Source organism: Gopherus evgoodei, unplaced genomic scaffold, assembly GCF_007399415.2.
Source record: "Gopherus evgoodei ecotype Sinaloan lineage unplaced genomic scaffold, rGopEvg1_v1.p scaffold_37_arrow_ctg1, whole genome shotgun sequence".
NCBI lineage: Eukaryota > Metazoa > Chordata > Testudines > Testudinidae > Gopherus > Gopherus evgoodei.
Window position 1 is genome coordinate 4,021,920 of NW_022060049.1, and position 60,948 is coordinate 4,082,867.

At 53.6% G+C, this 60,948-nt stretch overlaps 2 protein-coding genes and 1 long non-coding RNA gene across 7 annotated transcripts; 1 reads left to right on the forward strand and 2 right to left on the reverse strand.

Annotated features, from left to right (window-relative positions):
- Positions 1 to 8,572: 8,572 nt before the first annotated feature.
- Positions 8,573 to 36,563, reverse strand: GIPC1 (GIPC PDZ domain containing family member 1). Of its 5 annotated transcripts, XM_030545418.1 has the most exons (8): positions 36,461 to 36,538; positions 35,073 to 35,247; positions 31,305 to 31,637; positions 30,757 to 30,942; positions 25,030 to 25,210; positions 13,743 to 13,855; positions 12,940 to 13,021; positions 8,573 to 11,740 (listed from the first exon to the last, which is right to left on the reverse strand). In XM_030545418.1, the coding sequence occupies exons 3-8, from the start codon at positions 31,584 to 31,586 to the stop codon at positions 11,589 to 11,591; spliced, it is 996 nt and encodes a 331-aa protein (XP_030401278.1). In that variant the 5' UTR covers positions 31,587 to 31,637; positions 35,073 to 35,247; positions 36,461 to 36,538; the 3' UTR covers positions 8,573 to 11,588. The 5 variants fall into 5 exon arrangements, with proteins under 5 accessions (XP_030401278.1, XP_030401277.1, XP_030401280.1 ...); XM_030545417.1 differs by lacking the exon at positions 35,073 to 35,247 and having other exon boundaries at positions 36,461 to 36,562; XM_030545420.1 differs by lacking the exons at positions 35,073 to 35,247; positions 36,461 to 36,538 and adding an exon at positions 33,077 to 33,177.
- Positions 36,564 to 37,926: 1,363 nt separating this feature from the next.
- Positions 37,927 to 41,923, forward strand: LOC115642058. The gene is made up of 2 exons (XR_003998146.1): positions 37,927 to 38,709; positions 39,239 to 41,923. It is a non-coding gene; the product is annotated as an uncharacterized LOC115642058 (long non-coding RNA).
- Positions 41,924 to 42,067: 144 nt separating this feature from the next.
- Positions 42,068 to 46,450, reverse strand: DNAJB1 (DnaJ heat shock protein family (Hsp40) member B1). Its single transcript, XM_030545433.1, has 3 exons — positions 46,120 to 46,450; positions 43,257 to 43,828; positions 42,068 to 42,726 (listed from the first exon to the last, which is right to left on the reverse strand). Exons 1-3 carry the CDS (start codon positions 46,328 to 46,330, stop codon positions 42,496 to 42,498), a joined length of 1,014 nt encoding a protein of 337 aa, XP_030401293.1. The 5' UTR covers positions 46,331 to 46,450; the 3' UTR covers positions 42,068 to 42,495.
- Between the last annotated feature and the right edge of the window lie 14,498 nt (positions 46,451 to 60,948).

Sequence of the window (60,948 nt, forward strand, 5' to 3'; positions counted from 1 at the left end):
CCTAATATGCTCACCCAATGGCATGTGCTCTAATCATTCCATGACACCACCCCCAGCACGGTCAGGGAGAAGCAGGTACAGTCATGGAGGTCCTCACAACCGCACACACACGTGTGTGCCCTTACACAACATGCTCGTGCTCAAAGTCACACACTTGCTACGACTCACCCTGTCACAGAGGCTATTACAATTGTTCATCCCCTCACAACCATACAGTCCTACACTTTGCTGTCCACACAAACACACACGCACAGCCTAGCCCAGGAGACAGACCCCTCCTCACACACACTCAGCTCAGCTACAGCACCCGACCGCTGCTCATGACTGGATTAACGTGTATCCCCTGCCCAGAGACTTCTAGCTGGCCAGGTATGTTGTTACGCCCCCTCTCCGCTGCACAGCTGGTTGAGGATTTAGGATGTGCATCTGATTGTGATTGTGAGGAAGCATGTGTGCGTGTGTGGTGGGCGCGGTGCATGTGCACAACAGTGTGTGTGTGTGTGTGCATGCGTGTGTACAACAGTGTGTGTGTGTGCGTACAACTGTATATGTACAGCAGTGTGTATGTGTACAGCAGAGTGTGTGTGTGTGTGTGTGTGTGCGCGTATGTACGACAGTGTGTGTGTACAACAGTGTGTGTGTGTGCAACAGTGTGTGCATACGTGCATGTGCATGTGTACAGCACTGTGTTTGTGTGTACAACTGTGTGTAAAGCAGTGTATGTGTATAGCAGTGTGTGTATGTGTGTACAGCAGTGTATGTGTGTCTGTGTGAGGTTGCGGTGGCACCTGGTTGTTACAGCCCCGCCGCGGCGGTTGCATGCGTCTGCAAATGTTGCAGATTTCCTGGATCACTATTGCTCAACTCCCCCTCCCTGCCCCCCCATCACAGTTTGCAGTAGGAGATGGGCAGGTGGGCGTGACCCCTTCGGTTGCGAACGCCTGTCCTGGGCTGTTTTTCCATTGGTGTGGGAGGAAAGGCACCAGCGTAACCTTCCCCACAAGCTAACAGCCTTCTCTGGGGTGTGCTGCTAGGGGTCTTTGGAAGGAGTTCAGGAGTTGTGGCCAAGGTGCTTGGAGGGGAAGGAGACCTGGGGCATGGGGAGTGGGTGGGAAGAGGCCTGGAGTGCTGAGGGTGGGGGGACGGAGGCAGCCCAGGGCCTGGGGGTGGTGGGGAAGGAGGCCTGGGGCATGGGGGGAAGAGGCCTGGGGCACTGGTGTTGGAGGAGGCAGGAGGAGGCCACAGGTGCTGGGGAGACCCAGGCCCATGTAGTCTATGAATTTAGGCAGTTGTGTCATGTGGGAATTGGAACGGAGCAAAAATGCCTCCCAAGGTCACAGTAGGTCCAGGCCCAGTCCCAGGGCCTGCAGCGACTCACCCCACGCCTCCCTCCAGGCACTGGGCACCTCCGGGGATGCAAGAGGCTGCAGGGGCTGCTGAGCAGCATTCACAGCCGCCGGTTCTCCGCAGAGGGATCTGCTGCTCCCCAGGGCTCCCGCTAGCCCCCCATGTAGACGGATGGGAGCTAGGACTCCTGGGTTCACATCCTGGCTCTGCCACTCCCAGGTGACCTTGGGCAAGTCCCTGCCTTCCTCAGTCCACCTGCTCTGCACAGACTGGGGGCCCCAGGCATGCCAGGTTCCTCAAGGTGCAGCTCCCACAATCCTCTGGGGCACACAGGGCCAAGTCAGTCCCCACCTAGGACCACCTTTGAAATGCAAAAACTGCGGCATCCCCCCCGGCCCCCAGACAAGTCGGCCGCAACCCCCAGGCAACGCCGCAACCCCCTTCAACAGCCGCTTACTATATCTAGACTAGAGAGAGAGGACGCCCGTAGACATGATTCAGAAGAGGAGCTGTGTTAGTCTGTATCAGAAAAAAAGAGGCGTCCTTGTGGCACCTTAGAGACTAACACATTTATGCCCAAATATATTTGGTAGATAAGACTGAGCATCATTTTAGGCTGCGGGCGTGGGGCGCTGCAGCCCCTGTAGCTGGCCACAGATATTGGAGCATTCGCCAGCCCTATGTAGTGCAAGAACCAGGCAAGTCTCTAGAGTTGACCCATGGAAAAAAAAAGTCCCAGACCAGCAGATTAAATGATTTTTCTGGCAACTGGTATATCCATAAAAAACCCAGCCAGGCTGGTCCGATCCTGGCCAGGTGGGAATGCTCCCCACCCCCACACTCTGCAGCGTATGGACTGGTCGCCCTCTTTCTGGGCCTGATCCCCAGCTGTGATGCTGGCTCAGGGGTGGGAGCAGCAGCAGGTGGGGGAGGGGCATAGTGGGTTCCTGGGGCAGGCAGGGTTTTTCGGATAGGAGTGGGGGGAGCAGGCTGGGCTGCCACATTATCTGGGGTTGGGAGCCTGAGAGGCTGGGCCTGCTCCTTCCAGCCTCCCACACCTGTTTAGGAAAGTAATGGGGTGGGGGCTGAGGGCAGGAACAGAGTCTGGGGGAGAGCCAGGCCCAGCTGGAATTAACTGGATGGGTCTGGGATTTGGGGGCAGGGGGCTGATTTAAATGGGGGTGTCCCATTGCATGGGAGGGGAGGGATAAATTAACTGCCTTGAGGCAGGGGAGGGGGTCGCTCAGTCTGAGTTAAGGATGAGGCAGGGGGCTGGCTTGGGTAACCCCCTCTCCGTGTCCCATGGGGAACTCAAGCAGGGACCCACTCAGGAAACATCCCATCAGTACGAGTGGGAACCTCCTAAAATGCCCCAGCCCCACAGTGAGTGTGACTGGGGGAGGGTGGGGGCGGAGTCCCATAGGGCTGGGGGGATTTGTGAGTTCAGGGCTGGGGGGGGCAGGGCATTTGCAGGGGCACATGTGGAGCGGGCGGATCAGGACTGTGGTGTCCGTCCATACTAGCCTGGAGACAGTGTGACTTGCCCAGTGTGTGGGCAGTTGAGGGGCAGTGGCCTTGTGCCACAAGGGGTTGGAGGGTGTTTGTGCACAAAGGGGTCTCTGCTGCCATAGTGGGGATTCGGGGGGCTGTACCGGAGGATTGTCGTGGGCTTTCTGCCCAGAGCTCCCCGCACAACCACCCCTCTGCACACCCTGCAGATACACACCCAGCCCAGTCCCTCTCTCAACACCCCCCAGCCTTCACCTCCCCCAAAATCTGCTCTCTCACACACACATGCGTGTCCTCTCCCACCCCGCCACAAACCCCTCGCTGTGTCCCAGCGCCCCCTGCTGGTCACAAAATGAACTGTGCACAGAGAGCTCCCAGGCCGGCCTCTCCCCCAGGGCTTGGGGCTGGGGTTTGAGGCCACAGGAGGGGCCCCCGGACTTTGGCTGCTTGCTCCAGGAACATTCCCAGGCACTTATGCTGCCAGAACCCAGGAGCTTTAGTAGCCTCGCTCCTGCCAGAGGTGAGATGCAGCTGCCTCTGGGGTGGAGCTGGGGGCAGTTACCAGCCTTACAGTGACAGGGGCAGGAGAATCTCAGCACTGCCCCACCTATGGCTGGGGCTCCAGATCCTGCTATGGGTGACTGGGACAACCCCCGTCCTGGGGGATGGCAGCCAATCAGAACTGCTGCCTGTGAGCAGGCAGACAGCCTCGCTGGGGCAGTGACAGCGCCTCCTGCTGGGGCCTCTGAACAGCCCAGCCCCCTCCCCAGGAGCTGGCTGCTTCCCCCAGCCCTAAAGTGACTCCACCCACCTTCTCCCTGCCACCCTGCCAACAGCTGGCAAACCCGTGTTGCCCTGGTCCCAAGGATCAGACACTGCCCCTCAGCCAGGGGTAAAGGCAGTCCCACACATGGCCCAGACATTCCCCACGAGCCCCGGCTGGGCAATATCCTTGTTCAGGAGCAGCATGGGGACCTGGACAGGGCAAGCTTCCCACCGCTTGTCCCATTTCCTGATCTCAGCTGCCCTTGGCAGGATGGGATGTTTGTTCCTGCTGGCACAGACACAGCCTGCGTCCTCCTCATCTGTCCCCACCCCCACCCTCTGGCTCGCTGCCTCTCATGCTGGGAGGGGAGTGGGCTCTAGTGGTTAGAGCGGGGCGTGGCTGGGAGCAGGGGTGGCTCCAGGCACCAGCACACCAAGGGCAAGCTTGGGTCGGCAAGCCACTGGGGGCGCTCTGCCGGTCACCGCGAGGGCGGCAGGCAGGCTGCCTTCGACGGTTTGCCTGCGGAGGGTCCGCTGGTCCTGTGGCTTCGGCGGACCTCCTGCAGGCATCCCTGGGAGCCAGGACTCCTGGGTTTTAGTCACTGGCTTTGGGAGGGGAGGGGAAGGAAGTGGGGTCCAGCCCAGACTCCTAGGTCCCATTCCAACCCTGCCGCTGTCCCCGTGGGACCTGGGGATGAGGACGAAGCCTGAGGCACTGCAGGTGGATTTGTTGATGCTGCCCAGGGCACGTGGGGCCCGAGTCGCTGGGGTGAGAGAAAACCTCCACCCAGCCGCACTTAGTGCCTCGAGAGCAGCCAGAACTCAAGTCTGGGCCCAATGTCCCCTTGAAAATCCCAACACTCGGCCTTTGGTTCCACTTCACGCTCCAGCCCAGCTCCCTTTGCACCGTTACCTGGGGCTGGAGAGATGAGACTCTGGTGCCAAGGGACTGAACGACTGAGGGCAGGAGCTGTACAGCCTCAGAGGCCCCTCAACCCAGACCTGCAGCCCCCTGCCGCCCCAGTCCTGTCTGTGTCCCTCCCAGGTTGGCCATAGAGGGAAGGCTGTGGCCACCACCTTAGACTCACTTAGTCCAAGTCTCCACTGACTAAGGTAAGCGGCCAGAGCATTCTTGTCCTGGCTGAGTGGCCCTTCGCTGGCTGTGGATCATTATCCCCATCAGTCAGACAGATGGCACCTGTAGAGACCAACTTATCGGCCTTAACTGCTGGTAGGTCGTGAGGGTGTCTGCTGAAATGGAGAGGCTCTCGCCCGGATCTCGCAGAGGTCTGCTGTGGAGACGCCTAAACTGGCTGGCTTTGGCTCTGGCTTGCAAGGTGAAGCTCCAATTCGTTGTCATTTCCATGAGAAACTGCACTCTACGCATACAGGGAATCGCCAGCAGCAGCTTGGGGGTCAGCCCCCCATGCCGGACTCACTCTATACAGCTGATGGGTCCACCTGAACAGCACCAACTTTCTTGCCCTTCTTGAAGGGTGGATAGTTCACAGGATCTATACTGAGTCCTTCCATTTAACAACTGCCTGGCCAATCAGCCCCCCAATCTGCGCTGGGAATTGTCCAGTCCCAGTCCAGCCAGGGGTCACCCACTTAGACATCTAACATACCAGCCCCATCCCAACCCCCCCCACATTGTCTTAATCCAGAAGCCAGCGGGAGCCTTCTTGCGAACAGAGGCAGATGGTTTATGAACCCATCCACACTCCATCCCGGTGAGTATTGTGCTGCAATCTGGGGGAGAAGTCGGCACACACATCTCGGTGATTTGGAGCCGAGCTCATGCACCTGTATCATTAGTGGTTGTCCCAGCCACTCGTTGGCGTGTAATTTGTGTATGTTGGCTCATACGCTCCCCGCCAAACGTTGATGTGCTGCTGTCACCCGTAGTGCATGGAGGGCTACGATGGTGGAACACAACCTGCTCACGCAAGGCTGATAATGGTTCCCACGGAACCAATAAACTGCCTGCCTCCAGAAGAATACATGGACCCCTGCAGCTCCTGCTGGCATGCCACGGCTGTCTTCGTGACATCCTTTTCCTGTCCATGCACTCACGTACAGTGCTGCTGAGCCAGCGCCAATCGCGGAGGAACCGTGGCAGATTAGGGCCACCAGCCACGGCCTTGCAGAACGGCAGCGGCTCTGGGATGGAGAGGCAAGCGACTGCAGGTGGCGATGCAGACGGGGTGCAGAACACTGGAGAGTGAACTGCCACACTAAGCTGCCCTCGGTGATGCAGTGGAACAACAGACATCAGCGTGTGATGCATATGAAAGCAGCGGCTCTACTGGTGCCCCTCAGTCCAAACATGCGGCCCCCTGATATCCCAGGCCTGGGCTGCCTCTCCTCTCAGCTCTGCTGGTGCCCCTAATTCCTGACCCCTGGCCCCCAACTATCCCAGCCCTGGGCTGCCTCTCCTCCCAGCTCCACCGGTGCACCTCACTCCTGACCCACGGCCCTCAGCTATCCCAGCCCTGGGCTGCCTCTCTTCCCAGCTCCACCGGTGCCCCTCACTCCTGACCCACTGCCCCCAGCTATCCCAGCCCTGGGCTGCCTCTCCTCCCAGCTCCACCGGTGCCCCTAATTCCTGACCCACGGCCCCCAGCTATCCCAGCCCTGGGCTGCCTCTCTTCCCAGCTCCACCGGTGCCCCTTACTCCTGACCCACGGCCCCCAGCTATCCCAGCCCTGGGCTGCCTCTCTTCCCAGCTCCACCGGTGCCCCTCACTCCTGACCCGCAGCCCCCAGCTATCCCAGCCCTGGGCTGCCTCTCTTCCCAGCTCCACCGGTGCCCCTCACTCCTGACCCGCAGCCCCCAGCTATCCCAGGCCTGGGCTGCCTCCCATCCCAGTTCCACTGGTGCCCCTCAATCCAAACCTGCAGCCTCCAGCTATCCCAGCCCTGGACTGCCTCTCCTCCCAGCTCCCTGGTGCCCCTCACTCCTGACCCGCAGCCCCCAGCTATCCCAGCCCTGGACTGCCTCTCTTCCCAGCTCCCTGGTGCCCCTCACTCCTGACCCGCAGCCCCCAGCTATCCCAACCCTGGGCTGCCTCTCCTCCCAGCTCCACTGGTGCCCTTCACTCCTGACCCACGGCCCCCACCTATCCCAGCCCTGGGCTGCCTCTCTTCCCAGCTCCACCTGTGCCCCTCACTCCTGACTCGCAGCCCCCAGCTATCCCAAGCCTGGGCTGCCTCCCCTCCCAGCTCCACTGGTGCCCTTCACTCCTGACCCACGGCCCCCAGCTATCCCAGCCCTGGGCTGCCTCCCTTCCCAGCTCCCCCTCATTCCTGACCCACTGCCCCCAGCTTTCCCAGCCCTGGGCTGCCTCTCCTCCCAGCTCCACTGGTGCCCCTCACTCCTCACTCACAGCCCCCACATACCCCCATGTTTTTTATAGTGGAGGTGCTGAGAGCATTTTAACCAAACTGTAAATCCTGTATATAATGGAAACCACTTAAAGCCAGAGTTCCAGCCCCTATGATCCCAGCCCAATGAGAGCACTTAGTACCGTGAAAGGCACTGAACAGATACCCCCCATTTAGCCCAGAGTGGGGGCAGCCACCAGTGCAGACACCTGTCCAGCAGGAACCTGGCTGAGCCCCATGTCCAGTGGCAGCAGAGTCCAGCCCGCTATCCCGGCTGGTCCAGAATCAGCGACACATCCTGGCTGGGACATGGAGTCTGTGTCCCAGGTCCTGGGGTCATCTCCTGGGAAGAGTGAAACTCAGGGAGTGCAGCCTGGGGGTGGGGTGGGGAGGTATCCCGCCAGGTCAACACCGGGGACCTAAGGGGCTGCAGCAGGCAAAGGAGGGCACTGGAGTTGGGAGAGGGTCAGCCTGTGGAAGTGCAATGCTGCCAGCTCCAAGCCCCAGAGCTGGGGCTCCCTTCCCCTGCTCGCCCATCTCCTCGGAGAGGGCTGCAGCCCAGCTGCGTCTGGGGCAGGAACCCCAGGACAGGCTCCAGCCGGCCTCGTTCCCCTGCCTGGGGTTTAGGTGTTTATATGGTCAGCAGCCTGACCCCAAACAGGGCAAAGGGGCCCACAGGGGTCTTTGTCAGCAGGGCCGGAGCCTTGTGTCTCCAGCTGAAGCTGAGGGAGGGGGGATTAGGAGAGGATTAACCCAGGTGGAGCTGGGCCAGGGCAGCAGGACTCACTCTGGGGGATCATTTTACCACCCCTGGGCACAGCTCCGACTACCCCTCAACTTAAATCCAGAACTACAGCTCCACCCTGGGGCCAGCACTGATTGCCAGGGGAGAGTGCCCCCTGCTGAGCCCCCACCTGCAGTACAGCACCCCCTAGTGCTGCCGGGGAGCGCACCCCCTGCTGCAGCAGCACCACCTGGTGTCTACCATCCAAGCACTGGCCTGCTGCTGTTAGCCTGACCTCTGACTCCAGGGAAGGCTGAAGTCGCACAGCGCAGCAGGGCAGCCGCTGAAGGGACACATGTCCAACCTCCTCCTGAGAAAGCCAGGCCCAGAGCAGCCGTATGACAGGCGCTGAGTGCAGGCCACGGGGCGAGGCAGCTCGGGGTCTACTCTCTTGCACCGAGAACCTGCTGCTGACACTGAGCAGACCCCAGCATCGGGGCAGGGCGAGGAGACCAGCATTGAGGGGGCAGGAACCTCCAGCCGGGAAGGAGGCTCAACCTCGCCTCGGAGCCTGAGGCAGGGGTGTGTGCGATAGCTGAGCTGCCCCCTGGGAAGGCTGCTCTGATCTGACCCTTGCAGAGAGAGCTGCGAGTGGAGGGGGATGGGGGCTTTGGCTCTGCCTCCTGTTGTACTCATTGCCCAGCCCCACAGCACAACCAGCCTTCCCAGTGCCCATCCCCTGCCCTGCAGCTGTAGGCAAGTTCCTGGCTGCCTGACCCAGCTCCAGGCCCGGCCGGTGCCTGCTCCCCTCCCTGCCCCCACAAACATGAGGCTGGTTGGCTAGAGTCGATATATTTTTATGTTAAAGATGCTTTACAGGTAAAATACAAAAATAGGGCCTGGGAGGATGGGGTATCTGCCCCCTGTCAGCAGCTCCCAGGGAACCAGGGTTCGGCTTGGGGGTCACAGCTCATTTCCATCACAGAGTGAGGGCGGGGCACAGGGGCTTTGGTCTCTGGGACTCCCAACTCTGACCAAGCCCTGCTCAGCAGGAGGTCACTCCTCACCCTGGGGGCCTGGAGCCCCTCACAATGTAACCACCCCCTCCAAGCCCCTTGCTTTGCCCACTCCCCTCCAAGCCAGGGCCCGGGCCCAGGGCCAAGCACAGTGCTGGGCTTAGTGTCATGGATACAGTAAGCGCCTGAGGGCTGGAGAGTGACTGAAGAAGTTGGGGGACAGGGAGCAACCCTGGGGCTCCCAGCCTGCAGCCCAAGACAAGTGCCAGGAGGGGATATAAATATTGCAGCACGTGGAGCTTTACAAACATTGCGCGTCCTCACGCCCGCCCTGCGAGGTAGGTCAGTCCGATCCAGAGTGAACAGATAAAGACAAGACAGAGAGGGAAGGGGAGATGCCCAAGGGCGAGAGGTGGTAGCAGAGCTGAGAACAAAACCATGAGTCCTGTCTCTCACGCCCCTGGTCTAATGCGTAGGGCCCACCCCATACACACACCTCCCAGAGCCAGTAAAATCCAGGAGTCCTGATCCAGCCACTAGCCCCTTCAGCTTCTTTAAAAGGATCACAAAAAACTCCAAGCCAGCCCAAGGGGACCCCAGCCATGCAGCAGCGTGTGTCAACTCCCTCCCACCCCCCATGGGTGCAGTGGGGGATTCCCTCAGAATAAGGAGGGAGGGGGAGGGGTTAGGAGGGGCATGTGGGGGACAGTGTTACGACAGGCTCAGACTGGTGAGGGGACTCCCCCCACAGGCTCCAGGGGCAATTCATCACAGAGTGTAGATGCTAGGAGAGATGATTAACCCACCCACCTGCATTAGGGATGGGACATCAGGGTCAGCGCTGAGGCTTGGCCCAGGGACTAGGGCTGTGGCCTCCAGCAGCATGGGGGCGAAGGGGGAGGAGGATGCCCCCCCACAGCAGAATAGGGGGTGACACTCTCTTTACACAGGAAGTCAGAGCAGCGTGAAGCAGGCAGGGGAGCCTGGCTGAGTCCAGGGGGAGGGGAACCCAGATCAGCTGGAAACCCCCCCATAAGACCCATTGGCGTATACAGCCTGAAGGGCCTGGTGCACCTGCCCCAGGGGGGAGTCAATTCAAACCCCCCCCCCCCCAAGAATGGAGAGTGGAAATGGGGTGGGTGGGACGGGAAGGTGGGCTGGGAGACTGTGAATAGAACAGGCCCGACTGGCCTAATCGGTTGGTGTGAGTTTTAGCAGGAGGTAGGAGAGGAGACGAGTGGATTTAACCCTCTGACCACCCCCTAAGGCTGCGATGCTCTGGGGACAGCAGCAGGGGTGGGGGCTGCCTGAGAGCTAAGGGATACTCCCCTGTCCCACTCACCCGCTGCCTGCGGGCCGGGAGCAGAGAGCAGCTGCTGTGAATGTGGGGTGTGAACAGCACAGCCAGGGGAGCGCAGGGCTCCAGCCTCAGCAACAGACACGTGACAAGAGACACCCAGTCATTCCTGAGCTGTTCCAGGGGAATCCTGCTGCCCCACGTGGGGCTGGGGCTGGCGCACCCTTCCTGCAGTGGGGAGAGCAGACCCAAGAAGCAGGACCCAGCCTGGGGCTATTCCTCTGTGGTAGGTGGGGCAGGAGCCCACTGCACCCCCAAAGAAGTCTTCCGGGCAGCAGTAAGTGGAGGAGGGATCTCAGGGCAATAGTGCTCAGCTGTGACAGCCTGAATGCACCAGAGAACTTCTGCCAGCACGGGGTGTAACAGGGGGCAGGTACTCTGGCCATGGGGGAAGCTCCCAGCTACCCCAGCCAGGCCTTTGCCAGCAGGGGGCACTGCAGGCTGTCGATTCCTTTCCCCTGGGGGTGGGGGCACGGAGGGTAACAAGGGGAGCAGGATGAGGGGATGGCAGCGAGCTGTTTCTCTGCGCCCTTCTTCCCCCCCCCCCGAGTTAGCAGCAGCTCCCAGTCTCATGCATTGCTCAGGGCTGCAGCCCCACATGCTGCCTGCCTCCACTGCAGGCCAGAGCCCCTGCCAGCCCCTCCCAGCTCAGGGCTCCACCTGGGGAGGAGGAAGGATTAACGCAGGTGAAGGGACAGGGCAGCACAGTACCAACAGAGCAGCAGGGCAGGGGCGAGCTCAGAACACCCTGGGGGAGGAGTGAGCAGGCTGGTGGGGGCACTCTGCCATCAGCAGCCTTGCTCCTGTTAGTGGTTAGATGGGTGCTGACAGGCAGCGGGGTGGATGTACCATACAGACATGGGGTGGGGGGTCTGCCCACAAACACCCACACGTGGAACACAGGCACCGGGGTTAGTTTAAAGGCACCGGGGTTACTGCCCGGCGGGAGGCTGTGCCCAGGCAGAGGTACAGTCGAGGGACTCCCCAGCAGTGGCCAGGAGGTTACCCTGATGACTGAAGAGGGGTGCCAGGCCCTGCAGGTCCCAGGACACACACCCATCTCCACCCCAGGGAGCAGCGCAGGAGTTGGGAATCCTGTCCAGCTCCTGGCCCCCTCACTCCCCCGTTGTCCCCTGGGACTAGGGAGGGAGCACCCCCAAGGGCCTGCCCAGTCCCCACCTCTCTGCAGCCTTCCCCAGGGGCACACGATGGCTCAGCTTATTGCTCCATAATGCCCAGCAGCTGTCCCCTCCGCCGCCTCCAGCACTGGGGGGATTGAGAGAAGAGCCCAGAGCCTGGCTCCCATGCGGCTCCAGGTACAGTCAGGAAGGGCTGGCCACAGAGAGGTGCACACAGGGTCCTGGGTGGAGAGGAGGGGGCGAGGAGCCAGAGCTGGAGTGTTTGCAGTGCTGGAGCCAGGTACAGAGCCGGGCCCATGGGCACAGCAGATCCAGGGTGGGCAGAGCAGGCCAGGCCTGCAGAGTCTAGTAGCGTCCAACCTTGGCATCCCCAATGGCGCCCCACACGTCAAAGACGAACTCGTCGGGGAAGGCGAAGTCACCCAGCCGCTCATCCAGCGCCTCAGCGAACTCGTCGGGGTTCCGCTTGTCCTTCCCCAGCTCTACCATGGTGGCAGCTGGAGAGCAGAGATAGGGGCATTCACTGTCACAACATTACCTGTGGCAGGACGTGCCAGCCCTAGTGCTATCCCACCGCTCCCACCAAACAGCACTGCCATGCCATGGCCAGGAGCACTAGCCACCCTCAGCCCCAGCACTGCCAGCGCCAACATGCTACTCTTGCCCACAGCCCTGGCCGAGGAGGCCTGCAAGCTGAAGGGCTGATTTGCTCTCTGTGCGCCCAGCCCTGCTTCTCAGAACACACCGACAAGCCTGTGACTGCCACAGTAACCCTGGAAATGCTGCTGTGCTGGGAGAGCCCTGCTCACTTCTCAGAGAGAGGAGATCTCTCCTCACACAAGGGATGTCGGCCTCTGGGCCACTAGCAGCAGGGCTTGGACTTAACTGCTGGGGAGCATCCAGCTACTCCAGTCCCACCCTTCCCAGCAGGGGGCACTGCAGGAGCGCTGGCTGTGGGGGAGCTCCCAGCAGGGGCACTGTAGGGAGCAGGGGAGGAGCACTGGCTGTGGGGGAGCTCCCAGCAGGGGGCACTGCAGGAGCGCTGGCTGTGGGGGAGCTCCCAGCAGGGGCGCTGTAGGGAGCAGGGGAGGAGCACTGGCTGTGGGGGAGCTCCCAGCAGGGGGCGCTGCAGGAGCACTGGCTGTGGGGGAGCTCCCAGCAAGGGGCGCTGTAGGGAGCAGGGGAGGAGCACTAGCTGTGGGGGAGCTCCCAGCAGGGGGCGCTGCAGGAGCGCTGGCTGTGGGGGAGCTCCCAGCAGGGGCGCTGTAGGGAGCAGGGGAGGAGCACTGGCTGTGGGGGAGCTCCCAGCAGGGGGCGCTGCAGGAGCGCTGGCTGTGGGGGAGCTCCCAGCAAGGGGCGCTGTAGGGAGCAGGGGAGGAGCACTAGCTGAGGGGGAGCTCCCAGCAAGGGGCGCTGTAGGGAGCAGGGGAGGAGCACTAGCTGTGGGGGAGCTCCCAGCAGGGGGCGCTGCAGGAGCGCTGGCTGTGGGGGAGCTCCCAGCAGGGGCGCTGTAGGGAGCAGGGGAGGAGCACTGGCTGTAGGCGGTGCTCCCAGCTACTCCGGCAGGGGGAGCTCCCACGCTGCCCAGCAAGGATTCCTAGGCTGGCTGACTGTGACACAGCCCTTCCCCCAACACCCCAATGCTTTGGGCACCCCGCTCCAGGCTGACTTGGGGGCTGCTCGGCCAGAGACTCACCCAGCTCCGTGTCGCGGATACCCATGTAGCTCTCCAGCAGGTCGTCCACCTTCTCAATCGCCCTCTCCTCAAACGCAGACAGCTGGGGGGCAGGAGAGCTGCTGAGCAGGAGACTGAGGCAAAAATATAGCCCCCATCCCATCCCCACATCCCAGCCAAGAACCATGGGAAAAGTGGGGCCCTCTAAAGCCTCTTCCAGCCCTTCCCATTCCTTGGCAGAGAGGTGTGGGTGTTGGGGGCCAGGGCTGGGATAGCAGGGGGCTGCGGGTCAGGATTTAGGGGCATCAGCAGGGCTGGGGGGGTAGGAGACCCCAGGGTTCAGATTGCAGGGGGCTATGGGTCAGGACGAGAAGCAATCAGCAGGGCTGGTGGGGGGTGGGGGGGGAGAGCCCAGGGTTGGGATAGAAGGGGGCTATGGGTCAGGATTGAGGGGCATCCACAGGGCTGGGGGTGGGAGACCCCAGGGTTCAGATAGCAGGGGGCTGCAGGTCAGGATTGAGGGGCATCGGCAGGGCTGTGGGGGGGGGGAGCCCAGAGTTGGGATAGAAAAGGGCTACGGATCAGGATTGAGGGGCATCGGCAGGGCTGGGGGAGGAGACTGGGAAGCAGACGCAGTGCAAGGATCGGCCCCATATGGAGGACCTGTCCCCTCCCCACTCTTGGGACAGCTGGGACCTCAGCTTCCCTCTCATTCTGCTCTGGCTCCACACCCTCAGTTCCCTCTGGGAAAAGGTCAGGGCCCAAGTGAATATTCGAAGGCTCCCCAAGGCTGTCAGGGGAAGCTCCCCAGGGCTGGCACCTACCTGCTCCTCCACGGTGGCCGGTCCCTTGGCCCGCAGCCGTAGGGTCCCTCTGCCAGTGCCCAGCTGGGAGCTACTGTTGTGCTTGCCCCCTGCGGCCCGCTGGCTGATCATATCTGAAACACAGCAAGGGGACGAGCCAGTGAGACCACACCAGAGGTGGGGCAGTCACATGCTGGCCTCGCAGCCCCGAATCCCAGCAGCCAGCCCAGGGCATCAGTGCAGCCAAATTGACAGCCGCCCTCCAGCAGGAAGTGGGACCAGGAATTAGATACCACCGCCTGGGCACAACTGGCAGGGTATGCTTGGGAGGCAGCTAGGGTCAGGGTAGTGTGTGTTGTTCTGATGTCTCAATCCCAACTGTGTGTGTGTGCATAGCTGGGGCTGGGATTGAGGGGCACTAGCAGAGTTGGGGGAGGGGAGCCCAGGGCTGGGATGGCCGGGGGCTGCAGGCCGGGGCCAGCGGCGGAGCTGTGTGGGGAGCCCAGGGCTGGGAGGGCCAGGGGCCATGGGCAGGGGCCAACAGCAGAGCTGTGTGGGGAGCTCAGGCCTGGGATGGCCAGGGGCTGGGGGCAGGGGCCAGCGGCGGAGCTGTGTGAGGAGCTCAGGCCTGGGATGGCCAGGGGCTGCGGGCAAGGGCCAGCAGCAGAACTGTGTGAGGAGCTCAGGGCTGGGATGGGCAGGGGCTGCGGGCAGGGGCCAGCAGCAGAGCTGTGTGAGGAGGGCTGGGGGCAGGGGCCAGCAGCAGCGCTGGGATGGCAAGGTGAAGATGCTGCATGTTGGGACTCAGGGCTGGTTGCAGTAATATCCATCCCAGGAAGCTGCACGCTGCCTTCCCCTCCCCCGCTTTGCCCTGCTGCTTCCCCCAGAGTGGGGCTTGGACCCACAAGACAACTGCATCAGTCTGACAACACGGGACAGCAAAGGCACATTGAGATCAGCACGTGGGACCAGAGAAGCGGTCCCTGGCAGTCATGGATCAGCTGTGGCACAGGGCCCAAGGCAGTGGGTGCAGTGCAAGAACCTCTGTTAGACAAAGCAGTGCAGCCCTTGGAGGGTCAGGTCTCCATACTCCACAGCAGAGGCTCTGGCAGGACTGAATATCTGGGGTCCTGCCGGCCTGCTCCTTTGCATGGATCTTCCTTCCTTCCCCTGCACATGCCTCTTGCTCCTGCTCTCCCATTGGCAGTGAATGAGCAGGGGCTGGTGAGTTTGAGCTCACAGAGCCCTCGGCTGGATGAGGAATACCCGTGCTGTGAGGGAATGGGCAGAAATCCGGGATCGTCCAGCCACAGCAGCTCTAGGTGGAGTGCAGGACCCTGGGCGCTGGCAGCGGCGGGTGATTCCTGCGCTTTGTGGGTTTCTCACCATCCAGTGTTATTTTAATGCACTGGTCCAGGCGCTCCCTTTACGTCTAAGCCCCCTGGATTGGATCTAATGTCCAGGAAGGTTTCATAGCAGCACAGAACCCAGTTAAGGATGTGTTCCACCTCGGCTTCCCCCGCACACAGAGGTATGTGAGGGCAGCTTTCAAAATGCAGTTGGTATGGCCCAGCTGATTTAAACATGAGAGCGTTTAGTAAAAGCAGAGCGGGGCAGGACCCCTGGATTCTCTCCCTGGCTCTGGGAAGGGACGGGGGGCTAGGGTGAAAGCAGGGGGCTGGGAATCAGACTGCCAGGTTCCACTTCAAGAAAATCAAGCCCCTGCCTTTCTGCTGCTGCCTGAGCAGAAGGCTAAGCAGATTTGCCACATCAGCTGCGTCCAAGGTGAGACATAAACTCTGGCTAAAGCCAGTCTCTGATCTTGGCCCCTCTCACACATCACTCCAGTGCTCTACACCCTCCCCATGCCTGATGTCAATGCATGGCCATGGCTCTGTGCCCCATCTCTTCTCCTGGGAAAGCTGTACTCTGCTGGAGGGACTGATGTGCAAGAAAGAGAAGGCGGTTCACAGAGAGGGGTCATGGCAGAGACTGGGCAGCCGGGAGAGAGGAGAGGAAGCATTTCCAGAGCTTGTTGTAATATTCACCTTTTGACAGCTGCTGCAAGGACAAGAGCTGAGCTCCCGGGGGCTCCATGGCCAGCTGAAGCGATGCAACCTGGGAAAAGCTACTGGAGCCCGAAGGAGCAGAGGCTGCTGTGGACAGTGCTGTGCAATCCTGGATTTTGTTGCCACAGCACTGAGCTCCACGGAGATACCAGGGAGAACTGGTTTCTCCGATACGTTGGCTCCCTCGTCTGACCTCCGTGGCGCTTAGCCATTCTGGACACCAAAGCTGAATAAAGACTCCAGTGACATATCGTGGGGTGCAGCATTGCCAGGCAGTTGTTAAACAGCTGCCACGCTGTGCCCCAGAAGTGGCGGCATGTCAGTACTGAGAGGAGAGACCCCGTACAGCACTTGGAGATCCCTTCCACACAGAAGGGGCTAGCGAAAAAAAAAGTACAACCCTGAGCCCCTGTGAAAGACAAGAACCTGTCCTGATAACGATGACTAACATGCTTGCTTCACTGGGGGCTGAGATCCCTCTTCACACATATGAAACTGACGCATGGGGACAAGAAGCCACAGTGCAAGCCTCATGGAGCCTGCAGGCCTTCCTAACTCTTTGAGGCCTCTGCTCAGACCAGGCCTCTCTGTCCCGTGGGTGGGTCTAGTTCTTGCCAACAGCAGCGCGGGATCCCACAAGCTCCTTTCCTCCAGTACGTGATCGGTTTCTTCCTGCCCTTGGGCAGCCTGGAATCCCTAGGGAAGCCGTGGTCCATCCCGCAGCAGCTCCCACGCCTGCAGAGACCTCTGTTCCCAATGCGCTTCCGGAGCGGCCAGCATTTTCCTGGACAGCCTCATCCCCTCGAGCTGATACAGGGCACTGGTCACTCCATTTCCTCTCCCCACAAGGGACGGAGCCGCTTCAGCGTCATCCCATTAAAACCCTCACGGGACAACCAAACCAGCTGCTGTGTTTCCAAGAGATACTCCCTTCTAACTGGCCTGAGAACAGCAGTGCGCCTCTCCAGCCAGTCGTTACTGTGTGCTGGGGACACAGAGCCATGGAGATCCAGCCCCACTGACATTTCTCACAGTCCCACAGAGTAAAAATAATCTGGGAAAGTGTCATCTGATCAGCCACTTTCCTGCTTCTGGCATATGAGGGAGGGGGCGCCTGAAACCCCACGCCGGACATAGATGGCAGCAGGAGTGTGGTGTAAATGCCCAGGCACAGGGCTGTGTGTTGCTCAGTCCCTGCCAGAGGGGGCACTGGAAGCAGCCCGCCATGCTCCTTTTCCTACCAGCCCCCTGGATCCATTGCTTCCTGCTAGCCATGGTCTCCTCTCTGCCCCTCAATGACATTCCCCCAGCCCAACTGCTGTGCCAAGGAGGTGCCCCCAAGGGCAGTGGGGCAGTCTAGGGGCCCCGCTTTCTTGCTTGTTAGAGCTGTCGAGGGGGAGGGTGAAGGCCATGCAGCTGGGGTGCCGGCCACGGGAGCAGAGATCCTGTGTGCGGAGCACAGATGCTGGGGCAGGTGCAGGGCAAGAATTATCCAAGAGGGGCTCCACTCGCGGGGTGCGGGAGGTCCCGCTTCATCCTAAGCTCTTCAGAGGCTGCTTCACTTGCAGTTTGTCCTTCAGAAATGGGAAGAGAGGCCCTGGATGTGTTGAGCCAGAGAGCGAGGGACGGCAGCTGGTGGGGGGAAGGAAGACGGGGACACATGCAGCACCATGGCTCACCCCAATACAGTAGGCTGAATACTCACTGCAGGAGCCCCAGTTTCTGCATTACATTCTATGTCGTGCTGCCCCCACATTCCCCAGGGGCCACCTGCACCCCACTGCCCAGGCAAAGCGTTGGGAAGCAGCTGGTGCGTTGCCACTTTTCCACCTCTCGGTGCCCTTCGGGCAGAGGGGGCATTAAACGGGGAGCAGGGGACGGCCTGAATGCCTCATTCCAAACCTCAGCAAGGGCTGGCTCCTGCTACCTGGTTCTCCGCTGCTGCGGCCAATAGCCGGGGGAAGGACAGCCCGATGAGTCTGCCAAAGCGAGCAGCAGTGAGACCAGTAACTATTACAGTGTCTTCGTTAAATGTCGGTGATGAACAAGCTCCCACGTCAGGCTGCCTGCAGACTCAGGCAGATGTCCCTGCTATCGGGCAGGCTCGACAGCTGTGGCTGCGAAGAAACCCTTCAAGAGACTTCGGTTTTCCCCTCCCCCTTAAAAAATAATAATTCTGCAGCAGATTCAAGCCCAGACGACTCTGTGGGTGCACTGCTGTCAGGACGCACGGGGGGAAAACTGGTTATTCACCCTCCCATGTCCAGGCGAGGGGAGCAAGCTGAGGCAGAAGCGCCCCTGCTCTAGGGGCTGATGTATCGCTCATTCAGTGTGGAAGGCAGACTGCCACATTCAGTTCTGGCCCAGGGCATTCATGTTGGAGTCGCTTCTTCCCTTGACCTTCAGATCTCCCGCTGGCGTCTCTGGGAAGGACGGGGCCGGTCTGGCCTCTGTGGCACCTGCACCATTGGGGATTGTATATTCAGTACTTGATTGCCATGTTCAGCGAGAAACGCTCTGCCCTGTGCTCCTCTCCCTCTCCCCCCTGCCCCAACGCTGAAAGTTAGCGCTGAGACTGAAATGCCAGTGCTGGCAGTTGCAGATGGCACCACTGGGAGACTGAGGAGTGAGCACTCCCTAGCACCCTACTCGCCATAGTCCGGCTGTCAGCAGACACATGACAGCCAGAAGCCCCTCTGGGGTGATTTTTAAGAGGAGGGAAGCAGACACTGTGGACAATGTGTCCAAGGGTCACAAGTCTCTCAAGAGGACAGAAACAGACTGGGGCCCATATGCATCTCCTCCTAGGACTCTACCTCCAAGAGGGGATCCCGCGGCCCTGCAGCATGGGGCGTGGATACTTTAGCACCAGAGACACTAGAGGGGACGGGCTCCCCTAGCTGCTTGTAAGGTGGCTAGAACTGCTCTGCCTGGTGCATTGGGGTACAGGAGTTTTATGGGGGCACACACTGCTTGCTTACTGACAGCCCTCGTGCAGCTGTTCCCCAGCTCTCTGGCGCTGGCCCTAACAGCTACTCCCTGCCCCTCCAAGCACATACCAGTGTCTGTCTTCTATGGAAAACGCTGCTGCCCTCCCCAGGTTCCAAGGAGGAGTCCTTGGAGCAGCAGCAGCAGCTACCACAACCTGGCAGCAGCTGGGCTGGAGGAGCCATGACATCCCGCCCGCTCCCAATGTGGTTAGCACAGTACGGGCTGTGGGAGAGGGAAAGGCCCTGGACTCAGACACAAATATCCTCCAGGCACATCAACGTGTTTGGGCTGGAGCCGCAATCAGAGGATGGCGTGCCAGGCAGGCACCCCACCCTGCTGTGTGTGCGCCTCATGCACCGACGCCAGGCCAAGGCCTGGAGGCAGGCTCCTAACAGATCACAAACCCAGAGACCTCCAGCCCCTATCTACACTAGGACCAGACATGATGCAAAAAGCAATTGGCCTAGAGCCTACATAACCCCTGGGGTCCCCGCACAGCCACTGTCCCAACAGCCCCAGGCTGGCTGCAGCAGCCACTGTTCTGCTGGGTGGATGCTGAATGCCATTAACACCCCTGGGAAGCCCAGCTACCATACACCCGGAGGGCAGGGTGATAGGGAGGGGCTATCATCATCACGTTCCTATTACACCTCTGGCGTTTAGGGCAGTGACGAAGCTGCTCCACTCCTGGCTGTTTCTGGCAAGTCTTTCAGTGGTTCCCCAGTACTGCCCCAGGTTTTTCAGCTCGGCGCCCACAGCTCTTTGCCATGTTGGTTTTGGGCGGCCTTGTTTTCACTTGCCTTCAGGTGTCCATCTTATTGCTGCTCTGGTGATGGAATCAATTTCCAACCGAAGCACACAACCAATCCATCTCCAGTGCCTCCTGGCAGTGATGGTGCTCAGATGCTCTTGGCTGCACTGTGTCAATAGATCTTGGTTTGAGATTTTTCTGGGCCAAAGGATATGGAGGATTTTTCCCTTTTGGGGCTATCATAGGCAGGGGCTATTCAGACCCCACCCCTCGTACATAAAAACATCTATTCAGGGGTGAAAGTAACACAGAAGACTTACCAGTACGGGGGCCTGGCCTTGGGCAGAAGGGGCAGGGCTGGGGATCAGTCTCTAACAGCCAGCCGGTCCGCGTCGCCCAGGGCTCTAGCGGTGATTTAAAAGGGCCCGGGGCTCCGGCTGCTGCCGCGGTAGTAGGGGCCGAGAGCCCCGGGCCTTTTAAAAATTGCCAGGCCCCAGGGCAGCTGCCCCTTTTACCCCCAACCCCGTTGGTGACCCTGTCAGTAGGGACCCTACCAGCAGGGCCACCAACTGGGGGAGGGGAGCGGGGGACAAAAGGGGCAGCACATCGGCTGCATGGGGGTTGGTACTGGTGGCCATTTCTTACCGGTACACCGTACCGGCCCACTTTCACCTCTGCATCTATTCCCGCCCCCCAACATGCAGAGAGAATCACTGATCCAGAAGCCATGGGAAGAGGGGTCATTGACCCCCAGGTCAGCCTGCCTCAGCCCCCCGTTAGAGCCCTCACAGGGTAGGGAACAGCACTGAGAAAGACTAGCCTGGCAACAACACAGAAGCCCAGTTGTTCTGCCTCTGCTAATGGGAACGTGTGCTTGGCTCATAGTGAGGATGGAGCTCCAGGTGTTCCTGGCACTGGCATTTCTGAGGCTTCCTGTCATCCTCCCACTTCCCCCAAAGCTGGGAGGGGGTGGCTGTGTTCAACTGGGAATGCAGCGGCACTGCCCTGCCTTTCCAGGAAAGCTTGGCTCCTTTCAGACAGGGAGGAGCTGTTTGCCCCACACGGGGAGGCTGGGGTTCTGGCCTCTGCCCTAGAGCTTGCAGCCAAGAGACAGAACAGACTTTCTAGTCATGCCACTGCACAGGCAGGACAGGGCGCAGGGGCTGCATGGGAGGGGAGAGCAGGGCATGTCTGCGCCAAGACGCCGGCGCTGGCAAAGAACGGAGACCACAGGAGCTGCAGAAGGTCACATGACCTACACCAACTAATAAGTGCAAGACTGGAATAGCAAGGGCACTGGCAGAGCTGTGAGGGGAGGGGGCCAGGGCTGGAGAAGTAGGGGGTCTCTGAGTCGGGGGTTTTCAAGGGGTATTGGCACAGCTCTGCGCGAGGATGTCGAGGAGCATCAGCAGGGTGGTGGGTGGGGGCTGAGAGGCACCAGCAGGGCTGTGTGTGGGGGAGCCCAGGGCTGGAGAAGCAGGGTGGGGCTTTGGGTGGGGAGCTTAGGGGTAGCAGCAGTGCGGTCTGGAGGTGCTGAGGGGTAGCAGCAGGGCTGGAGAAGCAGGGGGTCTGAGGGCAGCAGCAGAGCTGACAGGTAGCAGCAGGGCTGGAGAAGCAGGAGGTCTCTGGGTGGGGTTGAGGGGTAGCAGCAGAGCTGAGGCGTAGCAGCAGGGCTAGTGAAGCAGGGGGTCTGTGGGTGAGGGCTGAGGGTAGCGGCAGGGCTGGAGAAGCAGGGGGTCTGTGGCGGGGTCTGAGGGGTAGCAGCAGAGCTGATGGTAGTGGCAGGGCTGGAGAAGCAGGGGGTCTCTGGATGGGGGCTGAGGGGTAGCAGCAGAGCTGGAGAAGCAGGGGGTCTCTGGATGGGGGCTGAGGGGTAGCGGCAGAGCTGGAGAAGCAAGGGGGTGGGGGGGCTGAGAGTAGTGGCAGGGCTGGAGAAGCATGGGGTTGGGGGGGGCTGAGGCATAGCAGCAGGGCCACTGGGTGGGGACTGAGGGTAGCAGCAGGGCTAGAGAAGCAGGGAGTCAGGGGGGCTGAGGGGTAGCAGCAGAGCTGAGGCGTAGCAGCAGGGCTGGAGAAGGGGGTCGGGGGGCTGAGGCGCAGCAGCAGGGTTGAGGATAGCGGCAGGGCTGGAGAAGCAGGAGGTCTCTGGGTGGGGGCTGAGGGATAGCAGCAGAGCTGAGAGTAGCAGCAGAATTGGAGAAGCAGGGGGTCTGGAGGTGGGGGCTGAGGGGTAGCAGCCGGGCTGGAGAAGCAGGGGGTCTGTCGATGGGGGCTAAGGGTAGCGGCAGGGCTGTGTGGGGAGAAGGTAGAAGGTGCTGCAAAGAGGACTGAGGGGTGTGGGCACAGCCATGCTGCCTGTACATTAGTCTCACTCAAGAGCATTGAGAGAACGCTGTGATTAGTGTCTCCCCAGCTGAGTCAAGGTACTGGCCCCTCCCCAGATCACAGGGAAGGCCCTGAACACTCTCAATGGGGGAGCGAGAAATAGCCAGCTGAGAGATTAACACAAGCGGCTGCTCCAGGTTGCCCACAGAGGGGAAGAAATGAACTGAGCTGGCCTGGAGCTGTTCCCCAGAGGCCGGCACTTGCCCGGTCAGCAGCTCTCACAGCAGTCCACCCAGAGCTGCAGACTCCAGGCTTGTGAACCAGGGCGGCAGGTTTCTACAAGAGGTGGGAACTGAACAGGGCCAACACAGGATGAACCAGCTCCTCCCCACCTTGCTTTGATCAGAGGACAAGAGGCTGCTTATGCAAGGAGCTGGTGATCTGGGTCCTCAGCAGGAGCCCGTGAGCTGAGCCAGTGCCCTGCAGCAGGAAGAGCTGCCAAGAGCAGTAAGGGGGACATGGCAGGATAGAAGGGTGCACCCAAGGAGAAAGACCTGTAACTGACGCTGCACAGTCCCTCAGGCCAGGCTGAGGGAACTCCCCCTTCAATCAAGCACGACCCGCATATGGGGTGTAACACCCATGTTGGGGTGCACCCACTGCTGCCCTCTGCTGGATATTACCAGATCTGCCCAGGCCCTCCCAAGTTCCATCTCCCTCTGGCAGATCCAGAGGTAAAAAGGCCGTCTCCTCTTGGCAACTAGCAGAGCTCTCCCTGCGCTCTAGCTGCCGGCATTCTGGGAGAAGAGCGTGGAGCTTTTCCTCCCTTGGCCCCTGGTCCAGAGGGTCAGCGCACACTGGAAGACAGGGCAGGTTATGAGGCTGAATTGAAACACCAGTGAGTTGTGGGTCCAGGCAGCAGGGCACAGGGCTGGCAGGACTGAGCTAAGCTTAGCATTCTCAGGTTTGCCTGCCACCCAGTTGGCAGGTGGCTTTGCCAAAGCAGATCCAGCGAGCATTGGCACCTGGTCTCTCTCCACCACGGCCGAGCAGAGGACCCTAACGTTCACACACATGGCCAGCACCACGGAGCTGTCACTAATTCCCATGGAACAAATTGCAGGGAATGAGCAGCGGCACAGATGCTGGTGCCAGGGCTCCCGAAGTGCCAGACATGAACATATGCAGCTGGTACCCAGTAGAGGGAGGGGAGAAGGAAGTTGCCAGATTCCAGGAACCAGGGACGCCTGCGTGGGCTGAGAAGCATAAGCCAAGGAGGAAATAACTTAAAAGTGGAAAATGATCTTCCTTCCCAGATCAGAGGCCAGTGAGTCACTTAAGGAGGAAGGAATTCGTGATGGCAGGCTGGCCTTGCGGATGAATGAACTCAGACACCAGCAGCAGGGAATGTGATGGGACTGGGAGCCAGGACGCCTGGGTCCTATTCCTTGCGTAGGGAGGGAGCACCTCTAGTGGTTAAGATTGGCAAAGCAGCACTCCTGGATTCTGCTTCCACACTGCCGCTGCCTCGCTGTGTGATCTGGGGCGACATGAGGGTAGCAACACTGAGCCAACCCGCGGCTTAGTGCAGTGTTCGAAGAGGTGCTACCAAGAGCCAAGGACTCTGATAAGGCTGCACAGACAGCAGAGAGTGAGGTCACACTGGGATCAGAGGCAGTCTGCCCGCAACAGAGTTGACAGGGCTGGAATCCCCATCCCTGGGGTACGTTTGGGAGCCACTGACAAGGCCAGCGCTGGATAACAAGCACAGGGGCTGGAACAGTACCACCCGGAACCAAGTTGTCTCCCTCGGCCTTCAGCACCATCCTGGTGACCTCACTTTCCCTCAGGCTCCACTCAAAGCCCTGAGCTTTGAGGGATCAGTAGGGAGAGCTCCTTCACCTTGCCAGCTGCTGGGGTTGAAACAGGCCTGTCTGCTTAGTGAAATTTAGGACAGCGAGCACAGATCCCTTCCCTCAAGCCACCATAGAGACACTGAGGGTGCAGCAAGACAGAGCCAGCCCCTCCCACTTGTCCTGTGAGCAGCCTCCTCTCATCACTGAATACACAGAGGGTCATTTGCAGATACCTTGGCAGGGCCACCTAACCCCAAGTCCAAGCAGAGAGGGGTCAGCTTTACAGGTCGGCTGCCCAAAGGCCCAAGTGCAGGATCAGCAGCTACAGGAATCTCCAGATCCCACTTGCCTTCCATGGCAGAAGCCTCCTTTTCCCTCTCCCAATAAAACTCCCAATACCATGGCTGGTGAAGCCCTGAAAAAGCAACAGAACTTCCCTATCTCAGCCAACCCTGTGGTTACACGGCACAGGTCGGATGGCTAGGAGCTGCAGTGAGGTTACAGCGCCACCTGCTGGCCACCACGCTACAGGACAAGTCATCAAACCCCATGCTCAGCACCTCAAGCAGCGGGTCTCACCCTTTTTTGGCTCAGGACTCATTTGTATATGTCGATGGCCTGTTGTGACCCAGCACACTGGCTGGGCTGCAATGCCCACCTTGCACTCACCTGGCAGCAGCGGCTCCAGGGAGTTGAGCCCAGCCAGACCCACGGGACCAGAGCCACCTCACGGGCCTATGAAATATTCCAGCGAGAGACAGATTGGGAAACCCTGATGCAAAGCCCCTCCCCATCTCCCATTTAATGGCTTTGTAGGACAGAAGGTAATGGCCTTTAGTGCCACAGCAGCCAGCAGGGCTTGGGCCTTTGGGCTAAGATGAAAGGTGCTCTCAGATACGCACCCAATGCAGCTTCTCACTGAAGGAGGAAGGATGGAACATGCAAAACAAAGCCCAGCGTGTTCTGTGCTGGACTGATTGCCCTGGAGGCTGAAGGTCTCAGCAGAGCCAATGGCAAACATCCCGCCCCCTGCCGCCATGCGCCCCCCTACCCCACCCAGGAACAAGCCGCTCTAGAGAGATGGGGGGTGGGGTCTCAGTCTCTGTGGACCGTTTGATCCTTTCTGCTGTGGCTGCCAACAAGGGGAGTCAGTTACTTAGCCAGGGACTCCTGCTCTACTAGGACCTGGACTGAGACCCACTGCGTTCGCTTTACACATCAGGTGGAACTAATTTGTGACTACAGAGACTGGTGACAGGCCTCATGCTGCTGCCAGAGGCCTCATCTGCCCTGGGCAGTCTGTGGGGCTCACTCACCGAATGCCTTCCGGGGCTCTGTTAGCTTCAGCGTGAAGGTGCGGCCTTTCGGCAGGTCCTTGAGCATCTTGGCAACCTCGTAGTGCCGGCAGCCGATGAGGCTCTGCCCGTTGATGGACTCAATCATGTCGCCCACATTGATGACCTGGATCCGGTCTATGACGCTCCCTTCTTTGATCCTCTGCAAGCAAGAGACAGGATGGTTCGCTCCCAGCACAGACGGCAGGTCCAGGGGCAGTTTAAGTGGCAGTTTCCTCCCCACAGCTTCCAGATGAGAGTCTGAACAGCAGCACTTTCATTCAGCTAAGGGTTGTGCACAGCCCTTTGTATTCAGCAAAGCTACCCAGAACCCCATAAGACAGTCAATTGAGACTGAAGCACAGAGACATCTCCAGGGTCACAGAGTGCATCAGCAGCAGAGCAGGGAACAGAACCCAGGAACCCTGGCTCCCATCAGGCCACAGGGCCTTCCCTTTGTAGTTAGTCTCGCGCACATATTTTTGCCCAGCAGAAGCTTGGTCCTTCCTTAGCACATTAATGGTGACTTATGTACAAGTGATCACGATTTAAATACATTTATAAAATACAAACAGAATGAAATATCAGTGATAGAAACACTCGGTGCTTTAGAAGGGCCAGTTTCACAAAGCTGAAAAGACTTATAAGCCACATCAGCTCAGAGGAAGACTGGGTGTGTTTAAGAACATTATTACATGGCCAAAAAGCCATAAATCGAGGAACATGACTGTGTTGGTTAGAAAATGACCTGCTTTAGTGGGGAAGTGAAGGCAGCTATAAAAAATAAAGAAATGTAATAAATGGAAGGAAGGAGAAAAGAAAGGGAATATAAATCAGAAGTTAGGAACCGGAGAAAACTGAAAATGGAAGAAGAGAGAGACAAGGAGACGATCGCCAGCAGATTTAAGGACAAGGAGTTTTCTTTAATGTATTAGGAACAAAAATAATTCTAATAATGATATTGGTCTATTACTAGATTGAAAGGCTAGAATTATCAATAGTAATGCAGAAAAGGCACAGGAGAACAAATACGTATGTTCTGTATTTGGGGAAAAACAGATGATGTGTTCATATCGCAGGATAACATTCTTTCCCCTGCACTAGTATCTCTGGAGAATGTTAAAACAGCAGCTACTAAAGTCAGACAGTTTAAAATCGGCAGGTCCAGATAACTTTCATCCAAGAGTTTCAAAAGAGCCGCTGAGAAGCTAGCTGCACTGTTAATGTTGATTTTCAATAAGTCTTGGAAGACCAGCAAAATTTCAGAAGACTGGGTAAAGGGTGACATGGGTAGTTATGTGACCGTCAGTCTGACATCGATCCCGGGCAAGATAATGAAGCAGTTGATATGGAATTTGCTTAATAAAGAATTAAAGAGGAGAATATAATTAATGCCAATCAACATGGGTTTATGGAAAATAGATCCTGTCAAACTATCTTGATTTGTTTTTTAAATGAGATTACAAGTTTGGTCGATAAAGGTAATAGTGTTGACATAATAGACAGATGTCTAAGGCATCTGACTTGGTACCACATGACATTTTGATTTAAAAACTAGAACAAAATTAATATGGCACACTTTAAATGGACTAAAAGCTGGCTAATTGATAGGACTCAAAATGTAAGTGTAAATGGGGAATCATCATTGAACAGATGTTGTTCTAGTGTGGTCCCACAGGGATCCGTTCTTGCCCCTATATTTTTTAACGTTTTTATTAGTGACCTGGAAGAAAACAAAATCACCACTGACAAAGTTTGCAGATGACACAAAAAAAATGGGGAATGGCATATAATGAAGAGGAGAGGTCATTATCACAGAGTGATCTGGATCACTTGGTAAACTGGGCTCAAGCAAGCACTGTGTTTTAACATGTCGAAATGTGCATAATTAGGAACAAAACAAAAAAACGTAGGCCATACTTCCAGAACAGGGGACTCTACCTTAGGAAACAGTGACTCTGAAAAAGATTTGGGGGTCAAGGCGGATAATCAACTAAACGTGACCTCCCAGTGCAAAACTGTGGCCAAAAGGGCTAATGCGATCCTGCGATGCATAAACAAGGGAATCTTGAGGAAGAGGAGTAGAGAGATTATTTTACTTCTGTATTTAGCACTGGTGTGACCCCTCCCTGCTGGAATCCTGGGTCCAGCTTTGCTGCCCACAATTCAAGAAGGAAGTCGAAAAATTGGAGAAGGGGTCAGGGAAGAGCTGCAACAATGATTAGAGGATTAGAAAACCTGCCTGATAGCCACGGACTCCAGGGGCTCAATCTATTTGCTTAACAAAGATAAGCTTAATGGGTGACTCCATTACAGTTTGTAAATTACCTACACGGGGACCAATATTTGATTATGGGCTCTTCAGTGTAGCAGCAAAAGGTCTGACACCAGGCAATAACTGGAAGTTGAAGCTAGACAAAATTCAGACTGGAAATAAAGGTTAAATTTTTAACCGTGAGCGTATTTAATCTTTGGAATAATTTACTAGGGAGCCTGGTGGATTCTCCATCACTGAACATTTTTAAGTCAATACTGGACGTTTCTCTAAAAGATCTGCTCTGGGGATTATTTCCAGGCAGTTCTCTGGCCTGTTATACCCAGGAGGACAGACTAGATCACAGTGGTCCCTTCTGGCCTTGGAATCTAGGAACATACATCTCTTCAGAAGGGCCTAGGAACCGAAGGCCTCCCACTAACAAAATGGCACCATGAGACAAAAGATCATGGCATTAGGAGGCATGATGATCAAGAGTTCTGATTTTACCGGCTGGAGCTGCTGCAGAGTCTACACATCTTGTGTATTAACTCAATAATATTTAATTAGGCTCCTTTGTACCCGTCACCCTGAAGGATCCCAGAGCACTTGAGACTATGTCTATACATGAGTCATTTCACCCATTGCTGAAATGCAGCCACCTATTGGGTGGAACATGGCAGCTGCTTAACAGCCATGCTGCAGTGATTTAGACTCTGGAACTGGAGCTTCTTAGGGAATGTCATTAGCTGAGAATTAGCAAATGCACCACAGTACCAGGGGATCTTTTACAAGATTCCAAAGAAGATTTGTGCTCTAATACCACAACCTTGCCCTGTTGGCATGGCTCTCTTCTTTCAAATTGATCCACTAGTCTGGGCCTCTCTCATTTACTTGGGGGTTTAGAGTCTGATCAGGGATGTCACTATCACTGTGCTATGGAGGCACAGAGGGGTCTCTGAGGGAAAGGCTGCAGCTCCTAGCACCTGGGAAAACCATCCGGGACACAGAGCATGTGAGAAAGTGACAAGGCAGGAGAAAGGACCGGGGCAGCTTCAGGTAGGAAGGGATGGGTGCACTGATCACCTAGCTCCTCCAAGTGAGGTTAGGATCAGAGCAGGGGACGGAAAGCAGGAAGAGCTGTAAGCTGAGTAAAAGAGGCAGTTAGAGGCCAAAAGCATCCTTTAAAAATTGGAAGTTAAATCCTACTGAAGAAAACAGTAAGAAAAACTATCAGGTCAAGTGTAAAAGTATAATTAAGGCCAAAAATGAATTTGAAGAGCAACTAGCAAAAAGACAAAAACTAACAGAAAAACTTGTTTTAAGTACATCAGAAGCAGGAAGTCTGCCAAGCAATCAGTGGGGCCACTGGACGATCGAAGGAGCACTCAAAGACGACAAAGCCATTGCAGAGAAGCTAAATGAATTATTTGCATCAGTCTTCACTGCAGAGAATGTGAGGGAGTTTCCCACTCCTCAACCATTCTTTGTAGGGGACAAATCTGAGGACCTGTCCCAGACTGAGGTGTCAATAGAAGAGCTATTGGAACAAATTAATAAATTAAACACCAGGACCACATGGGATTCATCCAGGAGTTCTAAAGGAACTCAAATATGAAATGGCAGAACTAACTGACTGTGGTATGTAACTTGCCACTTAAATCAGCCTCTGGAACAGATAACTGGAGGACAGCTAATGAGACGTCAATTTTTGAAAAAGGAACCAGCAGCGATACTAGCAATTATGGGCCAGTAAGCCGGACTTCACAACCAGGCAAACCGGTTCAAAACAGAGTAAATAAAAGAATTTTCAGATGCAGATGAACAGGATATATGAGGGAACAGTCAACGTGGCTCTTTTAAAAAATCATGCCTCACCAATCTATTAGAATTCTTTGAGGGGGTCAATAAGCATGTGGACCACAGTGATCCAGTTGATCTTTTAGAAAGCCTTTGACAAGGTCCACATCAAAGGCTCTTAAGCAAAAGTAGCCATGAGATAAGAGGGAAGGTCCCCTCAGGAATCAGTAACTGCTTAAAAGATAGGAAACAAAAGGTAGAAATAAATGGTCATTTTACACAATGGAGAAAGGTAAATAGCAGGGTCCCCCAAGGATCTGTACAGTTCAACATTCATAAATGCTCTGGAAAAAGGATCAAACAGTGAGGTGGCAAAATTTGCAGATGATCACGAACTTGCGTAATTTTGTAAGTCCAAAGCTGACTGCAAAGAGTTACAAAGAGATCTCACAAAACTGGGTGACTGGGCAACAAAATGGAAGATGACATTCAATGTTAATAAATGCAAAGTAATGCACATTGCAAAACATAATTCCAACTACACATACAAAATTATGGGGTCTAAATTAGCTGTTACCACTTAAGAAAGAGATCTTGGCGTCATCATGGATAGTTCTCTGAAAACATCTGCTCAATGTGTAGCGGCAGTCAAAAAAAGCTAAAAAGAATGTTAGGAGCCATTAGGAAAGGGACGGAAAATAAGACAGGAAATATCATAACGCGACTATATAAATCCACGGTATTCCTACACCTTGAATACTGGGCGCATTTATGGTTGGCCCCATCTCAAAGATATATTTAGAATTGGGAAAGGTACAGAGAAGGGCAACAAAAATGATTGGGGGATAGAACAGCTTCTATATGAGAAGAGAAGACTGAGACTGTTCAGAAAAGAGACAGCTAAGGGAGGATACGATAGAGGTCTATAAAATCATGAACAGCGTGGAGAAAGTTAATTGGGAAGTGTTCATACCCTTTCTCATAACACAAGAGCCAGATGTCACCCAATGAAATTAATAGGCAGCTTGTTTAAAACAAAGTTAACACACAGTCAACCTGTGGAACTCATTCCCAGGGGATGCCATGAAGGCCAAAACTATACAAGGTTCAAAAAAAAGAACTAGATAAGTTCTTGGAGGATAGGTCCCTCTATTGCTATTAGCCAAGATGGTCAGGAATGCAACCCCATGCTCTGGGTGTCCCTAAACCTCTGACTGACAGAAGCTGGGACTGGACAATGGGATGGATCACTTGAAATTGCCCTGTTCTGTTTGTGCCCTCTGAAGCATCTGGCACCAGCCACAATTGGAAGATAGGATACTGGGCTACATGGACCAGTGGTCTCGTTCAGTAGGACTGTTCGCGTGGCTCAGACAGAGCCTCTGGGACCAGAAGCTCCATGTGATCAGGTTTGCTACTGGGGTTTCTACTCCCCCGTAAGACCCATAGCATGGCTCATGCTTGGGGGCTCACACTGCAGCTCTCTGGGGATGGACAGACAGATGGGAAGGGAAGGAGTAAGAAAAGACACCACAGTGTATGCCTGAGAGGAGCACGCCTCCTCTCAAACTGTGCACCCCACCCACAGCCCAATCAGCCAGTGACAGGGCCTCCTGGGCTCTAGGATGACGTGAACAGAGCTCAGTCATCTGTACCTTAATGAAAGCATAGCCGGCTCCATTGTCAGTGATGGTCAGGCCCAGTGCCTCCTCAGACTTGAAGACCTCCACCTCCTTCTTCTGGCCCTTTGTGTGTGCAAAGATGAAGTCCTCCAGACCGATCTGGCCACCCAACAGCTTGTCCATGTCCACTTTGTGGGTGTTTAAGGTGCAGAACATCACCTGGGAGGTGGGAAGAGAGATACAGTGTGAGGAACCCCTGGACCACAGCTTCCCCCACTGCCCCTCAGCACCTCTGCTGGGAAGGCCCCATATCCTCAAGGTTATGTCAGCATTTTAGCACCAGCCCGACTGGGCTCAGCCCAGTTGGGCATAGACCTCAGGGGGCATGTAGCAACTGAGCCCAGAGTCACTGACCAGCAAAAAGCCAAGGGCACAGCACAGCCTGACACAGGGTGTTGGTCCACGAAACCAGAGAAGGCACCAAAGCAAAGGGCCCACGCCACTGGCCGGCTAGGCACTGCCATGCAGAGGGGCTTCCTCTCTGAGCTCCCCACCCTGCAGCCTGGGTGCTCAGCACCTACCTCAACTGGCGGGATCTTGAAAGCCTCTGCAATTTTGCTGTACAGCTCCTTGACATTGGTGAAGCCCTCGATCCTGCCAGTGGGGCTACCATGGGCCAGCTGAGTGTGGAACACCAGTCGAGGGCGGAGGCTGGCAGGAGGCGGTGGCAGGCCAGGCTGCAGGGCTGCCACACTGCCGCCACTGCCCACCTCCACCCCACCCAAGCTGCCACGAATGGGCTCAGCCTCCTCATTCTCCACCAGTGGAGGGGCCTTCTTCCGGCGGCCTAGTCCGAGCGGCATGAGGGAGGAGTGGCCAGACAGCAGGAAGTATCAGTCACCCACGGGAGAGACCTGCAGGAAGCAAAGGGGAAAGATTGTAGGAAACCGGCAGTGGAATCAATGACAAGATCCAAGTGGTACTGGCTGACTAGGGTGTCAGGGAATGGGACATGGGCCATCCTCCTCTAGGACATCAGCTCTAACCCAGCCTTAGGGCAGACAGAGCGAGTCTGGGGAATGGGACATGCAGCATTCCTCCTCTAGGGCATCAGTTCCAATCCAGCCGCAGATCAGGGAGCCTGACAGGTAGGGGAGTCACACCTGTGGAGTGTGAAGGCCTATTTTAATTCTGATTCATCTGCACAGCTTTAGCCACTTTTAAAATTAACCAGAATAATGTAAAAAGAGGAGTGACAGCTTTGGAAACTCCCTGCCCCTTGCCTGCCTCCCCCAAGTCCTAGTGTACAGCCCCAGATCAGTGCTCTCCTCCTGGTAGCCTGCAGCCAAGTGGCAGCTCCTGCCAAATCCCATACATAGCTCTAAGTTATGGAGAGAGAAGCAGTCATCTGTATTTCTAGCCTGCTTTAGAAACACATTTAGTACAAAGCTCTCTAATGAGTAAGCATCTAGTGATCTCAGGGCTTGGCAGTGGCCCTGCATCTCCCCTCCACTAGCCGACACAGGGGAAGCAGCATTTCCGATACCAAAGCTCCTCCACTGGTGTTGGGGCTGGTCACACGATTCCTACTGCTGCAGCAGGTGAAGTCATGGGGTATGGGCAGAGAATGAAAAGTAACACTCCCCCTCCCACCCCTCCCCGAGTCCTGCCCCTCAGGACTGAGCTGCTGTGGAGGCAGGAAACACGCACTGGGGCTGACCCCTGAAGGATTTAAAAAAAAAAAAAAAATCAGTGTAGTTGCCACTGGAAACAAAGTAAAACCCACAGGCCCTGCTGGCGAGCGGAGACTCTGACAGAGTACTGCAGAAAGCCAACCCCAGGGAAATGCCAGCCCTACTGCCTCACAGACAAAGGAAAATCCATGCCAGGCCCAGAGAACTTTCCTCACTGCCACAGCAGGACACACATACTGACCCTTCCACTCCAAGGACACTCCCAGGAGAAGTGGGATTCCAGGGGGGTTCACCAGGATTGATGAGCCTGGTGCTGCTGGTAGGAGTGCCCTAACCCCTGATGCAAGGACATGGAGGAGGAAGGGGCAGCCTCGGCGGGAGTCCTTCCAGCCCGGGAGTCTCCGACGTCTCTGTTCTGGAATGAGGGTGGAGCGCACCCTGGCAGGCTGATTCAGAGCAGAGAAACCGGCTACAGGGCGTTCCTCAAAGGGTGTAATGGCAGAGGAACTCAGCCAAGCCTGTCAGCGATTACTCCATGCCATGAAGCTGCTCAGTTCAATGGATCCCCAGTATCACCCAGGGCAGAAAGACGCCTCCAGAACTACCACCCACCACCCCCCTCACCCAGCCTAGAACGCACAGCTCCTAACAGCACTAACCAAGAGAGGATTCAGCTCATGCTGTAGAAATTCTCCACATCCATGTTCTCCCCCTAGCTGCCCAGCTCACTCAGGATCCTCGTTATATCCTATTCTGTGCCCACATCAGTCTTTCCCCCATTCCCTCCCTTCCCCCTCTCCTCCTCTTCCTTATGCTTACTAGTTTCACCTCCAGCTCTTTGCTTCCTATCTCACTGTGTCTATCACTCACGCAGAGCTAGAACTTAGCCTGGCCCTCTTTGGCCATTTTATACCTTGTTTCATGGGACATGGTTCTTCACTTCCTGGTGCTAAACAGCCATTTAGCACCACACTCCTTTGGGGATCTTGGGATCCAGCTGAAACCTCCTGCTCAGACAGATTCAGACTCAGCACTAAACACCTGTCTTATTATGGCCAAGCCTACCATAACTAATTAATTCATAATATTCTAAAGAGCAGCAAACAAAAAATGCAGGAGGCCAAGTTCTTACAGGACACAAGTGGACAAATAAATTGACCGGCAATTTTAAAGTTTCAACTTCAGAGTATTATTCACATAAAATCAATTTAGGGCTGCTACTCTTCATACCTAACTTTTGCACCTGCCAGAACTTGCAGATCACTTATTTGTTTAACACACAACCTACAGTTGTGGGGCAGGTAGGATAATACCACCGGTATCAGCTCCACAACTTCCTTGTACAGCTATTCCTGTCTTTGCATTTAGGGAGGAACAAAGTCCTGTTTGCAGCTATCTTGATCAGTTTTTGAAATGCTAATACCATAAAAACATTATATAGATACTTGTTTTGTTTGTATGCATATAGAGTGAGCAGCTGAATAACTGTTATGCTCCACCACAGAAGAGGCTGCATTTTCAGCAGAGGGTGAAGCTATTCCCTTCTAGATTGCAGGGCATTTGCTAGGTAAATACAGAATTGCTAAGGACCATTTGGAACTTTAGGGCAAAGTTGTTCAAAAATAAAAAAAAAAGATTCACAATTCAGATGAATAAGGAAATTTGATGGCTGGAAATGCTCAGGGGGCTATCCTCAGCTGCTGGGTCTGAGGCCATCTGCTGCCAAGTGGAAGAAGATAACAAATGGTGCTGCCCATTAAAGTGGCAGCAGTTTCCTGCCCCAGGAACTTGTGACTAGTGACCCCTCTGTGGTAACAGAGTTGGGTGGGGGGCCTGGAGGGAGAAAAAAACAAGGATTCCCAAATTGCCCAGTAAAAGTAGGGCACTGTGTGCATATTTGTATGTCCTGACTGATCTTGTGGCTAAAGCACAGACAAGGGACTCAGGAGATCTCAGTTCCACCCTAACATGCTGAGCAAGTCACTTTCCCCTCACATACATCCCCCCAAAAGTGCCTCGGTTTCCCCCCTTTGAAATTGGAGAGCAATACTTCCCTACTTCTCATAGAATGTCAGGGTGGGAAGGGACCTCAGGTGGCCATCTAGTCCAACCCCCTGCTCAAAGCAGGACCAATCCCCAATTTTCACCCCAGATCTTTAAGTGGCCCTATCAAGGATTGAACTCATAACATTGGGTTTAGCAGGCCAATGCTCAAACCACTGAGCTATCCCCCCACCAGCCACATAAGGCTTAATTCAGCACCACCTAGCAATTCTGGAATTTGACACAGGTTTGTTCATGGCTATAGAGGGAATTCTGTGCACTCAGCAACAGGGCACTGCTGCTCAGTCATGCAAATCAAACTTCTACTAAACCTCTCCCCCATCCCCCCACAAGGCTAAACTGCAAGTGCTGCAAACACCAGTAGTCCTTAATGCCTTCTTGTGGCAATGAGCAAAAACTAATCCCCAGCCTGACTGACAAGAGATTATAACTGTGATCCAGCAGAGCCAGAACAGCAGACACGGGGAAGGAGCAGCACCCGCTGCCTTCAGTGAACATACCTACCCAAGCATTCCCCACCATTCTCCAGGACCGTGAATGACCATGGAGTGGGATTTGATTTGGGGGATAATTAATTCAGCGGTTTACCACCTGTCGCAGAGAGGCTGCTATATGTTTCCCCAACTCCTCAGGCAGTAGAGGTTGTTGAACTCATTTGCGGGATGATCAACACCGGGAATGATTATTTCATTTGTTTTGTTGCATGTGCGTGTCTTCACTGTGTTGCCCTCATGTCCCACGTCACACACAGCAGAGAAACAAACACCTAAAAGGGTCATGTTAATTCCCGTTGGTACACTGTGTGTCAGAGATTCCTCTGCAAAACTCTAACCACCTGCCTTCATTAGATGGGAAAAAGGTAAGGGGAGGAATAGGCTAAGAGATACTAAATAGACAAGCAAACAAGGGGAATTTCCAGTAGATTTTGCACAGCAAACTTTGAACTTAAGTCAGAACCTTTTGATCTTTCACGGGGGGGGGGGGGACCTAAACCAAACCCAAGCCTAATTTACAGGGCGCTGTCCGCCCCCCTGTTCTGCATGGGCATTTGGAGATTCCACGCTGCCCATCTCTATATTAGAGCCTCTGAGCAGCAGAAAAGTGCTTCACACAGACATCAATTAAGCCTCACTCACCCCACCAGGCTACTGAGTCTCTTTATCCCTATTTTCCAGATAGGTAAAGTGAGTACAAACAAGACTTCCTAGTCACACAGGGAGTTGGTGATGGCACTGGGAATGCAACCAGGAGTCCCGGCACCCAGTTTCCTGCTTTAATTGTTGTCCCTGGTCTCCAAGTACCAGCCCAGCACCTCAAACATGCATTGTATCCTACACAAGACTGCAGTGCTAGGACCCCTATGCATTTGCAAAAGGGGAGGGAGCCTTGTACGGTGGTTACAGCAGGGGACAGAGCCAAGACTTCTATTCCCAGGCTCACTACTTCAGAGCCACAGGTGCCCCTCTCCAAGACCCTCTGTGGCATAAATCCCCAGGGGGGCCCTCCCATCCTTCTGTGCCACTAATACACCACACATACCCCCCTCAAGGGCACAGCAACGGCAGCCCCCACACAGAGCTTGAGCCCCCTCAGACACATTCCAGCTGAAACCCCATTCCCAGCAACAGCATCCCTTCCTCAAAGCTGGAGCAAGGGGACCTCCCTTCCCCTCCCCCCCCAAAGCTGCGGCCACCCTGCTCCCCCAGAGCCAACCCCTCCCCCAGGGCACCTCCCCTCGCTCCTACCCCCCTGAGAGCTGGACCCTCCCGCTCCCATCCCCCACCCTGGGGCACTTTCCCTCGCTCCCATCCCCCCCCCGGCTCCAGGGCACCTCCCCTCGCTCCCATCCCCCCTCAGAGCTGGACCCCCGCGCGCCAATCCCCCCATCCTAGGGCACCTTCTCCACTCCCACTCCCCTCAGAGCTGGACTCCTTCTCCCATCCCCCCGCTCAGGGCACCTTCCTCCCGGCCTGACTCACCCCGTCCGCCTCCCCACAGAGCCGGTCCCGTCCCTCCACCAAACTCCAGCTGGGCGCAGCCGCGGCCTGTCGCCCAGGGAGGGAGGGAAGGGGGGGAGCATCGCCGCGCCCATTAGCCAATCACAGCAAATCGCGCAGACCCGCTGGCCAATCACTGCTCGCTCTGCTGGACAGGGAGGGGAGATGGGTGGGCAGATTCCGGAACCTTAGCGCAATGGAAACGTCCAATCCAAACAGCGGGGGAGATACCATCCCAGGAGATGGGGGGAGGGAGGGAGAAGCGGCCCGAAGGGAGATACCATCCAGAAACCCTAGGGAGAGTGGGAGATACCATTCAGAGGTGGAATAGCGAGATACCATTGAAGAAGGAGGGGAGCTGGCAGGAAATTCTGCCAATAACCAATTCTGCCCCAGCTGCTTCCTCTGGCAGAAGCAAGAAGGTTGAAAATAGCCAATCAGAAATGAGCAGGCAAAGGTATCAGTGGACTAACTGTACCAGGTGCATTGTCCCCTTCTCCCCCCCAAAATGATCAGGGTCCACAGCCTAGAATGCTGACCAATTCTGTTTCATTGCTCCCTTGTTTGCAGTGTTGTAGCCATGTTGATCCCAGGATGGGAGCGACGAGGTGGGTGAAGTATCAGAGGGGTGGCCGTGTTAATCTGGATCTATGGGGAACTTTTAAGGTGGGTGAAGTCATAGTTTTACTTGACTAACTTCTGTTGGAAGAAACCAGCTTTCAAGTTTCCACAGCGCTCTTCCTTCAGGTCATTGCTTCCCTCTACTTTTGCCTAGCTGGGTCCATCTATCTGATTTTTGGCTCTTTGGGGCAGGGACTGAGTGTTCAGTGGCTGTACAACACATAGCACAATGGGGTCCTAGTCTGTGGGCTGGGGCTTCTAGTCAAAGATCTCCTGTGCCAACAGCTCATCCAGCTGATGCAGTTAAGACATGTAAGTTTCATAGGCAACAGTACACAAGGGAGCAATTGACTGCCTAACCTGATGGACTAGGTACCCATTTTGTAGCTGGGTGAACTTGAGGCTCCTAGGCACTACTGTAATACAGATGAATAATTGTACTGTTTGCAAGCTAGTAAGGGAGGTGTGCATTTGACATTCCCTGTTTGGTAGCTAGTACCTTTTTTCCCAACAAATATGAGAAACGTGGAGGATGCAGTTATTCAGGGTTGGGACATGTAAGCTTTGAAATGCAAAACTGTACGATGAGCACTTTTAATACCTGACACTTTTTAAGGTGAACTTTTAATAATGAAGTTTAGCTTTTAGTGGATTTTCTGTGGCTGAATGCTCAGTGGTGGTTTGCTCCAACATTCTTTCCCCTGCTCGTTTATTCACCTTAGCTTTACTCCACAGGTGCACCTCTTCCCATCCAGCTGATCCCCTCCTAGCTAAACCCACCCAAAATAAAAACTACTTATGGAACTGATATGGTTGCTGTTCTCACGTAGTTCACTGCTTGTTATACTGCTTTCTCCATCCTCAGTATGTGGTTTGTCTGTTTACAGTGTAAGCTCTGCAAGGTAGACACCATCACCTACTGTTTGCACAGTGCCTAGCCCAGTAGGTGATGGTTCTCAATTGGCCCTTAAGTGCTATCAGAATAAAATAAACACAAAGCATGGTGCTTCCCTATTTTGTACCATTGACTGGTGGAGCTAGGGGGTTGCTGGGAGCCTGAGGACCATATCTAATCTGGGTGAAATGGACCATATTACAACCACCTTAATTCTTCAAATATAAGTGGAATCTGATATAATAGTCCCCCAGCTGCAATGCTCTTATGATGCATTAGACTAGCATGCATTGCATACTGGTTCAGGTAGTTTCCATGGGCATGCAGGCCTGCTCACTGCACAGGAGCCTTCTTAACGGGACAATTCTTATGGGTCAGTTGTTTATGAAATGCTTGTGGTGTGTTAGACAGCAGCAAATTATATCTTCTGCTCTCTGACCCTTCACCCAACAACCCTATGCCAGGGACCCCCTGGAATATACAGCACACTAAAACATTTACACATAGACTAAGAAAAGCGGGGGACCATGACATGATTTGGGTTTGCATCATTTCATTGCAAAAAGTTTCCACTCATGAAGGAAGGCTGAGAGGAGAGAAGATTGAAGCCCAGCTTAATACAGGGTCCTTGATTGACAGCCTTAACATATGGAAGCTTGGGACATAGACATCAGGTTGCTACAGGGAATCCCCCATAGAAACCACAGCCTGAAGGGTGGGGTGAACCAGCTCTGAAAACTTTTAAGAAAAAGGATTTGTGCTGCCCCTAACATCCCCCTCTCCCCCATTTGTCACCCTAGCAGGCTTTTGTTTTCCAACTGTACAGGGTACAAATGAGGTAATACTGCTGTGCTAGAGCGAGTTCTCAAACTTATTCATGGAAGAGTAGCAGGTCACGCTGCTTCCTTTTAAAGTACAGCCAGTCACTTCTGTACAAGGAACATTGACAAGTGGTCAGTCTAGTTATATCCAGCAGGGGTTGCTGCACTGTAGGAAGAAACATAAGCAGCTACTAGGGCCTACAGCCAAGGAGGACCAGAACTAGCAGGTATTGAGGAAAGGCATCAGAAAAGTGCTAACATCCAGTAAGGAGCAGGGATGACAGAGCAAGGCAGACTATTGAAAGAGAAGCCCACAGGGCCGTTAAAACAAGAAAGCAAAAATGGTGGATCTTGACAGGAAAAAAAGAGGGGAGAAACTACCAGCTGAGATACCTAAATACTTCCCTACTCTTACTTTTCCAGTGCTGCAAGGGAGACAGGGATACTGGATATTGCAAACAGGAGCAGAAGAGGAAGTTATCAATAACACCATCTCTAGTAAAATGATAGTAGTAATGTACAACCAATTCCCCTTCAGCCCAATTCTTTCACATGCTCATGTGCTCTTTTACAACTCCATTAGAGAAGGGATTCTCAACCTTTTTCTGAAACCCGCTCCTGTGACATGCTATAAAAACTCCAGGGCCTAGCACAGTTTGAAAAACAGCTTAGGGTGTAGGGAGGGGTAGTTAGGGACTGTACGCAGACAGTGGGTAGCTCAAGGTGCAGTGAAAGGGTAACTGGGGCTGTGTGCACACATGGGGTGGCTATGGGTGCAAGAGGGAGGTGGCAAGGGACTGGGTGTAGGCAGGGGGCAGCTCAGGGGGCAGGGAGGGCATAGCCTCAGGGCGTAGGGAGAGGGTTATTAGGGACTATGTGCTGGGAGGGTGTCCCTGTTCCCAGAGGGGTCTGCCAGCCACTGACCTGGGTCTCCCCACCCAGGGGGCTCTTACTGGCTGCCTCTGTAGGAGCAAAGGGGGGGAGCTGAGAAGCAGCTTCAAACCAGGGCACCAGCAGGAGAGGGGGGAGTGCTGTTACTGCCTGCTCCATGGCACCAGTTACAGCAGCAGCTGTCCCACAGTGCCCTGCTCCAGCTTCCCACCTCTGACCTGACCAAGGGGTGAGGAGAGGAGATGGGGCAGGGGAGGCATGGAGCTGCCCTTGGGACTGCCATGCTCTTGTGCTATTTTGGGGGGGGGGGCAGTGTGCACAGGGGGAATGCCCTCCATGTCCCCAACTCTGCCCATGGCCTCAGGCCTTCTGCCCCACAGGGACCAGGGCTCTGGGCTTCAGCCCCTCAGGGGAATGTTTACATAATATAAGTAAGGTTACAGTTTAATCACAGAATCTGACTTCCAGCTACCTCCACTGTAGGCTGAAGTCACTGTCAGGAGCTGAGAACTGCAGGATACTCCTGTCACCTCTAGTAGTCCCTGTAGCCTCCTGCTACTGCACATAGCTCCTAGCCCCTGCACCGCTGACCATTTCAGGCAGTATAGGAAGCCCCAGCTCCCCATTTTGTCAGGGATATTTTTAGTAAGAGTCACAGACAGCTCACAACTTCCATGAACTTCTTTTTTACTGAAAATATTCCTGATAAAATCTTAGCCTTAAATATAAGCAAGGTCAGTAAAAGATGGTAGAAACAGGCATGAGATGAGTAGTTTTAAATAGCAGTACCATTGTTATGGAGTACAGTCTGTAGCCATTTGCTTTTTAAGCCACCACCAGTATTTAAGACATCCACTTTGAAAAGGCATCCTTCTTGGGGAGAGGGGAGAATCAAGAGATGAGATGGTGGTAACTTACCACCACTCAGACAACTGAAGCAGCATGGTGCTAGCACATGGGAGCTCTCCCATAGGAAAAAAGGTATAGAACACCCTCCCTAAGTACATTGGTGACTCAAGCCAGAGGAGGTATAGAATGCACGGACTAGCTTGACAAGAATTCCTAGCTTCCCCCCCCTGGCTCTAAGCTTTATTGTGCTAGTTGTGTGCCATGATTCTAATGAAGTCACATTCACAAGATTTTGCACCATCCCTGGTTCAGGAGTAGTGCAGCTGTTCCATTGGTGGTAACACTGAAAGCAGCATAAGAGGATAAAGACTTTTAGACCCCAGCCTAATGAGCACAAGCTGGCTGTACCAGTAATTCCACCATAGGGACCACACTAGCTCAGGGTGTTTAGTGACTAAACCAGTATTCAACAAGAGTTAATCCTAACAGCATTTTCCCCCATTCACTGAAGTCTAATGACATGTTTTCATAAGTCCTTCATTCCAGATACCCAATCCTGCCCCCAGACATGCCTAGATCTTTTCCTTCAGTTAAGGAGACTTTAATTGTGACAGCTCTTTGACAGTCTGTCAGCATGGCAGTAATGTTACAAGGTAAGTTTCCAGTGCATTCCAGCTTCATGCTCCCCCATTGATGGAGAGAGCATGTTCTCTCACAACCCCCTCATGAATCTTTATCAATGTACTCAATTATATAAGATATAAGATGCTCTACTGCATTACACACATCAACTTTACACAAATGTATACAAAAAAATATATAATATATACAGGAAGTGCCACAGTGCTCCTGTATCAGGAACAAAACCCCTTTTTATCAAAAAGAATAACTCTGGTGCTACCAATTCAGAGGATCAGAGTCCTTTGAAAAAAGTCCAGAGCCCATTAGTGTACTGAATAAGTCTTTAACATAAATTCTGACACTGACCCTGCATGCAGGATGATGAATAAGACTGAACATCTGGTTTAGGTCCAGTGTACCTGGAATGAGAAATGGCTGCTCCCTATTTCTTCAGCCCATGACCGGGAACCAGGCTAAGAGACCTTAAAATGTCTGTGCAAGGGGGAAGACTTTCATAGAGGGAATGATTCTGAGTATTATACTTAAGATCCATTTTCCTTTGCATATTTTTTCTAGACCAGACCTTGTTAACATTGGTAGTGGAGTTTAAACTCATCACACATTGGCTAAGGGCTTACTCATTCAGGATCACATTCTGAAAGACATCAGGACTTCTCCGATGTTTCCAGAGAGCCACAGATTAAGGTCATACAAAGGGTGCCTTCCTTCTAACACGACTGAGACAGAAAGACTGTTAAGAAAACCCTTAGCAAGACATTGACAACTTACAGGAACTAAAAATAGTTAAGAACATTTAAGAGTGTCCCAGTAGGAAAGTCCTTCAGTGTAGGAAGTGACAAGGGACACAACACAGTACAACAGCAAAGGAAAGATGTTGGAGATTGTTTTACTTGCAAGTCCAGTTTTAGATTTGTTTCACCCTTTCCAATGGAGGAATTACAGGTCTGCACAAGATGAAATGAAACAGATGCCCTGTCTGTGGGTAACCAGTTAAGGGAAGGCAGCACATTGAGCACTAGGGTAGAAACTGGTCACTAGAAGAAAGGTTTGACCATGAGATGTTCTGCAGATTCCTCCCACAAGCAGCTGCTCGCTGATGTAAATACTTCAAGTGATGATCTAGGACTAGAGTCACTGAAAAGCGAATACACAATTTTGAAGATGGTACTCTTGGAGGAGAAATACTTAGTGTGAAAGTCAACAACCTCCACAAATGAGAAACCCTGAAGTCCTGGTTATGGTCCAAAAACCTTTTGCTTTGGAAGTGTCCTTACTTCAGTTCTCTGTGAGCAGCCTTGCTATATTGGTAGGATCTGCTCTAGGACACTTTTGGAAGCCTGTGGAATTCTGTCTGGAAACTTTACTTCAAATTGTATAATAAGGTCCCCTCGCTGGTCTGGATTCTTGGGATATGGGAGGCCCTCTCCAGGGATTCGCCGCTTTATCCCAGGTTTAATGATATCTTTAAATACCATTGGAATGGTTCTGCCATCCAGCGTCGGCACATTCACTGTGCAACCACACAGAGCCTAAGTATAAAAACAGGGCAATTAGAACACTGTCTGCATACACAATCTCTAGCAGATGTCCCAAATAACCACAGAAAATATTACATTGTGATGGCCTGTTTATTCTAGTTAGGCTCCTCTGAATCCTGCTGAATTAATCTGATACAGACACCAGATTAACAGCACTAGAAATCAAACAAATATACTACACACAAACAGTTGTGCAATGCTTCCTGCTGATACAATGTGGGTCAGTTTGGATGTTGAAAGTTCACCTTCACAGGCAAGCTACTTTCTTGACATCTGCCATCGCTCATGGTGGCTTATGAACACAGGTTGCTTCACAAGGAAGTATCCTGAGACTAACAACTTATTTTATACAGACCAGAGAGCAGTTAGACAGGTGACCTATTATGGATTCAAGCCAGATACTGAACAAAGTGTATGGGGGAGAAGAGATCTCTGTATTCCCCATTTGTTACTCCCACTATCTAAAACCCAAACCAAGCCACCCACTAGAGTCCCATACTGAATCAGACACCTTTGCTTACCTCACGGAGGCTGATCTTAGCTGGGAAAATAATATCAGACCCATCTCTCTTAAAGACATTGTGTGGCTTATCTTTTAAAACAAAGACAATGTCAGCTGGAATGTTGTTTGCTGTTTGGTCTCCCTCTTTGGGAAAAGTAATCTTTGTTCCTTCTTTCCACCCTCGTTTGACTTCAATGGTCAGAATCTTGTCCTCATTCCGTGTGGTCTTGCCATCTGTATTGAGTCGTTTGTGAGAGATTTTCATTTTCTTGGTGCAGCCAGTGAATATCTCTTCCAAGGAAACCCTCAGATCATGAATGACAGGAGGGTCTTGTTTTTTGCGTATACTTTCATGGCCCGAGCGAGAGCGAGAGAAGCCCATGTTACTAAAGCCCCCCATCTGAAAAGTGGGGAATGGGTCATCAACATCCATGTCTTCATCTCCATTCCTTTGTACAAAAAAAGTATCAAATGGGTTCCTCCCACCAAAAAACTCGGCAAACATAGCATGAGGATCTCCATGAAAGGTGTAGCTGAATGAGTTACCACCATTGGCACATCCACCACTGCTGGGACCACCTCCCTTTAGTCCTGAAAAACAGAGTAAATATAATCCAGTAGTTAGTCATAACGCTTGAGTTTACTAGGTTCTTATCAAGAGTCCAATCCCCCATGGCTTTATTAACTGCAAGACTCTCCCCCACCCTAAGATCTCTGAAAAGAGATTTTTATTCATGACTAAGTTTGAGATGCATCACCAAAAAGAGGTTTGCTGTCATCTTAAAATGGTGTCAGGATTCAAACCTCCTTAGTCAGAAATTAGAGCCATGTTTAAGAGCTCTCATCTCCCTCGATTACAGAGTCTCCTAAAGTAGTAACTTATTCAGAGCAGTTTATTTTTTATAATTGATCCAACTGTACCCCTTAATATGGCAGCAAATCTAGCTGGCCTATAAATTTCCCATCTCTATCTACAGAGAATCTGATTTACAATCACTGTAGGCAAAAATAATTTAATCTGAAGTGCTTGGAGACAGCAAGTTAAATTCATCCTACTTCAATGAAACACTGTTTCTGAGGCAAGTTTCATAACCTAACATACGCAAGCAAACAAATGTACTGGAATCTTCTAGTGAAAAGCAAAGCCATTCTCTAGCCATGTCTCCGTCTCTCCTAGAAAAGCAGCCTATCAGCATACTACTATGAAGGCATCAGCTCTTAAGGGGAAATCACTAAGAATTTACAGGAAATACAAGATATAAAACACAGGAAACGAGCAACTGAAAAGCAGATCAAACTCCACTTTTGGGAAGTAGTTTAAGGGCAACTAAGGGCATTGTAGATATCAACTCAATTAGTTTGAAACAAGTCCTTTTCTTCCAGTTTCAGCTGAATACAAATATTGAGAGTCGAGTTAGCTAAGCTAGCTGTGTTTGAGAAAGTCAAAGCAAGCTCCCTTGCCTGAGTCATCTAAATGGTGAGACTGCACCCTAGAAAAACAATCTGAATGAATGTTAAATTAGAGATTTGATGCAGAAGTTTAATTCCTTGATCTGGAGGAAGTCAGGCAGGCACAATGCCTCCAGGCTTTGCACACAGACTTCAGAGCAGGTCTCCCAAAGAGTCTAACATGGTGTTTTATTAATAGTTTTAACAAGCTATGTTATTAATACAACAGGACGCTCTCCAAGATAATAAAGAAACTGGCCAATTCCCAAATCCACTTACAGACAATAGGAACGAGTTCTACTTTCTTTCATAACTATCTCTGTACTAGATCTCCCTGTTCCTAGGAGTCTCCTCTTAGATTAGTTTGTTGACAGTCATTTTCACAGCCACTTAACCATCCCATGCCATTGACAGCATCTACAAGGTGAACTGTCAAATTGTGTCCCTTCCTGTACACACACAAGCCCAGGATTCAGTATTGTTCCCTGAAAGCCAACTAGATGCACCCCTCTCCAGACTTACAAACCCAAAGAATTTCAGAAGCAGGGGTAGAGAATAAAAATGAGAGTCCAGCTACTAGTGAATACTTTACTTCTCTGTCACTCCCAGGGCTGCCCCAGGAGAACCTCTCTCCATCATCCTGTGTGTACAGGAGATATCAAGTGCAAAGGGATACCCAGCTCCCTTTCCAGAAAGTTCAGGTGTGCCCCATTAGAGCATAATATCCCTCTTCCCCAATCTCAATACTATACCTCACTTAAGGGAAAGCACTTACACAGGATACCCATCACCATGGCACCCAAAACCACCCCACACAGGTGGCCTAGTACAGAGCTGCATCAGAATTTCCTTCTCCCCACGGATATACTGGCTTCCCCAGCCCTCCTCCAAGGAGGTTCTCCTTTCCCCACAATAGGGGGACTGCCCCCCAAACCTTGACACCTCATTCCCCCTACTTACCAACCCTCCCCATCCTTAACCAACCACCACTGTCTTGGGTTAAGTGAGCCACACCCTTGACTTTATCCGAATAGCAGCACCCTTCTTCCCCCAGAGCCCCAGGTCCTCAGGATTCACCCTCCTTTCTCCCCCACAGCACACCAAACCCCACTTGCATCAAGTCAGCACCCTCCACCACACCCTAACTCTAGGGGGGGGCAATCCCCCTGAGCCCTGATACTTAGCTGTCCCTCCTCACCCAACCCTCTTCCCTGCTTCACACCTCCTGCTCCACACAGCGCCCTGCCCAGCCACCCCACTTCCCCCAGCTTTGCTGCAGTCTCCCTTCAGCGCTTCCTCTTTGTACCCCCCTCCAGCCCCCCACCCCGTCTGCGCCCCTCGTCACCCCTCCCCCTCCAGCCCCCGCGCCCCTCCCCCACACCCTCAGCCCCCATCCGCCCGCCCCTCCCCCACATGCTACAGCCGCCCCTCACCTTCCTCGCCGAACTTGTCGAAAACCTCCCGCTTCTTGGGGTCGCTGAGCACGTCGTAGGCCTCGGCGATCTCCTTGAAGCGCTCCTCCGCGCCGGGGTCCTTGTTCTTGTCGGGGTGGTAGCGCAGCGCCTGCTTGCGGTAGGCCTTCTTGATGTCATCGTCCGAGGCGCCGCGGGCCAGGCCCAGAATGCGGTAATAGTCCTTGCCCATGTCGGCCAGCTGCGGCACTCAGACCCCGTCAGTGGCGCGCTTCACTCCGCCGCCGCGGCCGCCGCCTCCCCCATTTATACGGCGGGTGGCGGAACCTTCCAGAGCTCGCCACAGCTCTCCAGAACCTTCCTCTGCCCCGGCCCCCGCCTCCGCCAATCACAGCGCGGGGCCGGCCGCTCTCCGCCAGTAGGGACGGGGTTTGCGTCACGTGACCGCACACAACCCCTCCCCTCCCATAGAGTTTAACCGTCGATGAGGCCACGCCCCTCCCGTGCCAGCAACAGTCGGGTGGGAGGGGACAGAGGTGTCTGACCAACGGTCGCAGCCCATCAGTGTTCCTCCCCGCGGGGCCGGGCTCGCGCTGACAGGACCAATGATTGCCACCTCTACGGGCGTTCTCGCCACGCCCCCTTCTCGGGGCGGGGCTGCGAGCGAGCTGAAGTCCTAAACGTCAATGCCGCTGACTACGCCCACTCGCGAAAGCCACGCCCCTCAGCTCTCCCTGGCCGGGGAGGGGTCCCTCTCGTAGGGGCGGAGCCAGGCTCCCGGAAGGAGCAGGCTGGAGCCCCTCCCACACCAGGAGCACCCGTCAGCCGGGTCCCACAGCCCCCGCTTCTGCACCAAGAACACCCATTGTCCTAGGTCTCACAGACCCCCCCCCCCCGGGTACCCGTTACCCAGGTTCACTCCTACAGCACCCCCCCACCAAGAGCACCCCTTGCCCTAGATCTCACAGCCCCTCCAGGGCACCCCAGGTCCCACAGCACCCCCCCACCAAGAGCACCCCTTGCCTAGATCTCACAGCCCCTCCAGGGCACCCCGGGTTCCACAGCCCCCCCCCCACCAAGAGCACCTCTTGCCCTAGATCTCACAGCCCCTCCAGGGCACCCCGGGACCCACAGCTCCCCCCACCAAGAGCACCCCTTGCCCTAGATCTCACAGCCCCTCCAGAGCACCCCAGGTCCCACAGCCCCCCTCCCACCAAGAGCACCCTTGCCCTGGATCTCACAGCCCCTCCAGGGCACCCCGGGTTCCACAGCCCCCCCCACCACCAAGAGCACCTCTTGCCCTAGATCTCACAGCCCCTCCAGGGCACCCCGGGACCCACAGCTCCCCCCACCAAGAGCACCCCTTGCCCTAGATCTCACAGCCCCTCCAGGGCACCCTGGGACCCACAGCCCCCCTCCCACCAAGAGCACCCTTGCCCTGGATCTCACAGCCCCCCCAGAGCACCCCAGGTCCCACAGCCCCCCCCACCAAGAGCACCCCTTGCCCTGGATCTCACAGCCCCCCCAGGGCACCCCGGGTTCCACAGCCCCCCCCACCAAGAGCACCCCTTGCCCTAGATCTCACAGCCCCTCCAGGGCACCCCGGGACCCACAGCTCCCCCCACCAAGAGCACCCCTTGCCCTAGATCTCACAGCCCCCCCAGAGCACCCCAGGTCCCACAGCCCCCCCACCAAGAGCACCCCTTGCCCTAAATCTCACAGCCCCCCCAGGGCACCGTGGGTTCCACAGCCCCCCTCCCACCAAGAGCACCTCTTGCCCTGGATCTCACAGTCCCCCCAGGGCACCCCGGGTTCCACAGCCCCCCTCCAACCAAGAGCACCCCTTGCCCTAGATCTCACAGCCGCTCCAGGGCACCCCAGGTCCCACAGCACCCCCCCACCAAGAGCACCCTTGCCCTGGATCTCACAGCCCCCCCAGAGCACCCCAGGTCCCACAGCCCCCCCCCACCAAGAGCACCCCTTGCCCTAGATCTCACAGCCCCTCCAGGGCACCCCGGGTTCCAAAGTCCCTCTCCCACCAAGAGCACCCCTTGCCCTAGATCTCACAGCCCCCCCAGAGCACCCCAGGTCCCACAGCTCCCCCCACCAAGAGCACCCCTTGCCTAGATCTCACAGCCCCCCCAGGGCACCCCGGGTGCCACAGCCCCCCCAAGAGCCCCCCTTGCCCTAGATCTCACAGTCACTCCCCCCTGGGCACCCCGGGACCCACAACCCTCCTCCCCCAAGAGCACCCATCACCCAGGTCCCATAGCACCCGCCCTTCAAGGACATCCATTGCCCTAGGCCACACAGCCCCCCAAGGGCACCCATCATCCTGGTTCCGAAGACTCTAGCCACCCCCCACCAAGGGCATCCATGGCTGGATCCTGTGTGTTTTAAGGTTATAAAAGGACTCACGGAGGGGAGAGAAAGGCACAGGATGTTTAGGAAGGGGAAGGTCAGGTCTGAGTAACTGAGCTTGGCAGACTGCTCCATGTTATATCATGCAAGCCAGAAGGGCCCAGAGGGGCAAACAGGACTCAGACCACAGCCCAAAGGGTGCTGCAGAGCAATGAGGAAGCTGAGGCAGGGAAATGCATGCAGGGCTTGTGATTTTGATATGGATCTTTATATTTCTCAAGTGATTAAGTGAAGACAATGCTGCGTATGACTCCTGTGCAAAGTCTGGATGTGCGTTTCATGCTTTATGCCTGGCACCTGCCCCCTGAGAGAGTTACAACTGGAGTTCTGCAAGATGGTGTGTTCAAGCCCCAGGAGGTGAATCCGAGGGGTATGGTCTAAGCTCTCAGGACAAGATCAAGGGCACGCCTAGGGACCTCAAGCCAGGGTCACTGCCTGGATTCTGCTCAGACCCCAGAGACATAAAACACATAGGTTCCAGCAGCTGGATCCCTCCCCAGCAGTGCAGTGAGTAGCCAAAAGGGGACCTCTGACAATTCACTTGAGGGGGTAGAAGATAGATCACCTACTATGGCCCAAACAGACATTGGCCTCTGCAGAGATTGCCAACAAAGGGCCAGTTAGTACCAGCTGTGATGGGAGGGGACCTCTACCCTCTCGGAAATGAAAGGAAACCCCCAAACAAGGGCCACTAAAGGGCCATCGGAAAGGAACAATTTATGGCCCCTGCATTGGGCTGCCATGGCACCTTCATCCCCCACATTTCCACGGATCCATTTGTCTCCACATTTTTCTAGACATAAGTCCTGATGATTTTCAGGCACTTTTTGCTTCGTGATCCCCTCACCCACATCTTGACTGTTGGCTGATACCAAATAAGCAACAGGAGAGCTGGCAAAGACTAAACCAAGTGTGGGAGGTAGTGTGGCCTGTCAAGTGGAGCAGGGGATCGGGAGCCAGAACTCCTGGGTTCTGCAGCTGATTGGGAGGGATCATGGTGGTCTAGTGGTTAGAAAAGCAGATTGGGAACCAGGATTTTGGGAGTATGCTTCATGGTTAGAGCAGGGGACTGGGAAGCAAGACTTTTCCCAGTTGGGCTGCTGGCTCGCTGTGTGACCTGGGGCAAGCTGCATTACCGCTGCCTCAGTTTACTTGTCTGTAAAATGGGTGTAATTGTGGCACAAGAAGTGGGTGAGGTTTGTGTAACGTGTCAAGCACTCTGTGATCCTCTGATGAAAGGCCATGTGTCATGGCCTAGTTGTGTGCTGGCTAAGCTGCCGGATGTGTGGGGTAAAACAGGTGTTAGCCCAGTTCACTAGTGGTAGGACTGGTAATTCCTGGCTCTTATCAAGCTTCTTATCAGCAGAGCTCAATGCATTTGACAAAGAAATTCAGCATTATGAAGAGGCATTGCAAGGTGCTGCAGTCCCTCTGGCTCGGGCAGATTTGAACAGGCTTTTCAGACTGCAATGAGCTCTTTGGGACAGAAAGCATGGCCCAGCATCTGAGCTCAGTTACACCAAGGCAAACCCATTCATTTGCACCAGAGTAACTGAGCTCCAAATCTGGCCCTGTGTTTTCGTACTTAAGTGGCTACCACATCCTCTGTCCTGCGATGCAGGAGCTGACCTGCCGCAGAGTGGGGAAGGAGGAGCTGGTCGGCAGAAAACGTTTAGAAATACAGGTTCTGCTGCTGGAAGATGACACACAGTGATTTCATCTCCAGCTTTCCAGGATGGAGAAAGCCTGCCAGGAAAGAGATGGGTGGTCTCAGAAGTTACTGCAGGAAGAGCTGGAGGAGTGGCAGGCTGGGAAACAGACCATTTGGGCCCAAAGAGGGTAACTCATGCAAGAGCAGTCTGGTTATTGTGGGGAGTGAATTGCTTGCACGTGCCCTGGCCTAGGAAAGCACTGGTTGATCACCAGGACAGCAAGTGAGGAGAAGGGGCCATCCTTGTTCTGAGAATGGCATATTCAGTGCAAGGTTAGAGATTCATAAATTCCAAGCCCAGAAAGGACCATTATGGTCATTTAGTCTGACCTCCTGTATGGTACAGGCCAGAGAGCTTCCCTGGGTTTATTTCTCTTTGAATTAGAGCAGATCTTTGAGAAAAACATCCCAAGCTGGAGGCCTGTAGGGAGGTATAGCGGTCAGTAGGTTTCTGGTATAGGGTGATGTTTATGTGACCATTGCTTATCAGCACTGTAGTGTCCAGGAAGTGGATCTCTTGTGTGGACTGGTCCAGGCTGAGGTTGATGGTGGGGTGGAAATTGTTGAAATCCTGGTGGAATTCCTCAAGGGCCTCCTTCCCATGGGCCCAAATGATGAAGATGTCATCAGTGTAGCGCAAGTAGAGTAGGGGCGTTAGGGGAAGCCTCAAGGACAATCCCTCACTCTCACAGCTATACTTACCTACATGCCTCTAGCTTTCCTCCAGACCACACCATACGATCCATTGTCTACAGCCAAGCTCTAAGATACAACCGAATTTGCTCCAACCCCTCAGACAGAGACAAACACATACAGGATCTCTATCAAGCGTTCTTAACACTATAGTACCCACCTGGTGAAGTGAAAAAACAGACTGACAGAGCCAGAAGGATACCTGGAAGTCACCTACTAGAGGACAGGCCCAATAAAGAAAGTAACAGAACGCCACTAGCCATCACCTACAGCCCCAACTAAAACGTCTCCAGCACATCATCGAGGATCTACAGCCTATCCCGAAGGACGATCCTTCACTCTCGCAGGTCTTGGGAATCAGGCCAGTCCTTGCTTACAGACAGCCCCCCAACCTGAAGCAAAAACTCACCAGCAACTACACACCACACAACAAAAACACTGACCCAGGAACCAAACCCTGCAACAAACCCCATTGCCAACCAGTACCAGATTTACCAGGGTGCCACGGGCACCGGGCCCACAGTCCAAAGGGGCCCCGGCCCGGCCACTCTTCTCTGCCTCCTGCACACCCCCCCCTGCTGTCTCCTTTTGGGGGCAGAAGCTTGATGCTGCCGGCTCCTGGGGCTCCTGCTGCAGCAGGACAGGTTCTGCCGGCAGCCAGGCTCCTCTGCCCCCAGTGTGCTACCGTCCCTCCCCTCCCCCTCTCCCTTCCGCCAATCAGCTCTTTGCTGGCAGGAGGAAGGGGGAAGAGTGGAGCCTCAGCACTCTCGCTGCCACCTCCAGCCCCCTGCCGTGAGCACCACCATGACCCCAGCCCACACCTCCAGCTCTCTGCCCACCTGACCCCTGCACCCCCTCACATCTCCCAGCACCCCCTCACTCCCTCCAGCCCCCTGCCCTGACCCCAGCACCACTCTCACACCTCCCTAGCCCTGACTCCTGCAGCCCCCCACATACCCGGTCCCCTCCACACCCCATGCCCTGACTCCTGCACCCCTCCTACATCCTCACTCCCATCCTGAGCACCAAACGGAAGCTCCTGCACTCCCCCATTCTTACCTGCATCTGCCCCAGGTAAGTGCTCCACACTCCTACCTCCTGCCCCAACCCTAAGCCCCCTCTCTTACCTGACCTTCTGGCCAGACCTTGCTCCCCAACATTTTTTACAATATTTGGAAAGATCATTAAGTGGTCCATCGAGACCCTCTGTGATTCTCAAGTGGTCTGTGGAAAAATAAGTTAGACTACAAGAACAATCAAGGTATTTTCATTACTTCTTATTACTTATAGGAGGAGGATGAAGAAAAAAAGAATGAAAAATGGGGCCGGGGGGAGATAAGAGAGAATGTTCTTTTTCTTGGCTGGCTCCCAAGGAGGGGCCCCAGAAATGAAGCTGAGCACAGGGCCGGGAGGCCCTACTACCTCTAAATCCACCACTGGCTGTAATGTCACCTGGGCTGGGGATACTGTGTCGACTGATCCCCACAGTCTCCAACCTACCTGGGCAGTACAGCAGACATGGCCCTGCTTATTATCTCCTCTCCACTCCCTAGCCCACCCACCACTTGCTTACCATGCCCCCCCACTGTGTAAGGCTTAGCCCTCTCACTTTTAAAAATGAGTGCTTGCCCCTTCCCCTCCCCAGGCTTTTCTGGCAGCCCTGTTGCCAGGTATCCAGTTTTAGACTGGAAACTCCAGTAGAAAAGGGGACCTGAGTGTCCGGTTAGCAGTGCTGACTGAAAACTGAAAGTCTGGTTATAGGAGTAACCACATTAGCCTCTGCTCCTCCCACTCCCAACGCCCACCCCACAGGGCTGGAAGAGAACCTGCCCTGCTGCTGCGGGAGGAGCAGCTCAGTGCAGAGAGAGGCTAAGAGAATGGGCTAGAACCAGGTAGGTGCCCAGTCTGTGTGAGCAGAGGCGGGAGGTGGGGGAATCCTGTTTACCCCCTCCCCAGCCCTGCTGCGCTTGCAGTTTACCCTGGCCCCTCCCTTGCTCCTGGGACCAACCCTGGCTCCTGCCCCACTGTGCTTTTACCCCCAGCCCCTTTTACAATCATTCCCCGGGGGGCCACAAATGTATTTGGCACCGGGCCCACAAAAAGTTAATCCGGCCCTGGTGCCAGCTCTGTCTGCATATCTATTCAAGGGACACCATCACAGGACCTAACCACATCAGCCACACCATCAGGGGCTCGTTCACCTGCACATCTACCAATGTGATATATGCCATCATGTGCCAGCAATGTCCCACTGCCATGTACATTGGTCAAACCAGACAGTCTCTATGTAAAAGAATAAATGGACACAAATCTGACATCAGGAATTATAACATTCAAAAACCAGTTGGAAAATACTTCCATCTCCCTGGTCACTCAATTACAGACCTAAAAGTAGCATTTCTTCAACCAAAAAAACTCCAAAACAGACTCCAACGAGAAACTACAGAACTGGAATTAATTTGCAAACTGGACACCATCAAATTAGGCCTGAATAAAGACTAGAAGTGGATGGGTCACTACAAAAACTAATTTCCCCCTGTTGATACTCACACCTTCTTGTCAACTGTTTGAAATGGGTCACCTTGTTTACATTGGCCTTATTAGCACAACAAAAGTGATTTCCAGCCCTTCCTGTCAACTGTTGAGAATAGCCCACTTCCACCTTAATTGAATTGGCTTGTTAGCACTGACCCCCCCCCACTTGATAAGGCAACTCGCATCTTTTCATATGCTGTATATTTATACCTCCCTGCTATATGTTGCACTCCATGCATCTGATGAAGTGGGTTTTAGCCCACGAAAGCTTATGCCCAAATAAATGTGTTAGTCTCTACAGTGCCACAAGGACGCCTCGTTGTTTTTTCTGAGATTTAGGGACACCTGAAGCATGGGGTTGCATACCTGACCATCTTGGTCATCGATGAACCTACCCTCCAGGAACTTATTTCATTCTTTTTTGAACCCAGTTATACTCATGGCCTTCATGATACCCCTGATAGCATGTTTCACATGCTAACTGTGCCTTGTGTGAAGAATGTTTGTCTTCAATCTGCTGCCTAGTAAGGTTGTTCTAGATTCTATACTTGGCTCTGGGTGAGGGGTGGGTCTAGTGAATAGAACATGGGTGGCCAGGAGTCAGGACTCCTGTGTTCTATCCTTGGCTGTAGAAGCGGGTATATCTGATGGTTAGAGCAAGAAACTGGTCATCTCTACAGCTCGAGTTAAAGAAATCCGATACCATAGTGATGGGCATGGTATAAGAACTGAGGAGAGAATACTGAAAAGGGCTCAAGGAGGGAAGAATTGGTGAGTGACGTGTTGAGGTGGGTAATTTTGACCTCATTGCTCTGGTAGCTGGAAGGCGCAGAGAGGCTCTTTGGGTTGCAGGCTCCTGGCCTGCAGACCCAGCCATCTCTGCCTTCCCAGAGTGATCCCTGCAGGAGGTTGTAGGCTTTTTTCCTCATCTCTTTGCAATGCACAAGCTTGGCTGTCATGCACCCAAGCTTTTCACTATCTCACATGTGGGTGCAGTACTGCCTGCTGCATCTCCAGAGGGTGTGGGCTCTGAGCGCCAGGGCTTGGAATCATTTACCAGCATTAAAGTCACTTTGAACAGAATATGACCAGGGAGCAAAATGCAGAAATGTGGTTGCGGGAGAGGGGAAAGGAGGGAAGGTGAAGTCGCAGCAGCTTGTTTAAACAAAACACATTTTTAAAAGTGAGACTGAAACAGAGACTAGAGCTCATGGGGTGGGAAAGTGATCCTTAGCAAACTATAATATTGTCAGCATATAGTTCCGGGCAGTCTCTTTCTTCTTGGTCACTTTATCTGACTGACTCCCACCTCTGCTGCAGTGCTCTAACCCCTAGATACCATTCTCCTCCCAAAGCTGGAAATGGAACCCAGGAGTCCGGACTTCCAGCCCCCTGTTCTAATTAGACACCCTGCCGTACTATTAGGCTGTACATCCCAGCCTCACCATCTCTGTTTGTTTGGTACAAATGTTAGAGTGAAACAACAAGACATGGCTGGGCACATGTCTGAAAACAGTTCTCTGGTGCCTTGGGTGGTTGCCTCCATTGTCCGCAGCAGTTTCATACATAAAGGGATTTGATCACTCCTTCTGTTGAGCCTTACCAAGCTTGACCACCCATTGGCTTCAAGGAGATCTGTGACTGTCTTTGGATCCCATTAGCACTGTCTAGTGTAATGGTATCAATCAGTTCTTGCTCCTGTTAGCCTTGTGGAGCCAGCCCAGCTAGGGAGAGTGACAGATTCTACTTCAAAGCAACAGATTTGTTTACCAAGGCCCAGACCCTCAATGGGAGTTGGGCCCCTAAATCCTTTTGAGAATCTGGGCCTCAGGACTTGCCTACATGGAGGATTTATTTCGGAATAAGGCAGTGTGTCTACAGCAATAGCTATTCAGCAACAGCTGGCCATCTGGACACTCTTATTCTAGGGTTATTTAGCCTGCGGAAAGAAGAGTGGGGGGGGGAGGAGGGGATTTGATAGCAGCCTTCTACTACCTGAAGGTGGGTTCCAAAGAGGATGGAGCTCAGCTGTTCTCAGTGGTGGCAGATGACAGAACAAGGAGCAATGGTCTCAAGTTGCAGTGGGGGAGGTCTAGGTTAGATATTAGGAAACACCATTTCACTAGGAGGGTGGTGAAGCACTGGAATGGGTTATCTAGGGAGGTGGTGGAATCTCCATCCTTAGAGGTTTTTAAGGCCCAGCTTGACAAAGTCCTGGCTGGCTTGATTTAGTTGGTGGTGGTCCTACTCTGAGCAGGGGATTAGACTAGATGACCTCGAGGTCTCTTCCAACTCTAAGATTCTATGATTCTGCAATAGCTTTTCCCATCCATTTCCCCAGGCAGACAAGCCCTTAACTGCAATCTTTGTGTAAAAATCACTGTGGACAACAGGACGCTAGAGGGGTCACTAAGAGCACAATCTGAAGACAACAGTGCTGCATGTTTTTAAATCATGAAGGGATCTGCTCCAGTTCATCCAGGAATTACTCTGGGGCAGGTTTCTGGCCTGTGTTATACAGGAGGTCAGACTAGATGATCACACTGGGCCCCTCTGGCCTTGGAATCGACCAACCCCAAGGATTTGCATTCCTGGAAAAGATGCAGAATAGTCCAGCTTGACTCTCAGATTCCAGCATTAGTTTATGATGTCAGAAATGGAAGTTGACTCTGCAAATTAGAGCCATTGAGGCAATAAATGCGGAACCCCTCAAGGGCAGATTTAGAGTCACTATGCAAGGCAGGGCTGTGCTTTAGCCTTGCAGATTTGAATCTAAAGGGAGGAAACGCACTAAGCAGGAGATCCACTAGCAGAGTTAGCTTGGCTGCATATCCTGGTCTGTATTACTGGTCAGCTAGTCACACAGGTGACTGAATATGACAGAACTCCGCCTCTCCCTTTCTCCATTATACTGTAGACACTGGAGCTGCCTTGCCTCATTGTCTCTCTACTCAGAGTCAGGACTCATGGGTTCTATTCCTAGCTCTGGAAGGGGAGTGTGGTTTAGTGGTTAAAGCAGGGGGTGTCCCAGGAATCAGGACTCCTGGGTTCTACGCCTGGCCCCGGAAGGGAGTACAGACACTCCTGACTTACACGTTCCCTTGCGTAACTCAAATTTTGTGTAAGTCGGAAATGTATCTACGACCATTATGCAAAAAACAAACAAAACAAAAACAAACAACCAACCTCCTATTTCTAGTTTATGGAACTTTTTCCGTAAGCTCGGATTTGCGTACGTCTGGTTTACGTAACTCGGGGAGCGTCTGTATACTGGTTAAAGCAAGAAATGGGAAAATGCTGCAGCGCTTTTTTATGCCCAGTTTAGGAGGAGCATGTGCTAGTTTGCAGGGGGAAAGTAGCTAAGGCTGGTGGTTCTGTCAGTCACTCCCTGCATGACTTTAGGGAAGACATGTCGCCACTCTGTGAATTCTCCCCATGGGGAAGTTTCCCCATGAATACAAATGGGGTGTTTGTGAAGCTGACTAAATGATTGAAAGGCCATTTTGGAGCCTTGCTGGTAAGGGGTTATTACAGAACCAAGTATTATTCCATTGTAATCCCATTGTGTGGCGTGAGTCACTGAGGTGCAGTCTTGGGCGTGTCCCAGTAGCTGAACTAGACAGACATTTTGCAGCTCACTAGGTCAGGGGTACATTTAATTAATAACAACTATAGAGAAAGATAATCCCAGGAAGATGCTGACTTACCACTGGCACCATTGCTGCAGACAGAAAAACACATTCACTCAGGCAGAAGAGGACATTAGCTCCTCCTCTGAGTCGCAGCCAAACAGTCATGCTGAAACTCTAAGCTTGACAGAACTGGATTTCTGTATAATTTAGATGGAAAATATTGATGTCTAATCGTAAGCATTTTTTTAGATATCAATTAATGTTCACAGTTGTGAGAAATTATAGGGAGGTCAGACAATTATCTAACATCAATAGACACAGATTCAAAAAATTAAAGCTGTATAGACAGGTCAAACACAAATTGTCACCATCACACGTCAATATATACAAAGACAATAGCCTTAAGTCAACAGATCATACCTGCTTTTGCTAGTCATTCGCTAGTCATTTGTAACAAGCCTAATTCAGAAGAATAAATTACTGGCTTTTGCCTCCAATGAATTATCAAGCAGCCTTTGTCTTACTTTGCCCCTCTGCCAATTTCAGTTATTAGCAATGGAAATATTTTTTGTAGGTTTGTGTGTCTGGTAAAATTGCCATTTACCAACAAAAACTGAATCCTGCCAAGGCTATAGAGAATGTAGAGATTTTCATGTCATGCCATGATCTTAGGCACAAAACGGGGTAGGCCAGGTCTGGGATGGGGACAAACCATTAATGGCTGTTGTGAATAAAGGTATCTGATGGGCAGTAGGAGGTGCTGGGCTGTTGGAAACCTCACATCCTGCCATCCTCTTTATATTTAACTCTCAAGAGTTGGGCTGTTAAACGTTATTTTTGCCAGTTTCCAACAAGCCCATTTCTGTCCCACCACCCTCAATTTCCTCTGGTGGTTTCAAAGTAGGGTGACCAGATGTCCCAATTTTATAGGGGCAGTCCTGATTTTGGGGTCTTTTTCTTATATAGACTCCTATTACCCCCCACCCTCTTCTGATTTTTCACACTTGCTGTCTGGTCACCCTATTGCAAAGGGATAGAGTAGTTTTCACTGCTTGTGTTGTTGCTGTGCACTTTTAAACAGCTGTTGTGGCCCTAAACGAGAGGTGGCTGCATTTTGATGACTGCTGCAAAGCATCCTGGGAGAGAGAAGCACATATGCCTTGTTTTTTCCAGCTGTCACAGGATGGAGTTTTGAAGTTCAGCAGCGAGGAGCAAGCACCCAAACTGCAGACCCTGGATTTAAAAATCAACCACCACATCTTTAGAAAGATAGTAAATGTAAGACCCTCGCATTTGTCATTGCATTCTTCTGCCTCTCTCCTCTCCCGCTCCACCTCCCCAAACCATCTGGGTTGTTCATACAATCTCAGCCAGAAACTGAGCAAGTGAAATTCCTTAGGGGTTAGTGTAGAACTAGACTGGGCAACCCGCTGCTGGCTCATCACCTTCCAGATGTATCTGCAATGAGCTGAGCTGGCTCAGCAGCCCCCACCCTATCCGTGACAGCCCCCAACAAGCTGGAGTTAGCTAAAGCTTGGGGGTTCTGGGCACGTGAGGATAGGAGCACAAATAACCAGCAAGTTTGGTCCTGCACATGGGACCACATGCATTTCTGGGATGCTCCAAACACAGAGTTAGGCCTCTGCTGCAGGCCCGCCCGGGGCAGGAGGGAAGTGACGCTTGGCCAAGCATGAACACCTGGCACAGCTGCAGCAGGGGCACAGGGCTGGTTATGGAGGAGGGCCCGGTTCTGCCTCCTTTTAGAGGTTGGATTTGGGCCAAGGTTAACCACGTGGGGCTCCCACGGGGTCCTCTGAACCCTTCCTTCCATTATTGGGGCTCCCACTGGCAGGAGGGATGCTGGGATCCTTGCCCACTTCTCCTAAGCTTCCACAAGGCTCTGGCTTTGCTGGGGTGACTCTCACATGATAATTCCCCCCAGACACTCCCAGCCCTGCACCCATATGAGTCACCGGGCTGCCGTGGTGCATTTCTTTCAGGGTGGATTTGATTTAAATCACTAGACAGGAAGATTCTATTTAATCATGGATTTCTATATAAAAGTGCATTCTTGTTGGTTGTTATAACCTTAATACATAGTCTTCACAACTCAGAGATAGATGTACGTTTCATTTTTAGAAGGTACACACTATATATTTTAAAGTGACTTATTCTGAAAACATTTCAGATTAGTTTTACAGCTATGTCAGAAAGTAAATGTTTGGTTATTTCATTTACCAAAGGTAATTGAAGCAGCTATTTATGAAGTCATTGGGAGGTGAACTATCTCCAGTTCAACAGGTTAATCATTAATATTTGGAGGATTTTCTTGCCATGCTATATTAGGAGGAGAACATCACCAGACAGACATTTAAATTGTTTTATTTAACTAAAACAACATTATATATTCTGGATTTTTTTCTTCAACAGCAAACATATTTTAACAAAACAAGCATATGAATTTTTGAATTTAGTTAAACATTCAAGTTTTTTTTAAAATCAGGTTTGTTTTTGTTAAAATTGTTTTTAATGAAAATAATTAAAGCACAGCAGCCAGCAAACAGAGCTGTAAACAGGGGAGTTTCAGAGGGAGTTTACAGGGGGAGGTTGCGGGGGAGACTAAGACAGAGGAACTGACAGGCTAGTTAAGGGATTGGGTGGTGGTCTAGTGCCTGCTGGGGGTTTGTGTTGTGTTGTGTTCCGTGGACTGCCAGGCTTTAGGTGGGAAGGCTATGACTGATACAGAGGCAGTAGTGAAAAACACAGTGAGGATGACTGGATGTGGAAGCTGCGGAATGTACATGGTCCTGGAGGAGGTGCCTGAAAAGAGTTTTGTCTGCATGAAGTGCCACCTGATAGAGCTGATGGAAGAAAAGATCGAGGACTGGAGATGCAGGTGGAAACTCTGGTTGAGTTTAGAAGGGGGTTTGAGCAGATGATGGAGCACAGACACGAGGGGGCTGAAGGGATAAGCTCAGACGTGCAGATGGAAGCAGGACCAAAGAATTCAAAGGAGAGACTGCTGGGTGAGGAAAGTGGACAGTGGAAGCATGTGACTAAGAGAACCAGGCAGAAGAAAAGACAGGCTAGTGAAGGAGAAATAGAACTCAGGAACAGGTTTGCAGAGTTGGAAAATGAAGAAGGGGCACAGCAGGTGGTCGCTGAAGGAGAGAGGGAAAAGAAAAAGAGAAGAGCTGATAGTCCTACAAGAGGAGGGGAGGAGTCAATGGAGGCAACACCAAATATAAGCCCCAGGAGGATTGCAAGGGTGAATAGGAATCAAGAGGACTTGCAGCCAGTGGGTGCAGGGGACAGACCGGAGAATCACACTGTCACTAGGAAAAGGCAGGTCTACGTGATTGGAGACTCCTTACTGAGAAGAATAGACAGGCCTGTGACTAGAGCTGATCGGGAGAACAGAAGGGTGTGCTGTCTGCCGGGTGCTAAGATACAGGATGTGGACCTGAGGCTGAAAAGGATCCTAGCGGGAGCGGGAAAGAATCCGTTGATTGTCCTTCATGTGGGAACGAATGATACGGCTAGATACTCTCTGGAATGTATCAAGGGAGACTATGCCAGACTGGGGAAGACGCTTAAGGAAATCGAGGCTCAGGTGATCTTCAGTGGGTTCTGCCGGTTCCTAGAGAAGGGCAACAAAGGTGTAACAAGATTATGGCGATCAACAGATGGCTCAGACAGTGGTATTATAAGGAGGGCTTTGGAATGTACGGCCATTGGGAAGCATTTACAGACAGAAGACTGTTCTCTTGGGACGGACTTCACCTGAGTAAGGAGGGAAATAGACTTCTAGGATGGAGGCTTGCTGAACTGATTAAGAGAGCTTTAAACTAGGAATTT

What these genes read in the sequence shown, in the direction of transcription:
- GIPC1 (XM_030545417.1), bottom strand. Translation starts at nt 31,586, where the DNA reads ATGCCGCTCGGACTAGGCCGCCGGAAGAAGGCCCCTCCACTGGTGGAG. An exon ending in TCAAGATCCCGCCAGTTGAG is followed by an intron (nt 30,943 to 31,304) that starts GTAGGTGCTGAG and finishes CCCACCTCCCAG; the next exon opens with GTGATGTTCTGCACCTTAAA. An exon ending in AGAGCCCCGGAAGGCATTCG is followed by an intron (nt 13,856 to 25,029) that starts GTGAGTGAGCCC and finishes GCTGTGTTTCAG; the next exon opens with ATATGATCAGCCAGCGGGCC.
- DNAJB1 (XM_030545433.1), bottom strand. Translation starts at nt 46,330, where the DNA reads ATGGGCAAGGACTATTACCGCATTCTGGGCCTGGCCCGCGGCGCCTCG. An exon ending in CGACAAGTTCGGCGAGGAAG is followed by an intron (nt 43,829 to 46,119) that starts GTGAGGGGCGGC and finishes TCTGTTTTTCAG; the next exon opens with GACTAAAGGGAGGTGGTCCC. An exon ending in CTAAGATCAGCCTCCGTGAG is followed by an intron (nt 42,727 to 43,256) that starts GTAAGCAAAGGT and finishes TTTTATACTTAG; the next exon opens with GCTCTGTGTGGTTGCACAGT.